At 44.4% G+C, this 72,089-nt stretch overlaps 1 protein-coding gene across 1 annotated transcript; it reads left to right on the forward strand.

The window, feature by feature from the left end:
* The first annotated feature begins 16,228 nt into the window (after positions 1–16,228).
* Positions 16,229–44,526, forward strand: TMEM114 (transmembrane protein 114). Its single transcript, XM_084640481.1, has 4 exons — positions 16,229–16,435; positions 17,766–17,846; positions 37,558–37,695; positions 44,141–44,526. The coding sequence occupies exons 1-4, from the start codon at positions 16,252–16,254 to the stop codon at positions 44,371–44,373; spliced, it is 636 nt and encodes a 211-aa protein (XP_084496607.1). The 5' UTR covers positions 16,229–16,251; the 3' UTR covers positions 44,374–44,526.
* Positions 44,527–72,089: the final 27,563 nt, after the last annotated feature.

The raw sequence follows: 72,089 nt of genomic DNA on the forward strand, positions 1-72,089 counted from the left end.
CCGAAGGACCGCCTGAGTAACTCAGGCAGCCCCTGTGCCAGCCGCACTGTCTACTGCTGGGGCAGTCTCAGACCACCACGTCCCCTTCCCCCAGCAGCAGCAGCAGGAGTTTGGGTGGGGGGCTCACAGCAAGGGGTTGGGTATGGGAGGGGGTGAGGGCTCTGCATGGCACTTATCTCAGGGGGGACTCCCTGGAACCGGCAACATCCCTTGGCTCCTAGGCAGAGGCACCGCCAGGGGGCGCTGCGTGCTGCCTCTGCCTGCAGGCACCACCCCCAAAGCGCCCATTGGCTGTGGTTCCCAGCCAATGGGAGCTGTGGAGCTGGTGCTCTGGGTGGAGGCAACACGCAGAGCTGTCTGGCCGCGCCTCCATCTAGGAGCTGAGTGAGGGGGATGTCGCTGCTTCTGGGGAGGCATGGAGCCGGGTAGGGAGCCTGCTAGTCCCGCCACCCCTCACCAATAGCCACGGCACTCCCTGGCTGTGCACCTCCACCTGCCTCCTGGGCTGCTGCCCACCCTCCCAGTACCGGTGGTGCCCCCTGGGCCGCGTGCTGCCCCTGCTACCCCCAGCATCCACGGAGCCCCCTTGGCTGTCCCCCCCGCCAGATTTAATCAGGGGCATATAGTCATATATAAAAGTCATGGACAGGTCACGGGCCACGGATTTTTGTATACTCCCTCTGACCTGTCCATGACTTTTATTAAAAATACTTGTGACTGTAGCCTTAATCCCGAGACAAAGATCTGTTATATACATCATGATTAGATGGCAATGGGGAGTATCAGAATGGAGAGGAGTAGCATAAAGCTACACAAACTGAAAGCAGTTGGGTGGGGGTGAGGGAAGGGTGGAATCTTATATTTCACATTAATGATGCTTTTGCTGGGATGGCACTTTACATGTGCTTACTAATCCTCACAACACCCCTAGGAGATAAGTAAGGATCATCCCTATTGTACAGATGAGACAGAGACTTTACCAGCTACATGTTATATTGTTTATCAGCTTCACCCCTCCTTTCAAAAAGAAGAAGGTAAAAATATAGGATTTTTTGGCTCTAGTCTAGCACTCACAAAAAATACATGATTTGATCACTTCAAGGAGCTCTGTGCTTTGCCTCTCCTACAAAAGAATTTGGAGAATCTTAAAAATAGAAAGCGTACCTAAACCAGCTGCTTTAGTCAGTTTCTCTCCTAACACAAACTGTTGAATATGAAGAGTGCTAACCACTTGCAAGCCACAGAAAACTAAGGTGAAGTTTTCCCACATTTGCTTCTCTCTCCCATGTTCCTGGTCAAATAGGATAAAAGGAGGAGTTAAATGATATCTAGGCCCAGTCCTGATTCTCTGCATGGGGTGAATTTCCCCCGAAATACACGTACAAGTAATAAGTGCACTTAACTGAATAAAGTAGCAAGGAATAATGCAAGAAAGTTTTCTTTAGCATGTTTTGGAGCTAAACTCGATGGGAAACATTTCTCCCATCCTGCAAAGATTTTGAGATTTCTAAAGTGTTTCCCATCCCAAATCAGAACAAAAAGTCAAAATCTCAAAATGTTCCACAACCTAAAAAGCCCCAAAAATTTCTGTTCCAGTCGATTAAACCATTTCATTTTTTTAAAATGGTGAATAGCTTAAATTTAAACAATGAAAAATCATTTCAAATCAGAAAGACAGAATTTTTTGTTTAGAAAATGTCAAAATGTGGTTTCAAAAAAAATCTCAAAACTTCTTTTTCCAAAAACACTTCACGTCAAGAAATTCAGCAAAATTGAGCAGTTCCCATGAAAACTTTCAGTTTTGATGAATCTGCATTTAACAAAAACATGTTTTGTTGAAAAATTCTGAACAATCTGTACCAATTGATTTCCTGGCATGTTTTATATGCAGTTCACAGGACTAAAGCTAGAGCAGATAGACCACAATTCAGCAAAGCAATAAGCACGTGCTTAGAGTGCATTGACCAGCATTGGACAGTGATGGGGATCACTTTCATGCCTAGAGTTAAGCATCGGCTTAAGTTTGTTGAACTGGGACCTTAAATCACTAAACATATTTAATTCAAGTAAGTCTCTCTTCCTTTCTTTGCACTTTGATGAGTACTTCCTAGCATGCTGTACCTAGTGATTGGGAAGGCTAATGGGAAAGGGACATTCCAAATTTTGCAGGTCAGAAATGTCAGATTAAATAAGCCACTTTCCTGGGGTAACTGGTGCAAAAATAAACAAACAAATACAAATAAAATGGCCATCAGTGGCTCTTTTTTATTTTAGCTATTGCATTTTTAAAGTGTGGGGAGGATTTTCTTGTGGCTAAAGCACAAAATTAGGCATCATGAGTTCTAGGTTCAATTCCCAACTCTGCCACATGTTTCCCATCAAATGCTGGGCAAGTTACTTAACTATTCTGGGTCTCAGTTTCCTGGATAACAGGGATAAGACTGAAGCATTGAGAGATCCAATTTATTACTAACTTAAAGTACTTTGAGATCCCCTAGTGGAAGGTGCTACAGAAGTGTCAAATATTATCTGTGATGATAATGCAACTAATTGCATAAGGACAGTTTTTAAGGGAAGATGCAGGGCAGAGAACAGCACATGCGGCAATGTTTATAGTAGGGTTGGGAAGGGGGTTTGTAACTAAGAAGCAAAATGATTACAGCTCTTCGCAGACGGATAATGAAGCCCAAACAATCTCAGCATTTGCAGGTGACCTCCTATATACACTCAAGAGTCCACTGAACTATTTCTGTCATTTCATCTCCTGATGCAAACATCTGTCAATTGTAAGTGATCACTGCCCAGAGCAACCCTATCTTGCTATGTCTTGTGTAATGACTTACGTAGTATTTCCAGGCTATCATAACAACTAGTGGGGCTGTTCTAGCACTTCCTCCACAGCCCATATTTGTGCTTTATGCACATCATTACTTTTCCACATAAAACCATTTTTGTGATGTAAGATATGATGGCAAATAGATTTTTTGGCTCATGTCTGGATTCTGAGGCACTGTTTGTACCACATGACTATCCTTTTTCAGTGTTCAGAGCAAATGGGAACACATGGGCTACAAAGGTCATATTCCTTTAGCTTCAACAATGAAGCTTTGGAATGACTGAACAGGGATAATCTGAAGTGACTCTTTTTCGACATTGCCTCAAACTAGACTTTGTTTTGAGATGTCTATTTCATGAATACAATTTAAATAATTCTCTGATGACACTACTTTGAATTGCAGGGTTAAAGGTCTGATTGAAAGCTGTGTTTCCAGCAAATAGCTAAAAAAGCCTTCACTATAATTTGTTGTGTTTGAGTTAAACATCTGCACAACAGGAATTTCTCAGTGCTACCCACATAGCAAATACCACCAGTTGCAAATGGTTGTAAGCATTCCTTCTCTTGTCTTGGATCAGTATAGCTCTAGCCATACGGACAGAGCCTCTGTATAAAGCATTTCCCGACTACATTGGTTTCAAATACATTTTCCTACATTGTAAAAAGTAGAACATAGGATGTTTCAAATGTCATAAATCAAGTATTTCTGCCGAGAGTCCAGAAATACCTAATGTTTTCTTTTTTTACAAGAAGTTTGATAATTATAGTTGTCTCCCAATTTTCACACTGTTATGATGAATTGGTTCTTTCAGGGACCATTATCTAAAAGTGATGACTTTCCTAGAGAGAGCTGTCCAGGCGTCCTTAACCAACATATTTATCTTGTGTAGGTTGGATGGAAAGCCATTTGACTCATTGCAATGGGATCAAACCAAGCCAAAAACCCCACATAGCACAGTTCCGCTTAGTGCAACTAGAATACATAGAGCAGAAAAAGAAAAATGTAATGACATCACTGTTATTTTGCTACTTGAAGTAGCTGGTAAATACTCATGGGCCATTAATGTCTCTAAGTGTCTAAAGTAAAAGAATATGTGTTTCATATCAGAAGTTGTGTGTGTGTGCTTACCTACGTATCAATGCTAACTATTTTAGTCAAAATTCTGGTTTCCACTGTGCCCCCATGCACCATTTGAGCACCACAAAGGACTTGGATTCTGTCTGTAGCTGGCCAGTGGAGAATTCCCTTGGTGGAGGAAAACTCACATCTGGTTTAAAGCTGGTGCAGCTGACTCTTGTGCTAGTTGCTATGCCCCACCATCCTCCTCCTCAGGCCTAGCGTAGGGGGTATACTAAGAAAAGGGGGGGGGCATGACAGAGCTTAGCTATGTTATGCCAGTCCTACCCTGACGCATAGTGCCTTAGGCTACTGTAACTCACACCATGCTGGGCATGGCACAAACCAGCCAACAGGAGAGGGGAGTTGTGACTGGCTCCCACCCTTCATTGCAATGAACAAGCTTGGACACAGGAGAGAATCTGGCCCGTTACATACACACACACCCTACCCTTCATGTGTATATGCATATGAGAGATATTACATGACATGCTGATACAATTTTTTATACCATAGCATGAGTTTGTGATGGCTGCCACAAGCGAGCCATATTGGCTTTCCTTACTGAGTACAGCAACATTTGGGAACAAACAATCTAATGTACTTAAATATAATTTGACCAAGACATTGTGACTAACATCCCTACTCTGGATAAAAAGTGCCAAGAGAACTCCCGTGGCCATAAGCGATCAGGAATCAGACTTCATTTTGTAGCTCATCAGAAAAGTGATGCCTGCAATAATACTGTATCCTTCATTGTTAGTTCGGTTCCAAATCACAGTCACTTTGTGCAGGACCCTGGAGGTCTCCCCTTCAAGGACTGATCCAGCATGCCATCATGTAGCTTGGGAGATTGACAAGATCACAATCAAGGTGGCATGACAATATTGTTTACCTCGAAGTATGAATAAATCTGGGTCACAGATGTGTTACATTTTTGTTTCATAATTAGAATAGCCTGGATTCTGCTTTCACACTGGACATCAGTAGTGTTTATTCCTGATTTACACAGGTGAAAAGCCTTGATCTAGCAAAGCGCGTAAGCATAGGCTGACAGCATGCAAGTAGTCCCAGTTACGTTCCAGCCACTTGATTTCAAGGGGACTACTCACCTTCTTAGAGTTAAGTGCATGCTCAAGTGCTTTGCTGAATCAGGGCCTGAAGTGAGATCAGAATCAGTCCCTGTACTTCCAGTAGGAGAAGAGAGAGCATTTAGGAATTATTGTGTTTGCCTGTGAAAGGTATGATTTACATACTAATTTGTGAAGCATACTTAAAGGGAAAGTTTTGCATATTTCTCTCAGTGAAACTGCTCAGCCATATTCAGATGTGTACATTCTTCTTCTGGGGATACATGCTGTCTAATAACAGCCATTCCCTATCTGTTCACAGAGTGTGTTCATATTTCAGTACTAACCTGTCAGTTTATTTGAATTAAAAATGTTCCTATTCACAGATTTTCTTGTTGGCATCATATTCTATGAAATTGTAAAAAATATCTAAATAAATCTGAACGTATTTGCAGGTCTGAGTTCTAAGCATTAATAATACCTTTTAGTATTTTTAGTATTTAGTAATGCTTTTGCTAAAGCTGCTTTCAGAACTACTGGGGACCAGGGCGGAGGGGGAGAAAAGAAAGAACCTCTGTTCATTAGGATCCGTTAGTTCCTAATGTAACATCTGCACGACTTAATGACCCTATTCTGGTTTGATCATCCTTATTCTAGTATCGCCTGCAGACAGAAATTGTAGTTCCATTTATAGGTGCACACTGAATACACAGATAGGGAGATTTGTTCATTCACTGGTAAGTGGTTACAGAAATTGTGTGTGTTTATAACACATAAGCATGTGCTTAACTTTAAGCATGTGAGCAGGCATGTGCTAGAAAAGGGTCAAAATGATGTGCTTATTTGTACTTTAAACTAACAACAATTACTAAAGGCTGATCTAAGGTAAAGCAGCCGGAACCCAAGGAACGTAATTAGCCCCACTGTAAGGAGCTGGCCCACTGTGTTGTATACCCTGTGCAGTCTCATAGATAAAGGATATTTACCATGTTCCTGATGCAAAGTGTCCCTGCATTGACTCATCAACCTTCCTGGCAATACAGCAGGTTGTGGGAAAGTGTTCAGACATAGTCCCACGGTGAATAAATCATATCTGAAGAGGAACAGCCAGAGTTCAGGCAACCCAGTCAATCAATAATTATTAATTACAAAGAGAATGAACCTGAACATATGATCTTGATTACTGTACTGTAGTTTCCACCAATGCTCTTTTGAGTCACTTAGTAAAGGTATTGCAGATGGGACCCTGAAACAGCTATTTAAAAAAACCAAAAAACCTTCTAGAATTCATGAACATTTTCTCTCTGGCTTTTAATGGAATGTTGAATGGTAAACAGGTCTTGTCTTACATTCTTTAATTGATTAAGAAAAAACAGGGAGGAGAAAGTGACATTTCCTGAGAAATTTTTTTGAACACCACCAGATCAACTAATTCCAGTTCCTGGGGTATATTTTAGCTTTGATGTATTCATCTTACAAGTATGCATTCATCAAAGACAGGGGTGGGCAAACTATGGCCCATGGGCCGCATCCGGCCCTTCAGGTGTTTTAATCCAACCCTCAAGCTCCCACTAGGGGGTGGGGTCTGGGGCTTGCCCCACTCTGGCCCTCCAGCTGGGGGCTTGCGTGGCTCCCAGAAGCAGCGGCATATCCCCCATCAGGTTCTTATGTGTAGGGGCAGCCAGGGGCTCTGCATGCTGCCCCCACCCCAAGCACCACCTCTGCAGCTCCCATTGGCCGGGAATCGGGTCCAGTGGGAGCTGCAGGGGCGGCACCTGTGGATGGGTCAGCATGCCGAGCCACCTGGCTGCACTTTTGCATAGGAGCCAGAGGGGGGACATGCCACTGCTTCCGGGAGCTGCTTGAGGTAGGCGCCACCTGGAGCCAGTACCCCTGGCGCCCTCCTACACTCCAACCCCCTGCCCCAACCCTGATCCCCCTCCCACCCTCTGAACCCCTTGGTCCCAGCCAGAGGCCCCTCCTGCACCCTGAACTTCTCATTTCTGGCCCCAACCCAGAGCCCACATCCCTGGCAGAGCCCACACCCCGCCATACAATTTCCATACCCATATGTGGCTCTTGGGCCAAAAAGTTTGCCCACCCCGATCTAAGACCATAACTTCATTTCAATTGGACAAATGTATCCCAGAGTTAACTTCATGGATTTAAACGGAGTTATGTAGGATTCATACAAGGTTCATGCGCTTGGCAACATTCAGAGCACACCCGGAGTGTTATGCTGGAGCTGTGCACACACAGCTCCTTTCAAGGGCATCAACCTTGGAATCTCGCCCAGATGACATGAACCGTGGGAAGCCTCCCAGGACTGGGCTCAAGGCCCGAGAGCAAGGAATGCGGTAGATAGAAACTGGTAAATAAGAATGTTAAACAAAGCCAGTGTATTCCTTTTATCTGTTGGAGAATGTAATGCGCGGGGGGAGAGAAAGAATAAAGGGGAAGGTGGAATGCTGACAGGCAGAAGTCGGTTGGCAGACCAGCTTGCTTGCTTGCTAAAAGCTCTGTGCTGTCTTGTATTTGAACAGCAACAGAGTTACACTGGTCCAACTTCATCTTAAGGATCTTTAACTTACTGGAAGTCCTATACCAGAGGTGGGCAAATTTTTTGGCCTGAGGGCCGCCTTGGGTTTCTGAAAATGTATGGAGGGCCGGTTAGGGGAGGCTGTGCCTCCCCACACAGCCAGGCGTGGCCTGACCCCCGCTCCCTAGCCGACCCCCTGCTTCTCGCCCCCAATGGCCCCCCCGGGACTCCTGCCCCATCCAACCCCCCTTGTTCCCTGACAGCCCCCCAGGGACCCCTGCCCCATCCACCCCAACCTGCTCTCGGTCCCCTGACTGCCCCTCGCCGCCCCATCCAACCCCTCCTCTCCTTCCTGACTGCCCCCCTGGGACCTTTGCCCTCATTCAACTCCCTTCCCCTCCCTCTGACTGCTCCGACCCCTATCCATGCCACTGACCACCCCCCGAAGTCTGCTGCCCTCTATCCAACCCCCCCCACTCCCTGCCCCCTTACTGCACTGCCTGGAGCACTGGTGGCTGGCAGCGCGGCTGCACCAGGACAGGCAGCCACGCTGCGCTATGCAGCACAGAGCACTGGGTCAGGCTGGGCTCTGCAGCCCTGCTGTCCAGAGCATTGTGCCGCGCAGCGGCGTGGCTGTGGGGGAGGGGTATCAGCCTCCCGGCCAGGAGCTCATGGGCTGGGCAGGACGGTCCCATGGGCTGGAGTTTGCCCACCTCTGTCCTAAGACAAACAAGGTTGTTTACATTGATGGGACATAATGCTGCCCTCTTCTTATTTACAATGTCACCAGAAAGTGAGAGCAGGCATTTGCATGGCATTTTTGTAGCCAACATTGCAAGGTATTTATGTGCCAGATATGCTAAACATTCGCATGCCACTTCATGCTTTGGCCACCATTCCAGAGGACATGCTTCCATGCTGATGATGCTTGTTTAAAAAATAACGTGTTAATTAAATTTGTGACTGAACTCCTTGGGGGAGAATTGTATGTCCCCTGCTCTGTTTTGCCCGCATAATATTTCATGTTATAGCAGTCTTGGATGATGACCCAGCACATGTTGGTTCATTTTAAGAACAATTTCACTCAGATTTCACAAAACAAAAAGAAGGTACCTGTCAAGGTTCCTTCCCCACTCTGAACTCTAGGGTACATGAAAGACCCCCCCCTCCAAGCTTATTCTTACCAGCTTAGGTTAAAAACTTCCTCAAGGTACAAACTTTGCCTTGTCCTTGAATCCTATGCTGCCACCACCAAGTGTGTTAAACAAAGAACAGGGAAAGAGCCCACTTGGAGACGTCTTCCCCCCAAAATATCCCCCCAAGCCCTACCCCCACTTTCCTGGGGAAGGCTTGATAAAAATCCTCACCAATTTGCATAGGTGAACACAGACCCAAACCCTTGGATCTTAAGAACAATGAAAGAACAATCAGGATCTTAAAAGAAGAATTTTAATTAAAGAAAAAGTAAAAGAATCACCTCTGTAAAATCAGGATGGCAAATACCTTACAGGGTAATCAGATTAAAAACATAAAGAATCCCTCTAGGCAAAACCTTAAGTTACAAAAAGATACAAAACCAGGAATATACATTCCATTCAGCACAGCTTATTTACCAGCCATTTAAACAAAAGGAAATTAACGCATTTCTAGCTAGATTACTTACTAACAAGTTCCAATACTCCATTCCTGTTCTGTTCCCGGCAAAAGCATCACACAGACAGACAGACCCTTCCGCCCCCCCCGCATCCAGCTTTGAAAGTAACTTGTCTCCTCATTGGTTATTTTGGTCAGGTGCCAGCGAGGTTATCTTAGCTTCTTAACCCTTTACAGGTGAAAGGGTTTGGCCTCTGGCCAGGAGGGTTTTTATAGTTCTGTATACAGAAAGGTGGTTACGTTTCCCTTTATATTTATGACAGTACTAATGTGAGATTTCTAAAGATATCTACAGCACTTGACCCAAGGTTTAAGAATCTGAAATGCCTTCCAAAATCTGAGAGGGACAAGGTATAAAGCATGCTTTCAGAAGTCTTAAAAGAGCAACACTCTGATGCGTAAACTACAGAACCCGAACCACCAAAAAAGAAAATCAACCTTCTGCCCGTGGCATCTGATTCAGATAATGAAAATGAACATGTATCGGTCTGCACTGTTTTGGATTGTTATCAAGCAGAACCCATCATCAGCATGGACACGCCCTCTGAAATGATGGTTGGAGCATGAAGGGACATATGAACCTTTAGCGCATCTGGCACTAAATATCTTGCAACACTGGCTACAACAATACCATGAGAACACCTGTTCTCGCTTTCAGGTGACATTGTAAACAAGAAGCGGCAGCATTATCTCCTGCAGATGTAAACAAACTTCTTTGTCTGAGTGACAGGCTGAACAAGAAGTAGGAGTGAGTGGACTTGTAGGCGCTAAAGGTTACATTGTTTTATTTTTGAGTGCAGTTTTTTTTTAAATACATAATTCTATATTTATAAGTTCAACTTTCATGATAAAGAGATTGGACTACAGTACTTGTATGAGGTGAACTAAAAATATTTCTTTTGTTTTTTTACAGTGCAAACATTTGTAATAAAAAATAAATATAAAGTGAGCTCTGTACACTTTGTATTCTGCATTATAATTGAAATCAATATATTTGCAAATGTAGACAGCATCCAAAAATATTTAAATAAATGGTATTCTATTATTAACAGTGCGATTAATCGTGATTAATTTTTTTAATCGCTTTACAGCCCTAGAAATTATATGAATGGTGGAAGAAACTGAAAAGCAAAACCAAAACCCAACTGATTTGGAGATTTAAAAACAGATTTTGCTGGGTACCAGTAATTAATACAAGTTTAGATAAACTAACCTGTTTACACCATCTGAAAGGAGGAACTCTGGCTTTAGCAGAAGCAGGGCTGACTCTAGGATTTTTGCCACCCCAAGCAAAAAAATTTTCGGCTGCCCCTGCTTTTTTTTCATGCGCCCCGCCCCCAGCTCCACCCCAACTCCACCCCTTCCCAACTCCTTCCCCAAATCCCCGGCCCCGCCTTCTCCCCTGGGCGTGCCGTATTTCCCCATTGCTTCCTGCAGCTCCCCCTCCGCAATCCCCCACCTGAGCTCACCTCCACTCCACCTGCTCCCCTGAATACGCTGCCGCTCTGCTTCTCACCCTGCCCTCTCAGGTGAGGGAGAGGCCGCGCGCTCAGGGGAGCAGGCAGAGGCGGAGCGGAGGCAAGCTGGGGCAGCGGGGGCACATTTCTAGCCAGGGGCTGCATGGCCGGCTCCGGAATGCCGCCCCTAGAAATGTGCCGCCTAAAACACCTGCTTGTTTGCTGGTGCCTAGAGCCGGCCTTGAGCAGAAGAACTGCTATTTCTAATCCAGGCAAACAGTGATATTTTGGCAATAATATGTGTTTGTAATGGAATTGATTGTGTGCTGTTTCCTACTTTTAACATTCATTTCAGTAAACAATTTGGACGTTCCTGAATGAATGAACTCAAAGTTCTAAAAATCAATTTCAGGCATTCATGTCTCCATTAATAATATATTAATCTCTGTAGTACTTCTGCAGCACAGTGACTTCAAGGATCTCATGTGGACTATGCAAACATAAATTAAAAGTAATTGAACCAACCAGGGCTGCCTTCAGCACAGCTGTCAGGGAGCTAGTTATGGGCTTTCAAATGCTCAGGCTGGTATTTTTACAACCCTCGGGAGTTTAGAGCAGCCTGCTCTCAGCTACACCAGCCAGTGATGGCTCCCAGGGAGCTGTCAATCAGATTGGGATTGTCAGAATACAGTACGCTCTAGCCACATGCCCCTCAATGCCCAATGTGCTGAGAAGTGGAAGTGTGGGGCAGAAGTCAGTTAGGCCAGCTGTGATCTCCCTCACACTGGGGGGAATGCTCGGGTGACTAGATCCAGCTGTTTTCTGGCCTCTGTGCACCACTATGTCTAGGGATCCTTGTGGTTGCAGATTTGGCAGCATCCTCCATACATGTTTGTCACTTATGTATTCAGTAAAGGCAAGTGTGACCAAGCACAAATGACTATTTCCCCCGTCCACGAAAGCCAGTGCAAATCAGAGGCTTCCTTGGTCGAAGATCCTATAACTCTACTGTCTTAGCTTTTGAAGATTTTTGGAAGAATTCAGTAAATTAGAAATTAATCTCTGGAAAGGGAATTTTACCATTTTTGATTTCCCCATTTTCTTTGTAAAAACATAAGAACATAATGTGACGGTGTCCCCCATAAGGCTTTATGGAAATATGCTTATGAATGTATATATAAACCCTGTTATAGTCCTAGCCTTCACAACCTCCTCAGGCAAGGAGTTCCACAGGTTGACTCTGCGCTGGGTGAAGAAGATCTTTATGGGATCTTTATAATGATTTTGTTTTGATGCAGAATTGCCTGTTTAAAAATGTGCAGCAATTCAGTTTTCTTCTGTGATTTCATTTTCCCTCAGGACAAGGATTTACACTTGACTAGACCATATTGATATGAAAATTAATCTTCCTTTGATATATCCTTGTATGTTGGCTCATCTATCATTACGGCCTATTTGTACAAGCAGTAAGTGTTTACTTCATCAAGATATTAATTACTATGTTTTTGTATACCTAGATTCTGCAAAGACATACACAGTGATTTAGCTTTACAGTTAACCCTATGGACTCCCTGTATGCCTAAATTGTGTGTGGGAGTGTGTGTGCGCATGTGCTGGATTAGGGCCTTAGGACAGTAAATTCTTCAGGGTAGGGACTCACTCTCATCATGTATTGTACAGCACCCAAAGCAACTGGATCACACTCCTCATCAGGAGCTGCTGAGAAAGACACCAAAGACTAAATAATCCTGCATGCACTTTTTTTTTTTAAAAACCACTTATTATTGCTTGGCATACTGTTCTGAGACATGAATTGAATCCGCCTTCCTCCACTGTGAAAATATGAGAGAAATACATGCAGTTATTTCATTTAATGGCCCAACTTGCTACTGCTATGAGTTTTAGGACTGAAAGAAAAAAAGTTAGTAAGAAAGAAACTAAAATGTTCTTTTTGTACAAAGATTTTCATGGAACTTTTCAACAAAATGAAATGAAAAATTTGGGGAGTATTTTTCTCCCTCTTTCTGGAAAAAATGGGGGAACCCCCCCAAATAACTGAAGTGTAGTCCAGCTCCAGTGTGTTTGGCATGGCCAGCGTGTGAACCCCCGCCCCCTTCGGGGAGGCTAGACCCTGCCCCTTCTGCCTGAGGTCCTGCCCCTATCGCCCCCTCGTACACCAGAGCCTCCCCAGTGGCCGGAGGAGCCCCAGCCACTTCGAGCCCCAGACCAGCCCACCCTGAGTCCTGGGCTGCCGTCCGGCTGAAGCTGCCCCTGGCCGCCAGCCAGCCCAAGCACTGGCCTGAACCCTGGGCCGACCTGAGCTACCCTGGGCCACTGGCCAACCCAACCCAGCCCTGGCCACTGGCCGGCCCAAGCCCTGGCCCAATCACGGGGCTGCCAGCCAGCCGAAGCCCCAAGCTCCAGGCCACTGGCCCAAGCAGAGCCTCCGCCGGCTTCAGGGGAGAGGCAGAGCGAGGGTGGGGCCTTGGGGCAGAGGTGGGCAAGGCCACAGCCTGGGTTAAGGGAAACTTAGCCTCCCCTGGTCTATTATATCTGCTGCCCATGGTGTTTGGATCAGCCATTTCAGCAATTATATCCTCTGACATCCTTTACACCTCTGGATTTCACTGGGAGAAGAATGAGGGCATTTGTTAGAGTGACTCTGAATGAAGGATTTGCTGGTATGAAGGGGTGTGTATACTTCTGGTTTATATTTATGAAAAATAAGCTAATAACATTTCTCCTCTTTCGTATACATTTTATATGGCACTTCCTTTTGTATGTCTGAAAAGACTGATTGAGCAAATAAAAATGACTACATGATTCATTGTAACCTTTGAACACATTGTCTAATAAGGAAAGATTATTGGGGTGCTATCAAAATATATCCATATATATGTTTGCATGCTACGAAGTTGTATCTGTCTGATTTTGAAGATTATTGACTTCGAGTAAGAACTCTCCTCTGCACAGGGCAGCTTTTCCTTCTGATCATCATCTTAGGTTTATGAAAGACCATTTACATGGAATAGATAATTATGTCACAAACTCTGCCTTGTGTCTGCGTGATAGGCACTCTTAAAATAGATTTCTTTCAGAGAGCAAGTAAATCAAGATTGATTGGTGTTTGACCCAGGAAGACTGCTGAAACTCAACGTGAACTACATTCAGCAAGAAAAGAAAATGCCTCGTAGGTCCTGTCTATAAGATGTATACATTTCACACTTGTGTAACTACACCAGAGAGAGCCTCCAGTGTAGTTAACCTGCACTGGTTTAAGCATAAATTTGCACTGGTACGATTTGATCCTGGTAAGCAACTGAAATCAGTTGACTTCAGTCATTGGCTCAGATCCATAAGCAGAAGATAAGGTGGCAGCATGGCCAATGCATTGATACAAAAGTGCGTGCTTCTGAGTGACTCACATACACATTAGTCTTTCAGAAATCTTTTGCGGGAAAGAGATGCACACATCTGAGATATCTATGCTCTCAGATGCCAAACCCACTGAAGCACGTTGAGTTTACAACTTTATATAATCAGATGCTCACTGCACCTTGTGCTCTATTGGAAGGAGATAGCCAGAGGTAGCGATGATTTGGCAAACACGGTCAGTGTTTAATCCATATTTAAGTTGGTACCTACTCATGAGGTAGAAAAAATGCTTAATTCTTGGCATTAAATTTAAATTTGATTATTTTGTTACTGGACATAATCTAGAGCAGAATGATAAACAGGATATATCATACTGTTACCTATCAATGTATTTTGGTAACATTAGAATGTCTATATATTATGAAATAGCAAATGTTTTGCACATAGTGAGAATATTTTGTCTGGACATCTTAAAGCACTTAATGGACATTAAACCACACAACACATCTGTGGGTAACCACAACCAGTATTTTGCAAATGGGGACACTGAGGCACAGAAGTGAGCCATTTGCTCAGTAGCTCTTGACTCGATGGCAGAACGGTAAACAGAACCAGAAGAGCTGGCTCTTAGGCTTGCTCTCTGACCACTAGAAATATGCTCTCTCTTACAAGATGTGTAGTCATGGCTGCTCTCATTGCTCATATTTTCAGTGACTTTTTTTTCTACCCGCAAGATACATATAGCTGAGCCATACACTACCTGAAAGGCATGTATTGCAGCAGTTCTTCCCCTTTCTCCCCCCCCCCCCCATTCTGAAACGGATTAAAGAAACCCATGCCACTCAGACCTACATTTGGAAAGGTTAAAAAAAAAAAAAAAACCAAACCCACAAGTACACTTCATCATGAATTAGCTGGAAAAAGAGAGACCTACAAAAAAAAAAGTGTTCAAATGTAAGAAAACATTTATTTTCAAACACTTAGTCTGTCCTCCCACATCCTCCCCATAAATAAGAGTCTGATTTGCACAAAGGGAAGTCTTTCCATTCCTGCATGAGACAACTCTGCTGAGATTTTCAAAGCTCCTAGGAGATCTGGATACTGAATTCCGATTATTTTCTAAGAAGTATTCAAATCCCTTAGGGAGGCTTTGGATGACTCGCCCCCCCACCCAACCAATCCATCCTTTAAAACTGTTTTGAGACGTACTGATGAAAAGGGCTGTATAAGCGCTAAGTAATTACTACTTAGCGATCAAACAACATCTGCAGGCATTCACCTGTTAAGGAAGAACCAGAGCCTCACGATTAAGATTGCTCTCAGTTGCAGTTATCCAGTTCCCCAGGGCATTGCTGCGGTGCAAAGGACCTCTGCCCCTGGCGTCATGCACAGGGGCAGGGGAGTTCCCCCGTTAATGCTGCCGTGAGGACACTGGACTGGTCCTTCAAGGAGGGCCATGCCAGGCCTGCCACGGACAGGCTGGAGGGAGAGCAGGGCAGACGTGCTTACAGTGTAACTGCCAAAGGGGAGCAAGAGACGCCGGCAGGGCTGAGAGAGCCAGTGCAGAGGGGAGGGGTGTTTGCAGGATCCTCCCCAGCAGCGGGAACTGCTCCCAGCAAGAAAGCCGGCGGGGCTGGGAGCTGCCGCCCTTGCATCTGGCTGCTACGCGCTCCCAGGGCTTTGGTCCCCGTGTCTCACAACACGTGGCCAACGCGCCCCTGTGCTCCGGCCGGGACTCTGCGGGGGGAGCTGTCCGTGGTGCTGACCCGCGCGCCCAGCCGCAGCGCACCTCGCCAGGGCGGCGGGCCGGTCGGGCAAGGGCTGGCCCAGGGCGGGCTGGCCGGGGAGCTGCCCGGAGCGCAGACACAGCAGCGGCGGAGGAAGCAGCGCTCCCGCTGGCTGCCGGCCGTGCTCGGGGGAAGGCGAAGGGCTGGGGCTGCAGGCGGGAAGAGGCGCTGGGATCGCTGGCAAAGTGAGCCTCCCGCCCGGCGTGGCTTGGAGGGGACCGGAGCCGGGGCTGCGGGAGGTGCACGTGGCTGGGTCCTGCGGACAGACTCGCGCTGCAGCGGCGGGGAAGCTCCCGGAGCCGGGGCGAAGGGGGCCGGATTGGGCGCAGCAGGGCTGGCCGCGCTCCGTGCGGGGGATGAGCGCCGGGGGTGTCCCCGTCGGGCGCTAGGCAGCCGGAGACCCAAGGCAGCGGCACCATGAAGATCAAGTTAAGTGGCCTCGCCGTGGTCGTGGTCCTGGCCGGCGCGTTAAGTTTCATCTTGCTGGTGGTAGCTATAGGGACCGACTTCTGGTACATCATCGACGCCTCCAAACTGGAGCGGTTAAACAATTCCTCCGCGACGCTGAGCTCCCACTCGGGACTCTGGCGGACCTGCAGACGTGAGTACGCCTCGACCTCCTGCGGCCCTCTCGGGATCCGCAGGGCAGCTAGACGCAGCGTCCTGCCAGGGGGCACAGCCCCTTAGCGGCTGGGAGTCAGGTCTCAGGGCAGGGACCTTGGGGACAGATGTTCCAGTCACAAGGAACAACGCGACTGGATGGAGCGTGTCCCCATCCCTGACACTGCCTGGAAAAATCTCCCCGGCACGGCTTCTCCGACTCCTGAAACAGGGGCTTTCCTCTTGTTAATGAGAGTAGGTTTATTAAATGCACACAGTGCCTAGGTATTGTTATGACAATTACACGGACTAATAAGTACCGTGGGGAAGATTAAAAGCCGGAGTTGCATCTCTTTATCTGTATTTAGGTAAGTGAGAAATCTCACCAATTGATTAGGTGGAATATGTACCAGAAAAACTGCACTAACTAGGCACAATAGTCAATAAGAGAGTGAGGCGATGAAACTTTCTATCCTCTTAACATAATTCATTCCCTCCCCCCCCCCAGACGTAGGATTTACAAGAATACTTTTCAAAAGAAGTGCAAACATGTATTTTTATGTAATTAAAACTTAAAAAAAACCCATACATTTTCATCATAAATGCAACCCAAATTAACAAAGGCATCTCATGCCCTCTAGATTAAAATGTAAAATTGTGTGGGTTTAAATGCTTGGGGTTGCGGGGGGAAATACTTAAGCCACTTTTGTCTTTTTCTTTAGATAAAAGGAATAATTTGAATTTTAACCCCAAATGGTGAGATTTAAAATGACCAACAGTGATATTTTAAAGAAGGTATATGTTAAATTTAATCTTGGAGCATATTTTACAGCCTTGGTCTAGAATGGAAGGCTGATAAACTCCTTTGATGCTGTGATAGGATTTTCCATTCTATTTACCTTCTCCTGGCATTCAAATCACCATGATGTCTGAATTAATTTAAATAAAAAAAAATAAGAATCACAGAATTAAGCCCAAACAGTGATTAATGTGTATCAAGTGGGGAGGAGAAAGGATGTTGCCTGGATATGAAAAAGCATTCAGGTGGGATTTTCAAAAGCATCAGGGTTGACCTTTGCTCCCATTCAGCGAAATCTTGGCCCCATTGAAATCAATGAGCATTTAGCCCTGCTGAAGTCAATGACAAGGATTTCACCCAGTGGGAACACATTTAGGCAAGTACTGAAATTCTCACCCTCACACAAAAATAACTGATTAAGGGGAGGATGTAGTAGGAGCTGTATGTGCATGTTGAGGAGAACACACGATAAAGTCTTCTATTTGCATTTGCAATACAAACTTAGCATACTATTTTCCCCCTTCTCTATCAGGTAGGAGCAAATGCTTCCCTTTGATGAACCCTTTCTGGTACAAGAACAACAACATGACTGCTTCGCACAAACAACTCTTACGTGAGTAACTTTTTATTATTTGCATGTCTTCACCCCCCTGCATCACATGGGATGAAAGCAATGACCTATGTCTGGGATATAATGTATGCGCTTTGGGGCAGGGTTGTCACTAGGTGTGTACGCAGCACCTAGTACAGTAGGGTCCTCATCCCTGAGCAAGGCTGTAAGGGGCTGCCACACAGAATTAATATTAATAGCTCAACTGATGTCAAGTGTGTTCCTAAAGGACTTCAATAGGATCAGGACTGGACCCAGGTGATTGTACATCAGTGTATGACCTGCAAATATCTTCAGTACTGACAATGGGATGTGCACAATTTAGGGCTTGATATTGCAAGCTGCTGAGCACTTCGCATGAGGTAAATACTTGGCTGTTGCTCAGGATGAAAGATCTGCTAGTGATATTTTACTATTAGCAACTATTTCTTAACCTCTGATCCTGGATAAATCCGTTCTCTGTGCATCAGTTTCCTTGTCATTTAATCTCTCCTGTTAAGTGCTTTGAGAACTACACATGGAAATAAAACCACACCACAGGATTACAGAGTTATAAGGAGGATTCAGCAAAAAACCACCACCTTTTGTGTTCTTGTACCTGGCATTGGCAGCCCCATCAATCCTTAGAGATACTGTAGATATTGTAGGAGAAGGCTGATTGGACCAGCAATTCTTTTCTGCTGCTGCCCCTCCACACTGAAACCTCCCCAATGTTTCCTCGGGGACTGGAGAGCAACGAATAGCAGCATGGCTCCCAAGTGAACCATGTTACCACAAAAGAAGGTTGGGCAGCAGTGCAGAGCCACTTTGCTTGCACACAAGCTTTATTTGGCCTGACATCAGGGGTGGAAGTAAAATTTCTCTTACGGGGGAGGGGGCAGCTTTGCCTGCCCTGGAAGGGGCACGGCCTCAGGCGGAAGGGGTGGGGCTGGGAGGCATTGTCCCTCAGCCAGCCCACCTGTGCCACCAGGGGCGACTGAAGGGGCCTGGGGTAGCTGCTCCTTTTGCCCCCTCACCCCCGCTGTTGGTGGCCTGGGAGGGGCAAAAGGGGCAGGGATGTTAAAGCACACCTGGCAGGGCCACCGCTGGGGGGCGCAAAAGGAGCAGCGACGTTAAAGCACTGCTATGGCAGTGCTTTAAGCAGGGTCCCTTAAGTCAGCAGTACGGGCTGGTACAGGCAGCCACTTTTTACTGGTATGCCGTACTAGCTTGTACCGCCTTACTTTCACCTCTGCCTGACTTCCGTAGGGTTTCCTAGTGAATCTTGTGCATTCTGCAGGTTTAGAAGGCCATGCAGCCTGTCTAGTCTTCTTATGGGCCTGATCCTTCAAGGTGCCAAATGGCTCCAATTCCCATCAACTTCATTTGCACCTTGCAAGATTAGGCCCTGGGCAGGCTGGGAAGCTGGAAAGCCCCTCTTCTTTCCCATCCATTTCAATGAGTGGAAAGCAACTCCACAAAATGAAAGGTTTTTGGCCTGTTTCCTGGTGTGTTGGGAGGGCAGGATAGGGCCTGAAACTTGTCGCTGATAGTGTCAATTGCAGACAGCATTATTGCTTTCATTACCATACAGAAATGCCTACCACAAGTTGTTGACTGTTATCATCAGACGTCGACATCATGGCACTTAAGACAAAGGGGACAGGCCTATATATATGGCAGACAAACATCTGGTGATTGGCAAACAAAAGATAAGTTGTGGCACCTTAGAGACTAACAAATTTATTTGAGCATAAGCTTTCGAAAGCTTATGCTCAAATAAATTTGTTAGTCTCTAAGGTGCCACAAGTCCTCCTGTTCTTTTTGCGAATACAGACTAACACGGCTGCTACTCTGAAACCTGTCAAAAGATAAGTTGTGGGTGAATTTTTTTTAAATGTCAGATGTTTCTGCCTTTGAGCTACTGATGTTTGATTTAAACTGTACCCTAAAGTGCAGTTTTCTTCACAAGCCGTTAGTTGCTTTTATTAAACAGCAGACTCAGGCAGGATGTCTATTTCCCATAGGATTTTTTTTAAAGCAAACAAAAAGACAGACTGACAATCTTAACTAGATTAGTTTTCTATATTTTGGCATGGCATTCCAGTTTGCACTAAAGTCCTCTTGTGAGTGGGTATTTGGGCTCAGTTCTTCAGTCCCACTGAGCCGGATTCTCTTTTTTCACCTTGTGTAGCAATTTATACCTGCTCAAATCAGTTGTAAACTGGTACTGCTCATGCTCATCATTTTTCATAGACGTAAATGATTATGTAAAGTACAAGGTAGTGGAGTATCAAGCCCATTGACGTCAGGGAGAGTTTTTTGCATACTCTTTAGACATACATACTGTTAGAGCTCTGTATTTTTCAGACATGCAAAACAACATGAAATAGAACCAAAAAAGGTATTAAAAATATAAAACTCTCCCCACAGCAGCAGCATCACTCGGAGTGGTGGGCAGCTGTGTCAAATTTGAGTAAGTGGCATTGCAGCCTGGCACAAGGGGTCACAGTCTCTCTCAGGTGTGGCCCAGCTGTCTCTCTGCCATGATGACAGGGGGCAGCCAAGTCAAACTTGAGTAGCATTGAGACCCCATGCACCAGGTTGCAACTCCCAGAGCACTGGGTTGGAAAGGAGCTGCCATGGGAGACTAATGCTGCAATCCTGCACCAGGGCAGGACCCAGCCCCACATCCCCTACATGCATAAAATGAAGTAATATAAAATTCCAGAAAAAAAAATCTAAAAAAATAAATAATTTCACAGGGCTCCATATTGCATCTTCTCCTGCAAAATGTTCAACCAGCATCTATATGCTGCTGCATGGACTTTGCAGCATGCACATTAAGATTAAGAATATATTTTGGGGATCTTAATATTTCAATTCTCCCAAGCCCCTGCTAGCTGCAAGCTACAGAACAGATAGAAACATATCAACAGGTACCATATGTCTTTGAGATACAAGTTTGTGTAACTGGAATTTTATGTATGGCTTGCATTCTCCAGCCTAGGAGACACTATTTTAAAAAGTGGGGCATGGTTATCTTTCGTATGCAGAAGCTGAAGGAGACAGGGTGAAGATAGAAGCAGCCATCTTTATTTTGCAACCACTTGAAATATCAATGTGGTGCCAACAAGTCTTTCCCCTTATAAAATATCACAATACAAAAGTAGATCAGTGACATGCAAAGTCCAACCAGATGATCTACTATAATGAGATACACAGGCCATAATAAGAAACTATAGCCGTTTCCACTCATCAAGACCTGTAAAATGGTACTCAGTGGCCACCTGATCATACGGTAGGAGAATGCAACTGTTCAGTACGCTCCTCTCTCACCCTAAGGGTGAAGCTTTTATGCAGGTAAGGCTCCATTCCTACAGCTGTTATAACACAAGCAACCTCTCAGTCCAGATCCCATTCCTCATCCATTGTCCCATGGTGCCCATCTGACTTATGGCCAACAAGACTTTTGGCTTCACCTCCTGCCTTCCCAGGCTATGTTTGTGTCACCACAGACTGCAGAAGCTTTTACTTAGATGGGAAGGGATAGCAGGCAGGCACGGGGTGTCCAGGGAGTGTGTACATGGAGGTATAGGTCTGGTCACAGGTATGAGGAAGCTGGATGGGCCTTGCACATATTAATTTGCATAAGGTCCTTCAAAACCTCTGGCCAGTCCTCAGCAGACCTCACTGAGTGGCTCATTAGTTTTTCTTGTATGGCAGTTCTGCTGCTCATAAGTTTAAATACAGACTGTACATGGGAACATGACAGCAAAAATGCTAGGTGCTCTTATAGCGGGTTGGGGGACCCTAATGAAGGGCAGTGCCTCAAAGCTCAGTATGTAGCAAGTACCCCACCTCAGAAATCTGAGCACACTTCAAGTTGATTCAGCAAGTAACCATAGTCTTTGCTCCCTCTACAAATGCCAGAAACTGCGAACAAACTGGTCAAGCAGGGTTTCATTTTTGACTATTTTAGGATGATACCCTCTGCCCTACCAATGGTCCTTCCATTTCTGATTGAAGGCAATAGTTTGTGTCCTGGGTGCAGATGAACCACTCTAAAAGCCAGAGATCAAGAACCCAGGTATCCCCTGGCAAGCTGGACCCAAATCCTACAGCAAGGATTCTGGTTGTGGTGAGTCTCCAGTGTAGCAGATTGGGAATTCAGCAGAAGCTGGAGTTAGATTTAACCATGAAAACATATAAAGCACCGAGCGCAGTAAGCCTTGTGCTATTGAGCTTACACTAGCCTGTTGTTACTGGTATTGCAATAGCAGTCAGAGCACCCAGATAGGATTGAGAACCCACGTTCAGTGCAATGCAGGCAGACTGAGTCCCAACCCAAAACCTCTACATGTTGCATGTTCAGTATGCACAGAAATTTATAGGGACAAAACAGGCTTTCACTGCAGTTGGCAGGGGGAAGCAGGAGGTTTAGTCAGCAGGAGATGTGGGGAGGGGTTGGGTCTTCACACTTTTGGAAAACACAGGTAACAAAGTGATTGGCTGTTGGCATTTAAATGAGGGTTTACAGGAAACTTCTCAGTGAAATGAACTGGACGGTTAACACTTCAGTTCCGGTGTCTCAGCTAGTTTAGGCTGTTTTCAGACCCAGAAAAGCGGTGTAGTGGTTGGCACTTAATTCACATTTGGAAAGTTATTTTCACATTGTGAGGGCTAGAAGTATAATTTAGGCAACAAAGCTTAGATTTCAAAGCACAATTCTTCAGCAAGAACAGGATTCTGCAGCCACAGAGTCGTAGGATACAAGGGGGTTCTGCTTATGAGTAGACAAGTCTTGTTGGCTTGGAAACAAGAAAAACAGGTCTTCAAAACTGTCATGAAACAGGAGAGAAAGAGGGGATAGAGTCTAAGATAGAGAATAAAATTGGCTTTATAATGATGGTTTAGACTTAGTGTCTATTTGCGTATCTCAAAGAATAAAAGATTGTTTTCATTCTAATTCAAATCGCATTTCTAGAAAAAAAATGTAGAATGGCCACTAACTTACGGAGTGGCTTACATATTTGCTTAGACAGTAGCAGTTTATTTAGAAATGGCATGCTCATTGGCTAGCCTGATGAAAGAGAGCCCAGTTAGAAGGACTCATTCCAATAAAGGTTTGGTTAGAACAGAGTACGAACTGAGTTTACAGGTTTTGCATTTCAGCACAATTAGACTTTATACCTGCCTTTATTCAATCCATTTACTTGGGCTCCACACAGATGCTAGAACTTGGCTGTAATAAATATAACCGTTTGTCCAGAATGGACTTACAGTTAAATTACTCTAAGCTGGTAAGGTTAGCTGATGAAATGAATTGGAAAACATTTGGATACAGATTCATGTGTGGTTTTTTAAAAGGCAAGCAGCCTTAAGGGGAGCACCAGTGAGGTATCAGCTAGAGCAGCAGTTCTCAAATTTTAGCAACCCGAGGACCCCCATTTTGATTTAAAAATTTTCAGACCCCCAGGTTGCCCTGCTCAGCCCCTGCTCCATCCCTTCCCCGAAAGCCCCCACTCTTCTCACCCGCACCCCACCCCTGCCCCTCCTCTTCCCCACCTCCCCTTCCCTCCCAGTGCCTCCTGCACACTAGGGAACAGCTATTCCAGGGTACTTGGAGAAAGGGGGAGGAGTTGATCAGCGGGGCCAGCAGCCCCAGACATGATTCTGCTCCGTCCCCTGAGCTTGCCCCATCCCCGCTCTGAATAAGTCTCTGGTTATCAAAGTCTCTTTCAGTGTCAAGGACTGAACTGATAAAAATAAAGTAGTGATGCTCTCCTAAGCTCCATCCACAAACCTGCTTCCTCAGAAGCCAGATGCCATGCACAGATGACTGGGTTATTAAGAAGTACTTCCCAATCTAAAGCCAATTGATGTCAACTGAGACACTCCCATTCCCTTCAATGGGCTTTAGATCAGGGCCAATAGGATCATCCTTCATGTGCGTACAGCAAAAGTGAAATATTTATCAACAATGACATTTTAATCATCATTGTCAGGCTTCAGTTACCACGTGGAAACCATACAGGCGCAGTTCAACCCCACTCCTTACATAGTCCCTTTCCATATACATCACTCATCACAGGGATCCTCACAATGCTAAAAAATAGCTCCAAACACCTAGCTAGACCTAGAGAAAAGAAAGGTCAGAGAAGTAGTGCCTTTCAGCCATTGCCCGTTCTAGAGCCGAGCTCTAACAGAATCATTTTAAATTAGAGCTGCAGCCAGATATGAACACCCATGAGCTTTGGCAATGTGGGGTTCTGGATCTGAAATTAGCAGGCCCCCCCGCAAGGGTTATGTCTTCCATAGGTAGTGAGCACAGCATGCCCACTCCATATGGAAGACATATTTCAGATTCAGCAAGACAAATAATGACTATAAATCCTCCAGGAGAGAGGAAGTAGAGATGTCTCCCTCTGTGATCCTCCATCTCAAATAGTCCCTCACACAGATCAGAGCCCTAGAAGGCAGAATTCTTACACAGAAAGCTGCAGCACACTGAAGTTGCAGCTACACACACAACTGGTCTCAAAGTGTTCAGATACCGTTTTTGGCACCTTTGGTTTCTGGCTGGGTATGGAACTAGATGTGTCAAGGTGGCCTGGGCAAAGTCTGTGCCCTGGGCATGAATGAGAGCAGGAGTACTGGTGAAAGTGGATATGTTAAAAGCTTTAGCATTCCCTCCCCCAGATTTCTAATAGCTCACACCTCTTAACTGCTGGTTTCCTTTACAAAGGGATTCAGTTTACTGTCTGCTTCAGATAGAGCTGCTGAGTCCTGACAACTTGGAAAGATCGGGTGTGTAAGCCAAAGCTGTCTGTGCTACCAGTGCCATTATTCAGGTAATCGCCTCACATCTTGTTAGCCTTGATAATAGGAGAAGTCATTTTGCACATGGTTAAGCTACTCAAGCAATTTCTCTAATGGAATTGACACAAGCTACATTTTCTTCTACATTAGGCTTCCATTTCCTCTCTTTCCACTTTTCTCATTTTCCCCTCCAACCCCATGATCAAACGCCTCATGGGATGTTTATACATTCTTCTAAAACACTGGCCACTGTCAGATATGGGACGAGATAAACCAGTCATTTGTTCCTGCACAGCAATTTCTAAAATTCCTCTCAACTGGAGATGTGAGTTTTCCTCTGCCCTGCTAATAGTAGCACTTGGTGGTGCTGATGGAAGAGAAGATCTCATTCAAGTCTCTTCTCTACTTTAGAGAAACCGATCGTTCCTTTTCCTACAGTTTTGACTAGGGCATGACAGAAGCTTGTTGGCCTCATGAGGAGAGTGCAGGTCAAATTGTGCTTTTGGGCCCATTTCTGCAAGAATGCACTTTGCCAACAGCAGCACCGGATGTGGCAGTAGATACAAATACCTCCATACAAGGGGTCTGAAACATGCTTGCATTCGCAGAGTAGCTTATATTTATATAGTGCATCCAAAAATTTTGAGTAATTATTAGTGGCTCATATACAGATCACTTGGTTTACCTAACAGAGGTGTTTACTGGAGCACAAGATGAAAGCCAATATTGTAGCCAACTTGCATTGCAGGGGGAAATCAGATACATTAGTCAAGATACAGTTACATAACTGCAAACCAGTCAGGACACCCTGACTATTACAGAAGGGATCTTTAAACCTGAACTGTTAGCTACTTGTGAGAATTACATTAAATCTGAAAGACAGAACTCCTGGCAGTTAGCTACCTTAATACTATGCAGGGGCATCAGTTCAACAGTGATTCAGAGGGAAGATCACCCTCTGCAGAATGGAAAGGTTGTTCTGCAATACGTGGTGTTGCTTTTCCTTTACAGTAGAACAAAAGAAAGCACTAGCATTCAAGACACATTTATCATAATGCGGATAGTAATTAGAGTCCTGTAGTTACCTTTAGGGTTAAACAGCACTTGCCAGTGAGAACCTCCTTTAAAAGGTGTCAGCTATCAGCAAAACAAAAGTCTGTCCTAAATTCCTAATATGATTTCCTGTGTCTGGTTTGGGAGGTGAGCAGAGAGAGAGAGGAGCTGCCTTCATTGTAGACCCAATCAAGCTCTCACTAAATGTCAGAAGGGTCCCCATAGATTTGAAGGTGAGCTGGATCAAGCTCTATGAAAGTAGTTCTGTCATTTGTGAGCAGGAGAGGCATTGCTCCAAGTCAATATAACATTAAGGGTCAGGTTCTGCAGTGACCAAAGTCAAATGCAATGGGAGAGAAGTGTGTGCATTCTGGGCATATCAGCACAACAGCTGGGTCCTTGTTTTGAAATAAAGAGTTTGTTCATGGGCGGGAGGGAGTGAGGGAGGAACGAAAAACAGAGTCTAAAGGGAAAATATATTTTTTAAATGGGAAAAAATTTAACTTTTGGAATTTCTCTCATTACCATGAAAAAATATTGGAAATACATTTTCATTTACCAAAACCTAGTTTTCACTAAGGAAAAAGTATCTAATGATTTGAGATGGTTTTTAACTCTGCAAAACAGACACAATTTCAAAAACTTTCAACCCCAGCTTTAATGAGAATTGCTCCCCACGCTGGGCCTTGTTGAAGATCACAACCAACCTGACCTGCAGGGGGAATTCACCAGCAGACACCTTACTGCACACCTACTGTTAGCATTCTCTGACAAAAAGTCTGCTATAAGCTTAAATTTCAGTTTTCAAGAAGTAAGGAAATCTGATCCTGGGCAAACCTGCTCATACCACTATAAGATGTACAGTGCTCTGCCGGTATTACACCACTGTGCACTGATTAGATAGCCCAGCCCATATAGCTTTTTGAACTGAATTTAAGGATCAAATCCTACAAACAGGACCCCTAACTGATTTCTGAACTAACATCAGTTTGGGACAGGGTTCATGGTGTTCCTATGTATGTACAGCACCAACCCTCATGGGACCCTGATGCTGACAGGGGCTTGTGGGTGCTACTGCTATACACACACACTTTAATAAAAGTGACTTCAGTTTTATATGAGTGTTGTACAGTTTGCAGATCCCTGAAAATGGATTGGGATTCTCTTCTCAAATCAAGGGCCTCTACTAGTATACCAAGATCTTTTAGTCAGTAGCTTTTTGGTATATTTTCTCGCGCTAAATTGATAAAGACTTTTCAATTCTATTTTGATTTGGGTTTAAAAATACAGTGAAAAGAAGGGCACAATTATTTGCTGCTTGAGCAAAACGAGAACATTTTGGACCAGATGGTGCTCTTGATGCCAGCAGCTCCAGTTTCCCCCTGTATGAGGTCAAACACAATGAGCACGGCCACAGGCCTGCAGGGAGGTGCTTTAATGCAATAATGATCTTTCATCTTGTGTCTTGAACCTGCAATCAGCTCTGCAACTGTGTGTGGATCCAGACGCAGGGCTGGGGTGATTGCGTGTAAGGAAACAAATGACAAAGATTAGAGTAAAGAAAAGTCTAGAGGGAAGACCATTTTTAATGGCTGAAATCCTGGTTTGCTTTCACATACTGTGTGCACCACAGCAATAAATACATTAGACACCTGCAAAGCAGGATTAAATCATTGTCAATTCCAAAGTCACTTAAGTAGCTCTTAACATCCGCCTACTTGGAACTATATAGCTATGGGAAATTTAATGTTTCTTGTAGAGGGACAATGAATCTTTGCTGCAGTGGCTTATCTCCTAGTTATGATAATGCAGCTGCTCTATCAATTTCCCTCTCAAACTAAGTTCATTTAGCCCTCTGGCTAAATTAAGACACCTATCTTTCCAGCATAAGGACAGTTCAGCCACCAGACAGAAGTCCACCTTAAAGAGTTCTTTAGCTCTACTCCTTCTCCGGAGTATAAACAGATGCCCAGTCCCTTGATTCCCCGCTCTGGGATTGGATTGCTCTGGCTTTCTAGTCAGAGCATCACCCCTGCCATGTGGTACTTTACACACAGCCCTTTGGCTGTCCCTTTAGGCCTCTCCCAGAGCCGCTGCCCCCATTTCGTCTTGAGAGTCCCAAGAATGGTCTTGTTCCCTTTATGAATTAAGGGATCTTACTTATATCTCTGCCTCATTTCCCAGCATACCTTGCTCTGAGGCCTACAGTACCCATGATCCCTTGGAATTACAGTCTCCAAAATCCCCCCTTTCTAAGCTGAAATCAGTAACACTGCAGAGCTGGACCTTGCTTCTTAAAGGCCAATTCATTGTGGTACAAACTAAACTAATATAACTAAGTGTTTTTATCTTAAATCATGTAGTAGGTACTTAGTATGCTATAATGATTTTATTAGTTTCTGAGCTACTGTGCTTGGTTTCCCATAGAAGTTCTTCAGTGATTTAATGAGATTATCTCAGACTTAGATCTGCAGTGACTATTACTCCAAATGAATCAGACTACTAGATGAATGGTTTGATATGAGAATTTCATTAGGCTAAAAAACAAACAGAACATGGGGCTTGGGGGAGAGAATGGGAAGGACATATTTTATTATGATATTTTCTTCTTCCTTCTAAGGCAGTAATGCTTATTGCCTGTTTTATAGCTTTGGCATGGCTATTTCCCAGACACTCAAAACCAAACTTTTTTTCCTTAAAATAAATAGGTTTTTTTGCAGTCAACACAATAAGATTAAGCAGAGAATGGAATTAAAAATATAGGGCCAGATCCTAAATTGGCCTAACTCCATTTACATCATCTGATTTTCTCATTAATTCAGTAAACGCTTGTAGGGGCTACTTCCAATACTCCATCTTGAATGATGACTTTAAAATATTTACAGATCTGGACAAATACTGCAAGAAATTTCCCGCAAACATTTGGTTGAAGTTTGAAATGAATTAGTTTGGGCCACTTTTGTAAGTTTCAGCATTTGTTTTCCAGAAACATTTGAATTATTTAGTTTGACTGCAGATGAGATTGTCCAACAAAGAGTGAAAACAAAAAATGAACAAAAACCAGAACAGGCTGTTCCAACCACACTGCTAATCTACTAAGGGTGACATTTCTTAAATAAAGCAATAGGTTTTTAACCATATAATCTCTCCATGTCACCAGAATGATCATGATTATAGGACACATATGACCATGAGTTTCAATCTACCCGAGAAAAGCGGGAAATGGAGTGGGTATCAGCAGGAATCACATCTGAGCCGCTTGCATAGATGGAGCACTGAGGCCAGAAGTGTTCTAAAGATATTTAAAATAGCATCCTTCCACAGACTAGTTTGGTCACTTATGGCACAGCGTAATAGCTTAATGACAATCCGGAAGGCCTGAGTTTGGATCACTGAACAGTTTCCATGGCAGCATTTCAGAAAAAGTTTCCCAGGCAATGACTGTCTGTACTGAAGTGGAACAAAATGGGTATTAGGCTTTGGATTCACACAGTATAAATGCTAAATGCATTGTTTAACCTGATGCTGCACAACTAACTAGGAGATTTCAAATCACCACATTTTCTCATAAGCCACTGGAACCCAATACCACACCTAGAGAGAGCAGTACTCCATCCTGAGAGGATGCATGGGTTTCACCTAGGCTATCCCTGAAATTTCTTTCTAGTGGAGAAGGCATTAAAGAGAGTGTGATTTTGCATGCAGCTGTCACAGGGGATTAACATTAGCTAGCCAAGCCTGCATGGTTAGACATGGGAAGTGCTCCATCACTTTGTGAATCCATTTGGAAGAATGGTAGCCTGAAGTGGATTTCTGTTCCCTCTGCAGTGGGCTCTGTCTTTTAGTACAAGAGGATGTACTATATCCAGATAAGCATGTTGCAAGAAGAAGTGCATTATATTTAAATCCACAATATTTAGTTAAGGCCTTGACTCACTGAAGTAAAATGAGAGACAGGAAAGCAACGGTTCATCAGCCTGTCTATCCTGCTATATCAGCTAGCGAAGGACAGTGTTTTGAAAAGCAGGTAACAGATCTGGAATGAAGTCAGCCTTGCTGCTCATGGTGTCATTCTAGAGGCCCAATGATAGCCTTTGTTTACATGGTGCTACTCCCAGCAATGTCAGTTCTGAGGGTAGAATTGAGCCATTACAATTTTACTCCTTTAATTTAGTTGCGGAGTGATATTACGCTTTGCCCCCAAAAGGCCAGATTCTCCTCTGACATGCACAGGAGTAAAATAACCCTACAGAAGTCAATGAAGTTATGCGGATGTAAAACTAGTATGAAAGCAGAATCAGGCTCAGTGTCTACAGGAAGCACAAGGCTGGGCCTGATCCCGCTCTTATGGTGTCCTAGGAATACAGGACTATCACTCCTCCCTGCTCCCTGACCAGAATCCATGCCATTTGAATTTAAGTTCCAGGACAAAGTCGGAGCTATTTTTACTACTGCCACTCAACACACCATTTCAGGTTCTATGGTACGTACTAAATACCAACTAAAGTTTAACTCTAAGTGACATACCGAGTCATATCCTTTAGTTTGTGTGGGAGTTGATCTGAAGATACTTTGGCTCTTAACATTTGTTGACACCTGGCACTCTTAGCTCTGCAGTGATTCCTAGGGTTTCCTCAGATGGCAACAGAACAAATGGCTGGTCCAATGTATCAAACTACTGTCCAAGGAAGTTCCAGAGAGCATCTTAGGGATCAGTAACCATAAGGGGAGACCATCCATCTGCTGAAGATTGCATCCCATGTAAACTTTAGCTTGAGAACCGGAAAGCATTAATGCACACAAGTGTATTTAATTTTCAGGAGTCCTAAACTTCTCCAACCAATGCAGCATTTAGAATTGGATCCAAGGTTCATTTAATAGGGGTATGTCAATCCAGGACAGGTCATACTCATCAAAGCAAGTGGAGAGAGAGGGTCACTGGCTGTTAAAGAGCATCCTCTGCAAACTTGGTTTATTTTCATCTGGTGTGCAGCGTGTGAGAGCCAAAGTGAGCTGATAATGGGGATCTGGTATGATGCCTTTAGGATGACGAATCAGAGGAGAACAGTTTGAGTGTCTGGTAACTAAGATCTCAGGGAGGATGCATTTGGGAAGACCTGTGACTAGAAGGGCACTTGTTACGCTTTTCAAATTGATATCAAGGCTGGTGAGAACCAAGCTGAGACCTTATGCTCATAGGCAGGCTACTGGTGTCAGGGAATAGACCAGAAGTGGGCAAACTACGGCCCGTGGGCCACATCCAGCCCGCAGGACCATGCTGCCTGGCCCCTGAGCTCCTGGCCCAGGAGGCTAGCCCCCGGCCCCTCCCCTGCTGTCGCCCCTCCCTTCCCCTGCTGTCACACCGCCGCAGGGGTGGTGCTCTGTGTGGTGGGACTGTGTGCTTATGCGGGGCAGCACGGCAGCGTGTCTGGCACTTGCCAGGTGGCACGGCTCCCAGACATGCTGCTCTGAGTGGGGGCCGAGGGTTGGATAAGGGGCAGGAGATCCTGGTGGGCAGTTGGATGGGGGTGAGGTCCGGGGGGAGGGGCGGTTGGGGCAGGGGGTCCTGGGAGGGGGCAGTCAGGGGACAGCTGGATAGGGCAGAGGTTCGGGGGGGCGGGCAGTAATCAGGGGATGGCGGGGGTTAGATAGGGGGTGGAGTCCCAGGGAGCAATTGGGGCAGGGGTCCTGGGAGGGGGTGGGGGCCAGGCTGTTTGGGGAGGCACAGACTTCCCTACCTGGCCCTCCATACAGTTTCGCACCCTGATGTGGACCTTGGGTCAAAAAGTTTGCCCACCTCTGGAACAGACCCATAACTATATTGCACAAAGAGCCTACAGTTCTAGGGCCGGCGGTGACATAACCCCTTACTGTTCTGGGTGGGCCCCAAAGTGTCAGATCCAGATCCTTAGCTGCTGTAATGTGGGTAGCTCCATTGCCTTCAATGGAGAACTGTTGATTTATACTAACTGAAGGTCTGGCCCTGTCATAAATATAAAGGGAAGGGTAAACCCCTTTGAAATCCCTCCTGGCCAGGGGAAAGCTCCTCTCACCTGTAAAGGGTTAAGAAGCTAAAGGTAACCTCGCTGGCACCTGACCAAAATGACCAATGAGGAGACAAGATACTTTCAAAAGCTGGGAGGAGGGAGAGAAACAAAGGGTCTGTGTCTGTCTGTATGCTGGGTCTTTGCCGGGGATAGACCAGGAATGGAGTCTTAGAACTTTTAGTAAGTAATCTAGCTAGGTATGTGTTAGATTATGATTTCTTTAAATGGCTGAGAAAAGAATTGTGCTGAATAGAATAACTGTTTCTGTCAGTGTATCTTTTTTGTAACTTAAGGTTTTGCCTAGAGGGGTTCTCTATGTTTTTGAATCTAATTACCCTGTAAGATATCTGCCATCCTGATTTTACAGGGGGGATTTCTTTATTTCTATTTACTTCTATTTTTTATTAAAAGTCTTCTTGTAAAACACTGAATGCTTTTTCATTGTTCTCAGATCCAAGGGTTTGGGTCTGTGGTCACCTATGCAAATTGGTGAGGCTTTTTATCCAACATTTCCCAGGAAAGGGGGGGTGCAAGTGTTGGGAGGATTGTTCATTGTTCTTAAGATCCAAGGGTCTGGGTCTGTAGTCACCTAGGCAAATTGGTGAGGCTTTTTACCAAACCTTGTCCAGGAAGTGGGGTGCAAGGTTTTGGGAAGTATTTTGGGGGGAAGGACGCGTCCAAACAGCTCTTCCCCAGTAACCAGTATTAGTTTGGTGGTGGTAGCGGCCAGTCCAAGGACAACGGGTGGAATATTTTGTACCTTGGGGAAGTTTTGACCTAAGCTGGTAAAGATAAGCTTAGGGGGTTTTTCATGCAGGTCCCCACATCTGTACCCTAGAGTTCAGAGTGGGGGAGGAACCTTGACATGGTGGCATAGTGGTGGGATTAACCTGAAATCATTTTGAGATCCAGTTGAGATTTTTTGAACTAGAAATACAGATTTTAAAAAGGAAAATTTTTTTTCCTTTGGAAAGGAAGTCCAGAAAGCAGCTGAAACTGAAAGCAGCTTGGTTTTTCTCTGCTTTGTGGCCAAGCAGAGACAAAAGGGGATTATCTTTGTGAATTGCAGGTTTTCTTTGCCTGGAGGCAGGGTACTTAACTCCTGCAGGGAAATTCAGTCTTCCAACCCAGAGTTTTTTTTTTTTCCTTTTCTTCCTAAAAGTAAATAGGGGGTGTGTGTTCTACCCATTTGCCTGGAGACAAAAGTGGCAGGGTTTTTTTTTTTTTAGGATTTTGATTTTTTTGTTTTACAAGGAGCACAGGTTTGAAAAGGAATTTTTTTTTTCTTTGGGCTGGGTAAGCAGGTTTCCAAGTAGTTGGAGGTTTTTTGCTTTGATTTGGGCCCAGAGCAGAGACAAGGGAATTGTCTTTTTCTGTAGGCTGACAATCACTATCAGAGAATAGTTATTCTATTCAGCACAATTCTTTTCTCAGCCATTTAAAGAAATCATAATTTAACACATACCTAGCTAGATTACTTACTAAAAGTTCTAAGACTCCATTCCTGGTCTATCCCCGACAAAGACCCAGCATACAGACAGACCCTTTGTTTCTCTCCCTCCTCCCAGCTTTTGAAAGTATCTTGTCTCCTCATTGGTCATTTTGGTCAGGTGCCAGCGAGGTTACCTTTAGCTTCTTAACCCTTTACAGGTGGGAGGAGCTTTCCCCTGGCCAGGAGGGATTTCAAAGGGGTTTACCCTTCCCTTTATATTTATGACAGGCCCATTACGTTTAAACTCTGCTCCACTACTGGCAACCCTATAGTGCATTTAATCTTCAGGAAGCCTAAACATGCAGTGGTTGAGATTAATGATTTTATGGGGATGATCATGTGAAGCACATCTGAAAGCCACAGGATAGGGTCATGTAGATAAAGGTAGATGGATGAGGGGTAGGGGAAGGACCATGTGGATCATGGCCCCCCTAGGACAGTGCTACCAGCCTCTACCCAGGCAATGTTTCCCCCTCTCCCACTATGGGGAGAGCAGGCTTATGGTGGAGGTGGGCTGACGGGCTACTCAGTCTGCAGAGTCATTTCTTCCTTGTGCTCCTCCCACCCCATGTTTGAGACATACCTGTCTCCTCCTATGTGCTCATCTTCCCCAAGACACCTACTCTGCGTACGCTCCCCTGAAAGATCAGATTGCTCTCTCCTGTGGGACACAACCCATGCATGCTTCAGAATGGACCAAATAGGCAGGTAAGGTTTAAGGGGACAGGGTGGGTTGCAGCAGCTGGCAGGTAGGTGTCAATGGGGCAAGCAGGTGGATCTCAGCATCTGGATGTCAGAGTGGGCTGCTGACCATCCTCGGGGGCAGGTGGACCATAGCAGTGGGAATAAGGGTGTTTTTCTTGATCTTGGGGTGAGCTATATAGATCATGGTAGATAGGTGCTTCTTGATCATGGGAGGGGGAGTGATGAATATGAATAAAGAAGGCTTTTGAAGGGAGCTGCAATGCAATGGGATAATAGCAACTCTGTTTACACAGCTGTTATAATACCCAACTAAAGTGGGTCAGGGTGAAAAGGTCATCACAGACAAATGTAAAACATTTAGTATGGGAGGAAGGACCCAAGATAAGGCAAATGGATTAAATGAAACAGCTCTCTAAAACACTGATAGCCAGAGAGATGCGAGGTTATGGAAAAATTCAGATCAACCATTAACCCAGTGAACAGCTGCAGGGAATAAAAGGCAAACAAGACACTGTCAATTTAGCAGAAGGACAGAAGACACAGTAAAGTATTTGTTGGCTCCCCCTAGGAAACTGAGTAGTGCTGGTCAGAATGTTATGTAGCCAGGGCTGGTTGCCCAACATTTCCCGTTGTAAGACCCTGCTTTCAGTTGTTTATAGTTTTGTCAAACTTTCATCCTGAGGCAGTTATTTAGTAACCCAAATGGTTAATTTTCTTGGAAAATTTCAGCCAGCCAAAATGATTGAGCTGTTTCTGAGAGGGCGGATAGGAAAAATGTTGTTTTGCCCATGTCAAAGAGTTCTGAAGACCTTTCTTTTTTGAACATCTCCAGTGGCCCCTCTTTGCAGCAAGGGCTTGAAATTTGGCAGAGGGTGACCTTTGTATCAGGGATATGCCTTATTGCCTTCCCTGTGAAGAGCTGCTCAAGTCATAAGCCTTTGGGGAAGGTGGGGTGGAAATACTACAACCTGCACATGCTCAGTACAGACTTACATTTTAACATTGAATTCCCTGGAGATTCCCTGCACTGGGCATGTTTCAGCCTGGGGCTGGACAGGCCTTTCCTTGAAATTGCAGCTAAGACTGCTGTGGGCTCTGCTGGCTCCAGGTCTAGACACCTGAACTGAGAACAAGGAGCCTTGTTCAGAGCCCAGGATGGACCTACCCTAGGGATGAATCATGGTTGTATAGTGTAGAAGTCTGTTGTCTGTAGGACCCCTGCCTCAGCTGTTGAAGTTGGAAGGTGTGCAGTGACTGAGTCAGGGGATTACAGGAAGATAAAGGATGGCCTCATGGTTAAAGCAGTTGAATCCTGTCCTGAAGACTTGGATTCTACCTCTGTCTCAGACTGCGTGATGCTGGGCAAGTCACTTCAACCAAGGTTTTCACAAATGGTCACTAGTTGTGGTTTCTCATTTTCTGGGGGCCTGACTTCAGATCCTGGGGTCTGATTTGCCCAAGAGCTGAGCAGGCGGGTAGGGGCCTCGGGGGAGGAGGGCAGAGCAGGGGTAGGAGGAGGGAGCGAGGGCGGGGTCTTGGGCGTGGAGCAAGTTTGGAGCACCCCGGGGAAAACTAGAAGTCGGTGCCTATGATGAACATCATCTGTCTTAGGCATTAAGTGAGGGAGCGGTGTGATGGGATAAAAAACCCAGTATGTGGTCACATAATTGGAGATGATAATAAGGTTTATGCACAAGAGGGCTGAATTTCAGGCAGCCTTGTGTTAAGTACATGAGAGGATGGCTGGGATGAAGTAGGACAAAGGCAAGGACAAAAGGCTTATGAGATCATGTGGGAGGCTATCAGACCACTTAAAGTAACTTTGGCTTTGGAGAGGATTCCATGCACAGCAGCAGAGATGAATCCAAGTCTGGAGAATCTATGTGATGAAGTCTTAGGCGAGCTGGGCTGAGGACAAAGAAGGTGTTTCAGTGAGCTAATGGAAGTGCTCAGTGTTCTGAGAACAACTAAGATGAAAGAGACTGCTTCCCCCAAAGGACTGAAATGTGTGTATGTGAGGGGACACACATGTCACAAGGGAAGAGGGGCAGAGCTGTCTCACACACAGCATAACCAACCTATGTAGAATAGGGCACCACAACAAAAGGTGGAAGAGCAAGAAGCTGGTTAAAATAATATTAAGCAGAAGAGGGAAGGCATGCTGGGTTAGATAATCTTAATGCTTCACTAAAGTTAATGGATAAATATTCCTGCAGTGTCATCAGAAGCTGGAGAGTATTTATTATACCTCCTGCTAATGTCAGTGTTGTAAAAGGGAAAGGACTTGCTTATGTTCCAGATGATGATGTGGGCATGCACACAGTTTGATATGTGTGTGGACTAATGCTGCCCTGATTTACACCCTGTGCAACCCCAGTGGTTTATGGGGCTCTCGCCTATTCTGATGAATGCCTTTCCTGCATGGATCTCAAAGTGCATTACAAACTATTAAGGGACAAGTCCTCTTAGGCCTTCAGTGGCTGCAGGACCAAAATACAGCAGAACCTTTTGGTACCTCTACATGGAAAATGCTGGGAAACAGAAGCTATCAGTTGAGACCCTTCAGCACTCAGTGTGCACTGGAGCTGGGCTCTGTGGTGGTTGTTCAATGGGAATGTGGCCACTATTGCAATCCATGGGCAGGAATGGTAGCCTGGAATTTGCAGGTGTGCTGAACTCTGTCTCTGGCTTGTCCTCCTCAGAGCATTGTGCTGGTTTCTTGCACAAAGCCTTTCATACAGGCTTGGTGTGTGAGCAAAACCAAGGTTTCAAGCTAACAAGTTAAGCTTCACATCACCCACATCCACATAGTTACACTGAGGCAGAGACCAGTAACCTGTGACTTATCCAAGGTCCCTGCATGGCAATGGTAGAGTTGAGAAGAGATGCCGGGGTCCAGGATCTCAGCGTCTGCTGCTTCCATCACACTACGCTCCCCCCTTCTTCTCCAACCCCAGCACTTACAATAAAAAGCAGGGATAATAGAGTATTCTAGGAGGTAAAAGCCCAGCATTTGAAGAGAAGAAATCAGCAACAGCAATGAGAGACAGGGTGAAAAATTAACTTGAATCAGAAGAGAGTTTCAGCCCTCTGACCATGGCCTTGTGCAGAATTGTCATTTAAAAGCTTTGACACGAGTTTTTCCAAGGGAATTCTGAAATGCATCTGGCAGTGAGCATCCACTTCTGACATCACCCTAGCCATTTGCTGTCCCATTATGTCACTAACCTCCCATCCCTACAGATTCTTTGAAGTTAGTTAGCACTAAGAATATTCCATGTTGTATGGAATCTAAGAAAACCAGGACCTGGAACTAACATGAAGCTTGCAACCCATCACCTTGATCTTTATGGGCCAGATTCTGATACCCTTACTCACAATGAGAAGCACAATCAGTAGAGCTGTTCACTGAATAAAGTACTACTAAGTCTAAGTGAAGGGATCAAAATCTCATATGTTACATCTATTTAGACTGTAAACTCCATGGAGCAGGGATGGTCTTACTATGTGTTTGTACAATACCCGGCACAATAAAGCCCTGATCTTGATTGGGCACTACTGCAATACAATCAATGGCAGTGATAATGAAACATTGATAACTTTCATTTCTCTCTAGACATGCATGGGACATTTGTAATCCTGCTGCCTCTCAGCCTGATCCTGATGATTTTTGGAGGAATGACTGGATTTATCAGTATTCTTGCCAGGGCCTACCTGCTGCTTCTAATGACAGGATGGCTTTTTCTTTTTGGAGGTATTGTACTGAGTCCTATTTGTTGTTAATGAGGCTAAGGGTGACAGCTTCGAACTGTAGCACTTCAATGACCAGAGGGGAAACAGACAATGAGAACAGAACCAGCCAAGTGTCTGCTTTCAGACAGAGTGCCAGTGTTTATTCACTTCATGTGCTTTCCCATTCAGCTCCTTGCAGATTGAAAAGCTAGTAAGGTGGATTCTGAGGTAATCAGCTGACATTTACAACAAGGAATAGCAGAAAGTTACATGTAGTTGTGTCTCGTGGAGGATTGAGAGACATCTTGAACACAGTATCTTCATCTTTGAAAGGTTAAATACCCTTTTGGCAAACGTTATGTCAGTTTTTTCTGCTCTAGAGACAAGATTTTTTTTAAATCTAAGTAGAATGCAAGTGGCTTTGGAGTTTCTGAAACTTAACTCAACACAGTTCAAAGCTGTATAATGCCAAGGCTTGATCTTAAACCCAAGGAAAAAACCAAACAAAAAAAACAAAAACAGCCATCAGTGGGAAGATTTCCATTGACTTCAATGGACTATCATGAGTAAAGGGGGGCTTACATGGTCTGTCCAGGCATTTCATGTATTTTATCCTTACTATTTTCTTTGAGCTAGGAAGCTACCACCCAGCCCTGTGAGGTGCCAAATGCCCTCAGTTCTCTGCTCAGCACCATGCATGAATGGCTCCAGTTAATACAAATAGCATTAACAGCAACAGGTTCAAGGCTTCAAGTGTCCCCATCAGTACTCTAGGGAGAATGTTTATACTTAGGAGCAGGAAGGTGAGGATTCCTGGAGCTGGCTTTATAATTATCCCCTCTCCTATTGTAAGGATTTTGATTTGGTGGAATCAAAAAGCAGCGAGCCAGATTGTGACCCAGTCGCTCCCACTGACTTTGTGACCTGCTCACCACTGCAACACAAGATGCCACAGTGTGGGCCAGTGTGAATGAGTATTAAAGCCACTTCAATGATCAAACTGAAAACTAACTGAAACTGACCCCCCTGCACCATCTTCACTTACACAAGCCTCCCACTAGCCATTTCTACATGGACTGTTTTAAGGAAAGCTACCATTGCCCTAGCACACGTGCAGCTTCATCAACGCCAGCAATGGTGGAAGAACCACTGTAGGCAGGCCACTAAGTTCTCAAACCACCATGTCATCTGCACTTGCTTGGAGCATCCCAAAGCACCACATCCTTAGCAGTGGCTTGCAGTGTAAGGGCCTGATTCTCAGAGATGCCAAGCACCAAGGCCCATTCTGCTGGAAGGTGAGGCCATCACAAGGAGACAGACATTCCTTCCTGGTAGTTGCATCCACTTTTAACTCATCTCCATTTTGGCCAGTTTATATTTCCCCCATGATACTAATGTAAACTCTGCCAGTAGGGGTTTGGGATCATACAAGTTGTATGATAATAAATAGAAGAATTCCCATAATCATATTTAGAGTTTCCAGTGTCTAATCCGCCATGCTAGCATGTGTGGAAAGCAGAATGTAAGCAGATGGGGCTCCCACTCTTCTCCTAACAGTACACATTCACTCTGGAGCGGTTCCAAACACCTTTCTGGGATTTGCCTTTATTGTTAACAACAAAACAAGCCTCAGACTAAGCTTTCTCTCAAGGTTGGTCCTACAGTTTTCTATTGCAGGGTTCTATTTCTGCAGCTACTCAAAGAGACACACTTAATTCCCTGTATACATCTGGATTTAAGCTAATTGTTAATAGGACCCACGTGGTCTGGATGACACCGAGTAAGAGTAATTGAATCTGTTCAGGGTCCTAGCACCTGACCTCAGTATGAGTCAGCAAAACAACTCTGCATTTCTGCCCAGGTGTCTGGAACCCGATATCTTGTTACAGTGACACAAACATTTTGAGAGGTTCAGATGGCAAGAGTTGAGATATGCAGGCCAGGATGCTCTGACATCTAATCTAATTTAACAATTTCTGACTGATCATCATAATACCTGCATGCAATCAGTGTTTTACAGTGGTGCTCACTATGGAATCTGAGCAGCAAGCCAAAGAAAAATTTACAAGCAGAATCTCTCAAATGAGGAGTGTAATCCTGTATTTTACAAACCTCCAGTAGATTTTGATCCCTACTTCCTAGTCCTACTTCTTTCCAGGGAATTTGCTACAGGCATGACGTTAGCATTGTGCACGCAATGCCAGAGCTCACTGTGTACAGATGAATCAATGAATTCTCTCTTGGAAAAAGAGAGAAGAAACATGGCAGCAGCTTTAATGCAATGTTCTTTCATAACATACATTGCCTTGGTAAAGCAACAAAGCCTATAAATACCTACCTTGCCTCACATGAGCATTAATAGCAATCTTCTATCCAAGTGACGTAGAAGCTACTTAGGGCAAGACTTAACAATACTAACTAAAATCTCACAGCATTCTATGAGGTATCTTAGATTAGGTGTAACTTTCTTTCACCAACAGAATAAAATTAAACGGCTGGAAAGGGCCAGGTAAGCCTTTTTAATTCACAAATTTACAACAACTTGACACACACACACTCAGCTTGACAACAGCCCTGTGTGGTAGGATTAGAGGGAATATTTCACCTGTGACATGAAATGCAGCCACCTCTGCAGTGGTACTTGGTAACTGTTTTTAACAGTCCACAAGAATGCTAACACCAAGTGTAGTGGAGGTTGGTGATTGCAAAATGATCACATATTGGTGTGCTCAGAACTTAGCAGCAAAGGGTGAAGGCTTATACTCTAAGCAGAAGATAGAGTTGAGGGAAGGGGGTTTGGGGAAATACATCCTAATGAAAGGAATAGCCAAGTATACAGAATTTTGCCCCTACAACTCTGATGTTTTGTGCTTTTGATATTTTACAGCAAGTTGTAACTGGTTATTAAGTAACACAAGAAGTTTCCCCGCAGTCAGACAGGCGCAGTACCTTGGTCACACTAATGCCAACAATAAAACCTCAGTCTCATGCCCTCCCCTGCCATCCCAGTGCTAGTGGGGGTCAGGAGTCCATCTTAGCCTAGATCGCTCTGCCTAAGGTTCTTGCAGAGCCCTGCTCTGTAACAGCTGCTCCACAGTTGCTTGTTACTTCCCCCCAAATCAATGGTAACATCAGCACTGTTCACTCAACAGATAAATGGGCCAGGAATAGACCTACCTGCTGAGCTGTTCCAACAGGGGCATGCTGCTGAAACCTGACCCAGACCATGCTGCCTGCCACCCACCTCTGTCAGTCTGCCAAGTCCTGACCCTTTGGTCAGGCTGAGTTTAGGAGGAACGTCACTAGTTCATGTCTGCATTATTAGAATCCAATTACACATGGGTCAGCGGATCAGAATATCCTGTTTCTAAAAGGGTAAGAGAAGAAGGACTAGAGTTGCTGGAAGCAAACAAGCAACTATTTCAGGGCTTTGGGAGCTCGGGGCAGAGTGAAGTGCACATCACTGTTTGTGCTTTCACAAGTCCAACTCATCATGTAAGCTCCTTGTTTCTGCAGCTGTTCAAGAAGCACCATTCAATAGAAGTCATGAGAGCAGTGTCACAACAGATTTGGGAGATTGGGAAATCACTGAAGATAGTGTTAAGTGAAAAGCTAAGACACGGAGGATTTGTAATTTATAATGCAGTTTTTCTACTTGGGTTTGATTTCGCCTACTGACTCCTGTAACTCTAAGAACTCAGTTGAAAGGAAAATCTTGAGCCAGAACCTTAGCTGGTGTAAACTGCTGTAACTACAGATTCTCATGCTGTAGCTTAATGTAGACACACACAGTTTAATATAGAGTGCCACTTTATCTGCTGTTCTCTATTGATTGACAGTGCAGAACAATATAAAGAGATACTTTAGGCTGCAGACACAAACGCCAGGGCTTTTTCCTTGCCAGCACAGTTTGTGTGTTCCAGGTACTGGAACAATTTAGCTTGCCACCTCTTAAATACGCCCATCCTGGTTAGAGACCATCAGAATCTAGCAGATCTTGCCCAAACCTCCATGAAAACAATCCCCCTTATCTTTATCTGGCAGTTTGTGTACCGGGGGAAGAGATTCACCCTCATGCCAAGGTCTAGCAAGGCCCATGCACTACTTCAACCAAGAGTATGAATGTGTTTTACCTCTCTGATGTCCAGATGCATCCGTGCCTCAGTTTCCCACCAAAGAGGTCTTTCACAGGCTGGTAGGGCAATTTGACCACGGTCAGACTAGATCTCTCCTTCCTAGAGAAAAAGGAGCACAAACAAGACCACCACAAATCTCCTCTTTAAGTGCTCCACAGATAACTTCACTATTTCTGGGCCATGGTCCTTAGTCACATCATTGCAGGCCTTTCAGGTGGCACGGCAGAGATGTAGAGGAGCCCATATCCTTTTGCTAGTTAGCCTTGAGAGCCTACATAAAAAAGCATTCCTCAGCTCTAGCCACCACATTTTCACTGGGGCTATTCCCTACACTTGCGAGCATCCTAGACCCTCTCACACATCCTCCATACAGTCCTTTCTAGGCTCCTCTGCCAGCAGGGAGACACACCAGCTCCAGGCCAGCCCTTGCCTCTGGAGAGCTTCTCAGGGTGCTGCTATTGTCCTCCCTGGATCTCTTTCAGCTCTCTCCTGCCAGAGAGCCACTTCTAAGCACTCTGCAAACTCTAATTACCAGGGAATTGTCCAGTGGGCTGCTCCTGCTACTTCTCCTCCACCATTTATCCAGTTTCCTTCTTCCCAGCAGCCTTGCTGCCCGCCCACAGTCACATGATCCAGGTGGAGAAGAGCCAGGACTCTAAAGGCCTCGCTTACCCTATGACAGTGAGGGAGAAAGTGGGACTTCAGTAATGGGTGGGCCTCATGCTAGCCATCTGTACTGAGGAATTTCTCTATTTAACACCTGACTTGGTAACTCTCAATTGCTTTGCACCAGCTTAGGGCCTCATCCTCCCTTATGCAGGAGCAGGGGACAGGAAGCTCTGAGAATTTTAATTTACACTGCTCTCTAGGAGTCCTTCCATCAGGGGAGTGGGATTAGGGTATCTCCCACCTTCGTGCAGAAAAGGCCTGGGGGTCCAGCCCCCCAGATATCATGGATCTTAGCAATTGTCTCGAGAACGAGCCATTTATGGAGGCCTCACCCTTTGTCTAAGTTCCGCGGATGCATGACTCCATTGCAAATGCAGGGGCAAAGATGCCCTGCTCACTGCTACTGCTGGTCGGGGAGGGAGGCAAGCCAGCCTGGGGAAGTCAGGAAGTATTAACTTTAGAGTTTTCTCTTGGGGTTTTAACAAGGAGACAATCTGGGAGGAGCCTATATGGCCTCCCTGCCTTTAGCCCTTTCTGTCCTCACTGGAACAGAAGCAGTTGGGAGAGTTCTTGTATGGAGCTAGGGGGACATGCTGCAGAGGTGGAAATCTCCTTCTCCACGGGCAAAAAATCCCCGCTGCATCTGCATGGGGAAAGCAGCATGAGGCTGAGTCCACAGCAGGCTCTATACACTGCACCTAATAAAAGAGCTGTCCGGAGTGAGCATGCCCCTCTTAAACAGCCTTACACTGCGATCCTATCTTGAATTTAGATTTCACCGCCTGCAGCAATTAACAAATTATGCAGCCACTCTTGAAAAATGTGGATGCTTATTCTGAGCGCCTTGATTTTTCAGGAGCCCAGCTTGACATACCTACACTCTGATTTTCCGGAAGTGATGATCATCCACAATTCAAGTTCCAGTCCAGGAGCTGACAATAAGGCTAGAGAGACAAAGGAGGTGAGGTAATATCTTTTACTGGACCAACTTCTGGTGGTGGAAGGTACAAGCTTTCAAGCTACACAGAACTCTTCTTCAGCTTGTGCCTTCCACCAAGAGAAGGTGGTTCAATAAAAAAATACTACCTCACCGACCTCCTTTCCCTCATAAACTGGGACCAACCCAGCTACAGCAATTCTGCAAACGGTAAAGCCCAATGTGGTTTAAGTTGAGGACTCAACGTTAGAGACCGCACTTGAAAATTTTAGCCTAAATACAAGCAGCATCACTGGGCTGAAATGTATAATCCAGTTCTCTACTTGCACCTGGTGTAGTCATTTACAGCTGTGCAAAGTGTCTATAAAACACTCCCATTCACACCCACTTTTCACATGAGTACACAGCTATATAAGGCGCAAAGCAGTGGAGAATCAGGCCAATGATACAATTTTGTAAGTTGGGCTGTACATGTCTGTGTCTGAAACACACATCATTAGGTGTGCATTGCAGGAAACATGCTGTTTTACATTTTGGTTCATCACCTAAGTGATACAGAGACCAAAACAAAACTAGAGACAAGAAACAAAACCAGAGGGCAGAAGAGAGTCCTGCCTGAGTATATACGGAGGGATAGCAAAGGAGATCTAGCAGAGCCATAACCAAGCAGTTTGGACTGAGGTGAAGTGGACCCCAACACTATACTGCATTTGTGTTTCCTTTAGGCCTTGTTACGCTCACTGGGATCAGTGTCTACATTGCATACTCAGCGGCTGCCTTCAAGGAAGCTCTCTGCCTTTTGGGAAGGAACAACCTCTTGGAGGAAGTTGACATCAAGTTTGGCTGGTCTTTGGCACTTGTGTGGGGCTCCTTCATTGCAGAGATGCTGACTGGGGCAGCGTTCCTGCTGGCTGCCCGAGTGGTAGGTCTCAAACAGAGTCGGGAGCAGAGGATCTGAAGAAGCAATGCAGCCCAATGATACCGTGGAATCTAACAAGGTGAACTGACTGGATCAATGCGGATAAGAATGGCAAAGCTGCTCCTGAGTGTACCACGATGCTGAGCTAGCTCTTCTCCTAACAAATGCGCAGTGCTCACTATGGCAACAGTTCATTGTCAAATGTTAATGAGGTGGCCTTTGTGTCTTTAAAAGAAAATAAATTGTGTATATTTAGTGCTCACTAAGGATGCTCATTTGACAAGCCCAGAGACTGAGCTGCCTCTTTTTGTTGCAGGACAGGTCTAACACAAGACGACTTCTCTTTTCTTTCCCCCTTCAACTGCCCCTGACAAAGTGCCTCATGACTGCACTGGAGTCCTGTCTCCACAGCCCACTTAATCCTGGGCCTCTGCTGAGACTCCTAACAAGGGTGCCAATTAGTGCTAGCTGTGATGGAAGCCTCTATCCCTTAACAGCTGGCCCAAGACCATCCTACATTTATTGTACATAAGCTACTAAGCAGCCCTTAGACATTGTGACCTTCATGTCTGCTCTTATATAGATTCTATATATCTGAAGACTGGTTGAGAAAGACAAAACACATATGAATAATCAAAATGTATATCCTAGCACAGTTTCACTGCGCAGAATGAGATGCAGATTAGTGATTCAGAGTGCCATGGACTTCAGAGTATTTGAAGGGTGACGTAAACCACGCAAATGACAATCCAGAGTACCCCGGCTTCCAGCGTACTTGAGAGATATCCCAGGTACAGTAGTAGGACTTGGTCTGAAGTGCAATTCAGTATCAGTGGTATTAACACTTTACTAATCACAGATTAGTAATTAACAATCTTTGCTAATTACAGATTCTCTCTGTTCCCTTACATCTCACTTCAGACATGGGAGACCTTCATCTCTTATACCGTACCTGTGATTCTGTTTTTTAGTGACACAGACGTGCATGTACACACACAGAGCTAATGTTAGAAATGAAACAGCCCAAGAAACCTGTAAGCCAGGTCAGGTATGTCTAATTTCAAGGGAGTTCCTTCAGAACATAGCACTCACTTTACATGGTAGACGATATTTACCCCTCACCGTTTATTACACATTGCGAGTTGCATTCTTGAGATGCATGATACTTTAACATTGTCATTTACTTTGTTCTCCAAGGTGTTTTTAAATCTGGATTTGTAATTTCAATGGGAACTCTTATCATGCATTGTGACAGGACGTATTTAAATTGTATAAAATCATACATACAACTCAGCTGAAATTTATCTTACATGCCGAGTACTTGTTTTTTGTATCCTGGCCAATAATGCCTAATAGAGGGCCTGCTCCAGTGCCATTAACCCTCAAACTCCCAGTGATTCCAGTGGGCTTTGGATCAAGTCCATATTGAGTCAACAGCTCCACTATATTCCTGTTAAGGATGTGTGTTTCTTTATGACTTCAGTGTAGTGATCCATATGCAATGGATACATGGAAAACCATTCTGAAATAAGGAGACTGCAAATCTAGCATAGGATTGAGAGTCAGGATGCTGCGGTCTTCTCAGTGGTGCCACTGATGTGCAATGGGACCTTGGGCAAGTCCCTTTACCTCTCTGCATGGTAGTTTCTCCATTACTGAAAATGGGGATAACTGTTCTCACTTGCTTCTGTTAAATGTTATAGTAATTTATTATTTTTTGTATTCAAAAACTGCATCATTACTTATACTATGATGTCTAGAGACCCCAGCTGAGAGCAGAGTCCAATTGTGCTAGGTGCTGTATGGACAGAGAGAGAGAGAAAGAGAGAGAGAGAGAGAGAGAGAGAGAGAGGCCTTGCTCCAAAGAACCAGCACTGTAAACAGGCTAAGGCAGGAAAGAAGGGAATTTAATGGATTAGGAATAAAGAGATTAATACTTTGCCCATAGCCATGCAGGAACCCTGTGGCAGAGCCAGAAATCAAACCAGATCTTCTGATTTGTAGTTCAGTGCCTTACCTACAAAACCCTCTCCCTCCTTTTCATCGGGATGAAATACAGGTAGGATTTTTTAAAGCTCTTCAGTGATTTAGGAGAACAAGTCCTATGGACAGTCAATTAGACTTGAGCTCCAAGGTCACTTAGGTGCTTTTGAAAATCTCAACCCACCACATTCCAGTGTTATTGTATTTTTCAACATGTTGCCGTGCACTTGAATTAGGCAGGATACATTTCTGTCTGTGTACTATCAACATGCAATCACTTTACCAGTGCAAAAATATAGTAACAGCTTTAAAATGGAAGTAGGGAAAATCTTTCATTACCAAAGTTATACACACTTGAGTATGGTACTTTAAATGTTTTGTGTTAGACTCAGCACCTGTTTATTAACAAAAGTCTCTGTATGTGTGAGATCGCAATTTAATGCTGTGCCAAAATTTGTATGATGTAACACTTTGTATGATGTAACTGTAACTCTAAATCTTTGTTACTTATAAATGTATTGTAAACAGCAGCTTCATGCTGATATCTGAATATTTATTACCGCTACTCCATTAAAATGGGCCTGAATTGTGATGAACCCCCTAAAATGATATCTCACAGCTGAACATGGTTTACAAAAGCACAGGAGAACTAAGAAATATGTTTTCTATAAGGAATAAGGCATTTTTTTGTGCAGAGTTATTCTATAATTAATATGATATGCTTTCAAAGTGCCTCTATAAAACATCTGAACTGTAGCGGCACTAAGTTTTTATAAATATAAAATATATACGTTCATATAAAGGAGCTGAAGAGGTCTGAACTAAGTACAAAACAAATGAATTTGTCACCATAAATCACTAATGGATTATGTTTCTGTGTCTTCTAGGAGCTTTTAAAAATCTTCCCCACTTCCTTATTAGAACTTCCTACACTATTTGGATGTGATGATGGAACAGAGTTATTCTTCCTTGAGAGTTTATGTAAAATCCTTAAAGTTCTCTGAAATAATTTCCCCCGTGCAGCATTAAAAAACACACATATACCTTGAGAGAGATTGTGTGGAACAGTCCATGGGAATTAAGGGTCCTCAGCACCTGTTGGATTAGGCTGAGAGACAGGAAATAGTGTGGAGGCAGCTTTATAAAGTCTGACAAATGTGACCATCATGGTTCTTTCTTCCAGCAAGATTAATGCCTGTTTGATACCCAGTAGTTTGCTGTGCTTCCCCACAATGCATCACTGAGCCTGGCAGACTGACTTGTCCCATTAACCCCTGCTGACATGTAAACATGCCTAGGTAAAATGGCCATGGTTAAAATGAAGGAAAAGACTGACATACTTGGGGCACATGAGAAAAAGGACCCTTGGCCAGGTCAGAGACAGGAAGACAGACTCAGGCAGTGCACAGCACTGGCTGCTTGCAGATGGTAATAGCTGCCTGGGTGGCTGTGGCTGTGGAGGTCAAGGCCCAGGAGCCCAGGCTGGAGTGGGTCAGAACCGGCTGCTGTGGGTAGCCCCAGACCTCCCACCCCATCCTGGGTGGTGCATCCCAGCGGGCGGGGACATGGGCCGGGGGCTGCTCTTGGGGCCCCCCAAACCCTTGCTTGGGTTTACTCCTGTGCCGCTGCTGGAGCTGGGCAACCAGCCAGCAGCCGCTTCTCTCTCCACTCTGCCTTCAGAGCCAGGTGGCTGAGGCAAATTTTGGGGTGGCTAGAGCCCCTGCAAGACCCCCTGTTAACAGGATACAGATAAGTGAACATAATGCAATTAACATCCCATGAGTCTTCATGAAGTTTAAACACCAAATCCACTCATATATTTAACAATCCCTTTGATTATACTAATGCTCAAGGGAATAGGCCTGGGGTTTTGGCATATGCTGGCACCTGGACTGCCAGCATCACAGTCTCAATGACAGAGATGATGGGTCAACATCCATGGGAAATGCTTTTGAAAGTAAAATGCTGTTCATAGATTTATGCACACAATGTTCGGTGAGATAGGGAAGTACTATCCCAGTTTTACAGATGGGGGCTGAGGCATGGGGTAGATTAATAACTTGCCCAAGGTCCCATAGGAAGTCTGTGGCAGAGCCCAGCATTAAATCCAGTCTCTCCCAAGTCCTGTTCCAGTGCCCTGCTCACTAGGTCATCCCTCCTTCCCTCTAATCTCTTTCACTTATTTTAAACACTATCAAATGCACTTTTTCATGCTCCAAGGACGGAAAGAGTTTTCCTAAAAAGTTCCCATCAGCTTCAAGTCCTTGCACAGAATATTTGGCTCCACAGGAGAATTTATTTTTAAAGCTATTGAAAACAGGAAGCTATAAGGAAAATTCGGACAACTTTTACTGCAGCTTTAGCCACCAGAAAAACATTTGCTTTAGATCTGAGCTCTCTTAAAACTGTATTTTATTCATTTGGGAAACAAAAAAAATGCTATATTGATTTTTTTAATTGCTGGAGTGGTTTTCTGTGTCATTTCTCTCTTCATCTTTTTGCATTCAATATTTCATCTAAGAGAGCAGAAAAAGTCTCACTTTAAACACCTCTTTCTTTCTTGCATTGTACTATTGTTTTGCAAGAACAACAAGGAGTCCGGTGGCACCTTAAAGACTAACAGATTTATTTGAGCATAAGATGCATCTGAAGAAGTGAAAAGAAAAGGAGGACTTGTGGCACCTTAGAGACTAACAAATTTATTTGAGCATAAGCTTTCGTGAGCTACAGCTCACTTCACTCACGAAAGCTTATGCTCAAATAAATTTGTTAGTCTCTAAGGTGCCACAAGTCCTCCTTTTCTTTTTGTGAATACAGACTAACACGGCTGCTACTCTGAAATCTGAAGAAGTGGGGTTTTTACGCACAAAAGCTTATGCTCAAATAAATCTGTTAGTCTTTAAGGTGTCACCGCACTCCTTGTTGTTTTTGTGGATAAAGACTAACACGGGGTACCCCCTGATACTTGTTTTGCAAGAGAGGAACAGTGGTCTCTACTGACATCTAGTGGCAACAGTACATCACTATATAGAGTTATTACATTTTATGAAATGGGCATAGTTACATAACCATTTAATTTTTCCATAAAGTTTAAAGCCAGAAGAGGCCATTGTGATCATATAAGCCTACATTTCCTGAAAAGCACAGTCCAGAGAATTTCACCTACTGATTGCCGCATTGAATCCAATAACAGAGCGGATCTTCTAGAAAGACATCCAGTTTCAACTTAAGAATTAAGAATCAGTGAAGAATTAGTCACGCATTTTTAAAAATATGGATCAATAGTAACTCATTAAAGCCATTTACTGTACTACAGTGGTGTGTGCTACAGAAATTACATAGACTGATTAGATAAAATAAGATTTGATTAGCTCGGACTGAATTAGTTTTATATGATTTCAAATCTGAAACTAAGCCCCCCTCCCATAAAAAAACACCATTGAAGAGAGGCCTGCTGTGTGTGTTTGGAGAAAGAGCCCCCTCTGCACTACCCCCAGTCTCTGTGCAAGCACTGGTTCCTGTCCCATGGGGCTGGGCTCAGCTCCCTACCCCAATGTCCCATGGAATTGCCACCTGGCACACAAAGTCACAGAAACATTCAGCTTTGGCTTGGACACAAGGGGTGCCTGGGCCAAAACTGAGTGAGTGGTATTGTGACCTGAAGCACTGGGTCACAGCACCATTTAAGTTTGGCCCAACTGCCTCTCCATCACGGATGGGCAGCCGGGCCAAATCTGAGTGGTGCTGTGACCCTTTATGGCAGATTGAGAGGGCACCAAATTAGGGTTGCTCCCAGGCATCCGGTTTTCAACCGGAATGGCTGGTCAAAAACGGACTCTGGCAGCTCTGGTCAGCACTGCCAACCGGGCCGTTAGAAGTCCAGTCAGCGGCGCAGTGGGGGCCCGGGGCTAAGGCAGGCTTCCTGCCTGCCCTAGCTCCATGAGGCTCCTGGAAACGGCCGCTAGGTCCCTGCGGCCCCTAGGCGCAAGGATGCTCTGCGCGCTGCCCCTGCCCCGAGCCCACACCTGCAGCTCAAACCCTCATCCTCAGCCGGACCCCTCACCCCCCCTGCACCTCAATCCCCTGCCCCAGCCTGGTGAAAGTGAGTGAGGGTGGTGGAGAGCAAGTGATGGAGGAATGGGGGGCGGGGTCTCGGAGAGGGGGCAGGGCAGGACTTTTTGGTTTTGTACAATTAGAAAGTTGGCAACCTTACCCCAAACTGAGCAGCACTGCAAACAGGGGAACTGGGGCAAACCACCACATCCCCCAGCTGGCCCTGAGCTTTGCACCCTAGGACCAAATCTTGAGTTTGACTGAGTAATAACTGAGTAGGATGGACTCTGATATCTGCCCTACAGATTTTAGTAGGGGTGTGCAGGAGAGAGAGAGAGACGAGGATTTAAATGTTTTCATTGGCTGATTAATACACCCTCTAGTGCAATGGTCACCAACTGATCGATCCTAGAGACTCCCTGGTTGGTGATGCAGCATGGCTGCTACTAAGTAGGGCTCCCTGCCTACCCCGGCCCCACACCACACCCGGAAGCAGCCAGCGCAGCCCTGCGGGGCATGGGTCTCCCTCCATGTGCTGCTCCTGCCTGCAAGCACCGCCCCCGCAGCTCCGGGAATGGGGAGCTGTGGCCAATGGGAGCTGCGGGAGTGGTGCTTGCAGAGAGGGGCAGGGCGTGGAGCCATGTGCCCAGTGCCCCTCTCTGGGGGCCACAGGGGCGTGTTGGCTCATTCTGGGAGAGGCGTGGAGCTGGCCTAGGCAGGGAGCCTGCCTTAGTGGCAGCCACGCTACACCACTAACCAGGAGCTGCTGGAGGTAAGTGGTGCCTGGCAGGAGGCCTCACTCCAACTCCCAGCCCTGAGCCCTCTCCCGGAGCCAGCACCCCAAACACCCTCCTGCACCCTAACCCGCAGTCCTGAGCCCCTCCTGGAGCCAGCACCCCATACCCTCTCCTGCACCCTGAACCCCCTCCTGCACCCCAAACCCCAGCCCTGACCCCCCTCCCAGAGCCAGTACCCTGTACCCCCTCCTGCACCTCAACACACTGCCTCAGCCTGGAGCCCCCTACTGCACCCAAACTCCCTCCCAGATCTTGCACCCCTCATCCCCTCCTCCACCCCAACCCCCGGCCCCAGGCTCAGCCCAGAGCCCCCTCTGACACTGCGAACCCTCAGCCCCAGCACAGAGCCTGCACCGCCTCCCCAAACTCCTGCCCCAGCCCAGTGAAAGTGAGTGAGGGTTGGGGAGAGCGAGCAACGGAGAGGGGGGGGATGGAGTGAATGGGGCGGGGCTTTGGGGAAGGGGCAGGATAGATCCTGGGCTGCTCTTAAATTAAAAAAGTGATCTTGGGCATAAAAAGGTTGGAGACCACTGCTGTAGTGGTTGAAAGATTTCGTCTGACCAATTCAGATAAAAAGTTCTGGATTCTGTAAAACCTGGGCAATTTCAATGCAATGCAATGAGACTTTCTAGGCATGTCAAGCTACACAAGTGTTGCCGAAGTAAGAGACAGACCCCCACCCAAGGCATCAGTCAGAGAGAGATGTGATCTGTCCGTAGTTCTCATTTGATCTCTTGTGTCCATTCTGATCCAGTGGCAGGTTGCTACATAGACTGGTACCATGTCTCAGGCACAGGTTTTCCTCCTTGCATTTTGATGGGAAGACTTTCATGATTACTGATCATCTGAGGAGCTAAATCTCTCCTGCAGTTCCTTGTAATTTGGATATTGGAACAGAAAATCAAGAACTGGTCAAAACTTGGAATTGCCATTCTAATGAAAATTCTCATATTTCAAAATTTGTTTTTGTTCCAATTCAGAACAAAAAGTTTAGAAATTTCCCACTAAATGAAATTTTTGAAAAAAATTGGTGTGTGTGAAAAGGTTTCATTTCAATAAAATTGAAGTGTTTTCTTCTGATTTTGGATTTTTTATATTACATTATAAAACACATTTCAAACAAAAGGTCAATTAAAGAAAATTAAAGTCCATTCCAATAAAGTCTAAACAGAACATTTTGACCTCATCAAAATACTTTGTTTCAATTTTTTATATGCAAAATTTCATAAAAGATTGACATGTTTTTGCAGGGATTATGCTGAAGTGATCTAAAATCACTTAAATTCTGAATGAGAGAGATTTCAGAGTAGCAGCCGTGTTAGTCTGTATTCGCAAAAAGAAAAGGAGGACTTGTGGCACCTTAGAGACTAACCAATTTATTAGAGCATAAGCTTTCGTGAGCTACAGCTCACTTCCTCAGATGCATATCGTGGATGCATCTGAGGAAGTGAGCTGTAGCTCACGAAAGCTTATGCTCTAATAAAGTGGTTAGTCTCTAAGGTGCCACAAGTCCTCCTTTTCTTTTTGCGAATGAGAGAGAGTCCACCAAGGGGTTTAAGGCCCTTTAATGTTCTTTAACTTCACACCTTTGGTTAATTTAGTTATCTTTCCTGAGCCTCTGTGAAGTCATGCACTGCAGGAATTGACACTACAGGAGTCTGCTAATGTGACAGTTCTATGCAGGGATCTCTAGATACAGTCTACAATCTCCAATAAATTCATTGGGCTCAACTCTGCTCTTATTTACCATGGTTGCTCAAATGCAGAGGAACTACACTGGGCTCCATTTACACCACTATAACTTGAGTAGGAGTTGGCCCATTTGATTCAGCAGGTACACAAGTGTAACTCAATGAATTTGGCCCTCACGTTAATGCAGTGTTATTGTTATGTTGCTGTTTGAAGTGTATGTATTTAATCAAAGTATTTTATTCACATTAGTTAAAGGATGCCAATAGTTGCCATGTAGGTATTATTGTTATTTATTTCCAAGTCCCCAAAGAGAATATAGGTAAGTATTCATGATGTGCATTCTGAAATACAGCTTTCTGTGGGGTAAGTCTTCACCTAACCCACCTCAGAAGCTGAGGCACCTGGATGGGCCATAATGAGTAATTATAAAACCTGAATAGCAATATGTATTAAGCAAAACATCCATTTTTATATTGCACCTTCCATTCCCAATGAGCCAAAAGTGCTTTAGGAACGTAAGCCTCATCCTGCAAAGACTTACCCATGTGCTTAGCTTTCAGCATGCGTGTGGTTGCAGTGGACGCCAGGCTTTGCAGGATCAGAGCCTTAAATTAATATATTACACAAGCAACATTTCGGGATTTCTTTCCCCACCACTGAAACGCAGCCCCCATTGAGGTGAAACATGGCAGCTGATTGACAGCCTACAGCTGCATTACACAACAGTTATGTGGGGAAGTGAAGGACAATTAAACTCTGTACCTCATTGGAACTACAGCAGGAGCAATACCCAGTTCATGAGGTTGTATAATAGACACCATACACCAGACCTTAAATGAGCCCTTCAGGTTACATCTACAACTGCAGTCCGCGGTGTAACTGCAGCATGGATAGACATAGCCACACTAGCACAGCTAAACAGTGCAGCACGGACGTGGCAGTGTGGGCTTCTGCGCAAGCTGTGCAAGGACCCAGGAACCCAGGCTACATACTTGTGTTGCTACCCCAGGCTGACGCCCAGGCTCCGCGTCTACTCTGCTAACCAGACACGGATCCTAGTGTCCCAAAGGGTGGTGGAAGAGGGGAGACGTTCCAATTTTTAAAACGACCAGCTGGAAGAATTTGCTGCTGAGGTTTTAAAAAAAGGGAAGATGTTTCCTGCAGAGATTTAATACTTCATTATTTTATTGTTTTTTCTTTTGCCCAGAAGGTAGCTTATCACATAGCACTGGGTCTTGCCTAGTGTAATGATCCCTAGGTGTTGGGAATATATCTGCCAGAAGCCAAATATATCTGCCAATGATCCCTAGGTGTTGAAAGGAATATATCTGCCATTAGCCAAACAGCATTTTGCAAATGACTTCTTTCTGCTTCTAGAGTACACAGCTGGCTGCTGTGGTAGCAGACTTGCTTCTCCATCCAACCTGGCCTCCTCAAATATTTACAAGGTAATATTCTCTAGAATGCAGGCAGCATACAGAGGGAAGAAGCTGCACCACACTGTGGAGTAGTTTCATTTCCATAACAATTCGGAATTGACTGCATCAGCACTGAGAAAAACCTTTGGTGAATAAACCTTTTATTGTAATGACTCCCATTTGACTAGCATTATACAAAGAGGAAATTTAATTATGCAAAACCACATTAAAATAATATTATAACGGTCAGACACAAACCCAAGGAAACAACAAACTTTGCAGGACTCACAAAAATAAAGCCTTTCAAGGTCTATTATGTGCCTTCCTCTTTAGAAACCCTAATCTATACAGCAAACATGCCCACAGCAGCTTCTGGAATGAGACTTGTATTAAAATTCTATTAGGCTAAATCCCATTCCTATTAAAGGTAAAATTCCCACTGACCAGGGTTTTTGAAAGCATGGAAAAGCTTCCACAGGAAGAGAAATCCAAAAGACTGGGTTTAGAGAGGAGAAAATAGGAGAGGACATGAGAGAGGGTCTATGATATTTAAAAGCATAGAGCAAATAAATTGGACACTCCCCTTTGCCCTCTCTGCTAAATAAGAAGAGCGATATCTGATGAAACTGAAAGATGGCAAATTTAGAACTGGGAAATGTATGTTGTGTGGAAAAACTCTAAGTGGCCAGTAGAACTCAAGGCTTTTGCAATGCTTTCTTTGGAACCCAGACCCAGTCACAGAAATCCACGTCTTCTTTACCTGCAGGATGGCTTCATTCCCTGCTACTAATCCCTTGAGCTGCTGCGGTGATTCTCTAGAATTCATGCACACAGCAGCATTCCCTGTCAGTTGGGTAACATTGAGTTACATTCTTCAAAATGACACTCAACTTTAAATAATCCCCCTCTATTTGAATCATTCCAAACCCTAAACCATATCCCAAGGAAGGACATATTGCTCTCACTCTTGAAGTATTCACCCTCCAGCAGCACCCAGGACCTGATCCAGATCCCATTAAAGTGGAAACTCTCCCATTTACTTTACTGGGGGCCTGATCCAACTTTCATTGCAGAAATGTGGAAGAGGTAGAGCATTGTCAGTGATCCAGTTCTATATGGAGCCACTTAACTTGATCTGTGACATGCCATGAATGGGCTCATGGGCCTGGGGGTGAGGGTAAGTATTAATAATCCAGGTGGATAACAGCCACAGTGGATGGATTGATTAACTGAATGGCATAGTCTGATTTTTTGAACAGTTTATTTTGTAACATTTAATTGTACACATGCTTTGTTACAGGTGCATCCAGAGCCTCACCAAGCACTGTGACAAGCAAGGATTTAGCCAGTCTGGCTTCAGGCCCATCTGCTGCCTCACTTTTCTCTCAGATGCTGACTCACTGTCTTCCTCCAGCTCTCCCACTATGGTGACTTAATCCTACAGCTAAGTTACAAAAGTTGATTCCTTCTGGAGTTGATCAGTTAGAGTCCACAAGAAAACATAAAACTCAGTCCTCCCCCCAGCCAGGCAAAGCCCTTCCTCTGGGGGTCGATGATCTTGGGCTCCAATCAATCCCTCCTCCCCTTTCACAAGGGCTCCAGCCTCTGCTACAGCTGACCATAGGTGCTAGAACTGGCTTGAAGTGGTTTCCATCATATACAGGGTTTACAGTTTGGTTCAATGGCTCTCAGCACCCTCACTATACAAATTGTTCCAGCACCCCAGCAGCGGAGTAGTCCTGAGACACTAACAATTGTCTTATTTCTGCCCCATCACTCAAGGTGCCCTGCCTTTCTTTCCCAGGGCCTCTTCCTACACACCCATCCTTGGCCTCGCTCCTGGCCAGTCTTACTTTCTTTAATGGAGTGCGGACTCCTAGGCCTGCAGTCTTTGGAGTCTCCCTCCGACTGCCAGCAGCCCTGGTTCTTGATTGCATGCTTTTCCTGTCATGTGACTCTTGTACTCATCCCAGCCACCTGGGAAGGTGAGCTAAACCTGGTGGAGGTAAGGCTAAATCCTAATGCCCCCTTCCCTTAAGGGGCCAGCTCACTCTGTGATTGGCTCCACTGGGCTGTGCACTGCAGAAAAGATACGGTACAAGACAGTCCATGGTCCAGAGGTTTGCAAGTTTAAATAATCCTGTAGAGGGAAATAATCTCTTAACAAATCATATATCACAGGCTGCTAGTAACTCAGTGCTCCTTACACTTTAAACAGTGTAGCAGGCACGTTAAAGAACAGGAAGTAGTATGTTCCTTCAAAATAAGAGCAAGAAGACTCTGCATTCTATACCTGATTTAGCTATTGATTCACTGAGTGGTCATCTCAATTAATATTTCCATGCCTTAGTTTCTCCATCTATAACTGATATACTAGTATTTATTAGCCTCACTAGTGAAAATGCTTTGGATAAAAGGTGTCATACAAATGTTATCATTAACTTGTTGGAAAGGTAGGTGGCAAAGGTAGAGACGGACTCCAAACAGGTGGAAAGAAAATCTAGGAAGTTTTCAGTCTGCTATACCAGTCAAAGCCAAGGCAAGCATTATAAGCCAATAAAAAATTAATATTAATTTGGGAATTGAGCCAAAAATGTAATTTTTACAGTGGCTATATTTTAATAGCACTGTTATACAAGGAATCAGGATAAAGTGTAAATTAGTAACAGGACTGCTTTTATGTGTATAATGTAACTCACTATTTCACCAATCTGTCATTTCTGTACAGCATTATAGCTCCTTGGACATATAAATAAACCATTAGGTAAGATCTGATTCCTGTAATATTGGCACACCCTGATCTAGCCCCAGCTACCACATACCTGTGATTAACCCAGCTAGCCACTGCATGTCACTGTTGTTCCATATAGTGCAGTCAAATAACGTTGTCCATATGAACAGGAAGGAAGAGGCCCTTTGCTCTTCAAGATTTGGGAGTTGGGATGGAAATGTAGCTTGACACTGCTCAGAACCAAGGGCTGGATTTCATTCCCATGGAATTAAAGAGTAATTTTGCCTCAAGTCTGGGTCTCTGATTTGCTACTGAAGGAAAAACATACTGGTTGCTCTCTCTCTCTCTCTTTAGCATGTACTTGAGTTGGGAGATTTTTCTTCCCTGTCTCCTCTTCCCCTTACTGATGTGAAAGGAAGGACAGCCCACAGGTTAGGACACAAGCTTGGAACTCAAGAGACCCAGGTTTAGTTCCCTACCATAGGCTACCTGTATGACCACAGGTTAGTCACTTGGTCTCTGTGCCTCAGTTTCCCCTCTGTAAAATGGGGGTAATAGCCCTGTCCTACCTCATAAGGGTGCTGTGAGGAGAAATATATTAAAGACTGTGAGGCGCTCACATACTATGGTAATGGGTGCCACATAAATACCTTTCCCTTTCTTTCCTTTTTTCATCCTTAATGGAATCTTCTGAAGTGAAAGGAGAACGTTTGAGGGTTTTGTTGTAAATTTAGAAACAGAAGAGCTGCTTATGAATTTGGCAGGTTTTCTAAAGCCTACGATGGGAACTGGAATCAAGTCTCAATGATCTTTCTGGAGGACAGGATATAGTCAGAAAAATTTCTTTTCATGGCCTTGTAGTTCAAGTCAGGTGACCCAACTAGAGCCTATGACCAGGCAGAGATTTCTGGTGGCAGTTAATATTTGCATGCTAATGATGGTCTGTGATCACATGATCAGAGATTGCAATAGCGTTGGGCTACTGTGCCATCAAAGCCAGTCACGAACAGAGACTGGTGGCTTTTCTAGATACCAGTGCTTTAACACTATGAGCCCCTTCCTCCAGGCAAAGATCATTTTATAACATGACTAATGGGACAAAAATCAAATCCAATTTTTTCAAATCACACGTGATTTTGCCACAGGCCTTTCACCAAGTGCTCTTGTCTGAAATGCAGCGTGAAGGCTCAGTTCCTAATTCAGTGGGGTTTCATACTAAACAATTTGTTTAGAAGCCAAAGGTGAAACTGTCAGGAATGGTGACTCACACTGCTAGTGGGAAAGAAGAGACTGGAGGACAGAGTGGAAACAAATAAAACCAAGACATTGGAACATTTGGGGATGGGAGTGGGGGAGAATCTGCTATTAGTGATAGAAGGGATGTATAGCTTGGACCAAAGAAATAGCCCAGCAAGTAAGGACCTGCTTCACTGGAACGGGAAAGTACTCAGTACCTCTTAGGAAACACTCAGAACCCAGCAGAGCCTAAAGCATCATTTTAGACTCTAGAAAAAATAAAACAAAACAGGGGCTAATGGCAATAGGTACCCGGTGCTTAACTCTCTTTGGCCCCTTTAAAGCCCCAGTAAGAATAATAGGTATCAAAAATCCTGTGTCTATTCAGATATATGGAGTGTACATTCTGGGCAGGAGGAGGAGATCATCCTAAACTGTTTCAGAATTTCAGAGGGGAATTCTATTACAACTGCCAACAGTGATTTTAGCCCTCTGGAATACCTAAGTTCAGGCCAGAATTTGCCATGCAGCCCAAGAATAAGATTTTCTTTTTGAAGGGAGTAAACCACTGATCATTGTATAAATCCAGTCCCAAAAACCAGAGTGAAGAAGACCAGGGAGAAGGAAAACTTTTCCTGAAACAAATGACTGGGCTGCAATGCTGTATCCTCCTGAGACAAGGGTTATTTATAAAGAGGAAACATAAGAGCTTTGAAATCAAAGCAGTTGCCAAACTAAGTGAAGGAAGGGAAATATGAAGGTGAATCAGAGTCTAGATTCCCAGACAGAGGATTGTGAACATCTGTTCAGTAGACATGGGGGGAAATTTTCGATTTGTTGACTTGTTTATTGGACAAAAAAATGCAGTTTTGATTGAGCTGAAATTATTTGCAATTTTGACAGAAAGAGTTTTGGTCATTACTAAAATGTCCAGAAGAGGAGAAGAAGGAGGTCGTTAGGGCACACACCCAGGATGCGGGAGTCCCAGGTGTGAATCTCCACTCTGGCACAGATCCATAATTAACTTTTTCAGTTTACTGAAAATTCCAAAAAAAAAAAAAATTCAGGCCTGAACCAAACTTTTCTTCACTATTTCACACCTGCCACTGAACTGGAGAATCCGTTATTCACCCAGCTCTACTGCTCAGCCTCAGACTTTGTGCAAAAACCGTTGCTTTTGCCTCGAGCTCTGGTTCCCCATTCCTCTTGTGCTGCAAAGGGAAATTTAAATCCAGGGATTTAGGTCTCTGTCACACAGTGGCATGCACCAGTCAAGATGATTCTTGCTACTGCCCTGCTTTTCCATGTTCAGTTGAGCTGCAATATGTTTTTCTTTCTTATAGCGTGGAAGGATATTTAGAGGAATCCAACGCAAATGACTGGCCACATTCTCTTCTGAACCACAGTTCTCTTGGAGCAGGAAATGGGACATCAGGGAGTTATGGCCTTCTGATTCTCAGGCTGTCCCAGAGCAGAGCTGTGTGTTCTGCCTCACCCCTAAAAAGCCTCAGTGCTGGCGTGGGTTGTCAGAGGAACCAGCAACACCAATTTTACAGCTGCTGAGAGCCTCCCTCTGCTGGTGGACTTCAACAAGGCAGCTGTGGCCAGATTCCGGCCCCTTTGTGCCATGCAGGTGGGGCGTAGGTGTCGGAATCAGGACAGAGAATATGGCCTGATGTATCCTTAGCCTGCTCTTTGTCTGTTCTTAATTTAATTGCAAGATTTGCTCCCTAGTTACAGCCAAATGGAAGCTTGAAGAGACTTGCTGATGGGGCTATATAAAGCTCTTCAGCATACTAGGTCTTCAGCAAGGTCTAGCTTTGTATTATTTAGGGCTTTTGCTGTTGTTTTAGGTTTAATGTGTTTGCTCTCTTGATGGCTTCGTCAATATACATTCCATGCTGAAAAAGTTGAAGTGTCAATAAAAAAAAAGAGAGAGGGCCTAAAATAGCCACCCAGGACTGTGGAGATGGAAGGCAAAAGGCAAGTTCGTCAATAGTCTGTTTGGGAACAATTTAAAATGTGAATCACTTCATGATAGGTGTTGTAAATATTGGTTTAGGGATACTATCAAATGGCCAGTGCACAGTTAAACCTTCCTCCTAATCTATTTACACTGCCCTCACTTAACTTTAATGGACTTTGGATCAGACCCTAACAGGAGTCTTTCCATTGATTTCAATAGGCTTTGGATCAAGCCCTTAAAGTGGATGATGTAGCTTTAGCCTACCTGTGGATCCAGCATTGGGGGGAACTGCAGGTTCTGCTGTGACTTCTGAGAAATTAGGCACACACAGGTACAGGATGTACCTTTAACAAGGTGCATGCCATTGCTGGATGTGCCTTTAGCTTTCCATGTAGCTAGTGAACCATGCCAACACAGAGCAGCCTTAAAAGATGACTTGAAGAGAGAAAAATAGGAAGGTAACTGATGAACCCTAGTAACACAGCATTTTGCAACAAGGGCTCATAATGGTGTGAAACTTTCACTACAAACCCAACGCTCAGGGTAAGGGGGCTGACATTTGAGTTTTGAGCAAACCTGAGCTAATTAATGGTTTGGTAGCAAGAACCACCATGGGAAACTTGGTGGCTTTGGCCGAGTCTTGCTTTGAGGTTTTGGTTCAACCAAACAAAACTTTGGGTCACCACAATGAACATGCCAAAAAGTTAGTATAAAACCTGCACACTGAAATGGTTTCAGATATAGTCAGATTTGAGGGAACTCACCCAATTAAAAAAAAGTTAATGGCCACTTCAGAAAATCTTGGCCTTAATCTCTCTGTGCCTCAGTATCTTCCTCCAGAGGTGGTGGGGCTCGATTAGCTGTAGAACGTTCCAATATCTTCAGATGGTAGGTTATATTATAAAGGCAAAGAGCTAGTAAGTGCCAGAGTTTTCATAAGGGTCAGTAACCAGGGCCAGATTTCCCAAAGTGCTCACCATGCTGGGTACTTGTAATCTGATCAATAGTATCACAATGGGAGCTACTTTTTTTTGTGTGTGTGGACAATCTGACCCTTTTTAGGTGCCCAAATGGGAGCTGGGATTCTTTGAGAAATCTGTTTTCAGGTTTTGTTGGTGCTGGACACCTGAGAATCTGGCGCTTGGTTTTTATAAAGTCTCCTGTTGAAATCCTGGCTCCACTGAAGTCAATGGAAGTTTTGTTATTGACTTGAATGGAACCATGATATCACCCCTGATCTCTAATATCTGCAAATGTTTGAATGAAAAACTCCTTCCTCAGTTCTAGAAAGACAAATGCTCAGCAGACAGTATTTCAACAGAGACATTCGAACATTGCTTGGGGTATCAGAATGCCCGGCCTCCATGGAAGGAATTAGTTCATGAAGCAGAAAATAGGACAGCAAATTTGCTCATGCTTAATTGCTTTAGGTGTAGTAGTCTATTTTAGTACATCTGCATTTTTCACCCACTCCCCCTCCTCCTCCTTTTCCTGAGGGAATAAGGTTAAGAGAATTCTGCTGTGGCAAATCTGGAACCTGTCTAGTTCTCCAACTCTGGTGCCCATCACAAAGAAAGCTGTGATTAAGGGTGACAAGGCCCTTAGGAAACCAGAAGGTGAGGTGGCAGGCTGAGAAGAAAATGACAGGAACTCTAGAATTATTTGTTCCCACATAACAGGTGTCAGCAATTTCAGAGAAAGGGAGCGCTGAGAGTACCACAGCTCTAGGCAGCACTTAGAGGGAAAGATGTATTTTTAAAAGGGCATGTTCTCTCAGTGATAGAGTGCACGTGTTGTGCTAAATGTCCTTAAATCCCTCTGGTAACGCAGCCGTCTCTAACAATAAATAGCAAATAACTATTGTCTCCTGTGAGACTGAAGCTATCATGCTACCAAATAGGAGTCGTCCTGTTCTAGGTTGAGGTGTAAGAGCCCATGCATTCATTATGTTTCCAAAGGAAAGACACAAACACTGTATTTATATATTTACCCTGGAATCTTAGCTTGCTTGTGTCCAAACAGGCAAAATCAACAGTAATACTTAAAAAAAAATCCTTCCAGATTCAAAAGCAAATAAAAATTCATCTATGTTAGAAATAGTGGTATCATCTTCCTGTTTGTGAATTCCAGATATTACCCCTTAGTTTCCAGGTATGTTACAATTTTAAATCTTCTCACGACAACATTGAAAGACTCTCAATGGTTGCAGTGATAAGTGTCGATATAAGAACCTGGATTTACAGAGATGAGATGTCAAACTGTGTGGATTCATGATCTGTTTTGTAGCAACTCAAAGTCCAGCTATTTGTCCCATTTTAAACTATATACACATTGTTTGTAAGCACTGTAAGAGAAATATAATCCTGGCAGAAAGAGACAACTGTGCCAAGCTGAATGATATTAAGCATTTAGAGTCCAAAATGCATGTTACAAATATTAATTAACTAAACGCCACAACTCACCTCTAAGTATCATTGTCCCCACTGTCCAGACGGGAAAACTGAAACACACAAAAAGATTGAGAAATTGACCTAAAGCAAAGCAAACAAGTGGCATAGTCAGCATTAGAACCCAAGACTTCCTGATTGCTGGCTTTGTGTACAGACTGCCAAACTATACCATAACCCGCCACTCCACTATATATGCCAAACATCTGTCTGAAAGGATTTTCATTCTTTAAATATAGGTGAGAACAATTCAGAACCAGAGGGCACCCAAAATGCATAAAGCCAGACTCTTCCTGCTTTTTATGTGACTATGTAAATAGCCCCTCTTGCCTGCATGCCTCATAGAACGCTGGACACAGCTGTAGACTCCCTCCCTGAGGACCCTGGTGCTGGGGAGGAAATTGGCTTTGCCCCCTTCACACTGGCCCATGGTGCTGCCCAAGCATAGAGGGTATCATGAGAAGGATGTCATGCTGCACCACCATCGCAAGGGGTAGCTGTGGCCAGAGTAACCATTCAGTGTGGTCTCTGCACCCCAAGTACCTCAGAAGAGGTCTCCACACCGGCCTTATAGACTGGTGTGGAGGGCAGTACTGGGGCTGGTCTGTGGATAGCCAGGCTGCTGCAGTGATGTAGTGGTTCTAACATACTAGACAACCGGTGCAGAGGTAGGGAGGCTGCTACTCCAGCTTTGGCCCCATATTCGTGGTAGGCTGGGCATTAACTCCTCAGGATTGAATATACTGAGTGATTGGAGTTGACTAGGTAAGGATAGCATATCTATTCCAAAAGAAGTCTATAGAAGTCTATATTGGCCGTTATCTTTGAAAACTCGTGGCAAACGGGGGAAGTCCCAGATGACTGGAAAAAGGCTAATGTAGTGCCAATCTTTAAAAAAGGGAAGAAGGAGGATCCTGGGAACTACAGGCCAGTCAGCCTCACCTTAGTCCCCGGAAAAATCATGGAGCAGGTCCTCAAAGAATCAATCCTGAAGCACTTACATGAGAGGAAAGTGATCAGGAACAGTCAGCATGGATTCACCAAGGGAAGGTCATGCCTGACTAATCTAATCGCCTTCTATGATGAGATTACTGGTTCTGTGGATGAAGGGAAAGCATTGGATGTACTCTTTCTTGACTTTAGCAAAGCTTTTGACACGGTCTCCCACAGTATTCTTGTCAGCAAGTTAAAGAAGTATGGGCTGGATGAATGCACTATAAGGTGGACAGAAAGTTGGCTAGACTGTTGGGCTCAACGGGTAGTGATCAATGGCTCCATGTCTAGTTGGCAGCTGGTGTCAAGTGGAGTGCCCCAGGGGTCGGTCCTGGGACCGGTTTTGTTCAATATCTTCATAAATGATCTGGAGGATGGTGTGGATTGCACTCTCAGCAAATTTGCAGATGATACTAAACTAGGAGGAGTGGTAGATATGCTGGAGGGCAGGGATAGGATACAGAGGGACCTAGACAAATTGGAGGATTGGGCCAAAAGAAATCTGATGAGGTTCAGTAAGGATAAGTGCAGGGTCCTGCACTTAGGACGGAAGAACCCAATGCACCGCTACAGACTAGGGACCGAATGGCTAGGCAGCAGTTCTGCGGAAAAGGACCTAGGGGTGACAGTGGACGAGAAGCTGGATATGAGTCAGCCGTGTGCCCTTGTTGCCAAGAAGGCCAATGGCATTTTGGGATGTATAAGTAGGGGCATAGCGAGCAGATCGAGGGACGTGATCGTCCCCCTCTATTCAGCATTGGTGAGGCCTCATCTGGAGTACTGTGTCCAGTTTTGGGCCTCACACTACAAGAAGGATGTGGATAACTTGGAGAGAGTCCAGCGAAGGGCAACAAAAATGATTAGGGGTCTGGAACACATGACTTATGAGGAGAGGCTGAGGGAACTGGGATTGTTTAGTCTGCAGAAGAGAAGAATGAGGGGGGATTTGATAGCTGCTTTCAACTACCTGAGAGGTGGTTCCAGAGAGGATGGTTCTAGACTATTCTCAGTGGTAGAAGAGGACAGGACAAAGAGTAATGGTCTCAAGTTGCAGTGGGGGAGGTTTAGGTTGGATATTAGGAAAAACTTTTTCACTAGGAGGGTGGTGAAACACTGGAATATGTTACCTAGGGAGGTGGTAGAATCTCCTTCCTTAGAAGTTTTTAAGGTCAGGCTTGACAAAGCCCTGGCTGGGATGATTTAATTGGGGATTGGTCCTGCTTTGAGCAGGGGGTTGGACTAGATGACCTCCTGAGGTCCCTTCCAACCCTGATATTCTATGATTCTATGAAGGGATGGGGAAACTGGTACAGAAAACCTAACCTCTCACTTCCCCGTCCTTCCCTTCACAAGATTTTGGCCCATTTATAGACCTGATCATGAATCCTTGGGGAGGTTCTGAAATGTTTGGTTAACATTTTGCCTTCCCACCCCTCCCAATTCCCTTTAGTTTTCCTGTACATCTGCATCTCCTAGTCCCTATCAGGACTGAAAATGGATGTGCTGAAAGCTCTCCCAGGGATTTTCCAGCTCATACAGAAGCAGAAACACTAGAAATGTCACAAGAAAACTATTCTCTTGAGATTTCCAGCCAAATGTTATAGATACGAGAGGTTTAATTATGGCTTGAGAAAGCATCATTAAGCATCTGGGCTGAACCTGAACTTAGCATGTGTGGTTCAGCAGTCACATACCTATGTGATATTTTGAGGCTGAGAAGAAAAGGAAATAGATTTCACATATTCAGTCTGATCTGCCCATTCAAAGTGCTTCTTATTGCTAACCACTGTTCTAACCACTAGACCCACACACCCTCCCAGAGCTAGGAACAGAGCCAAGGAATCCTGATATCCCACAGTTAATTTCTGTCTCCCAAATAGCTGTGTAACTCACTGCAATTGGATGGAATTTAAGGCCTAAACCAATACTTGCTGGCTTCAGTGGGCTTTGAATCAGCCCCTTAAAGAGCAGCACATTTAGCCTGGTACTTGCTGAAGATTATGACATTAATCAAACTATGGCAAAATTCAGCGGCTCCAAACAGAACCTGGCATACACATAGACATATCCTAAAAGAGCCTTTTAATTTGAGTGAGTTTGGCATAGGCTATATAGGTGTCCATAGTTGGTGTTACAGGCATTTTTTGTACTATGCATCAGGCCTGCAGTCGAGTAATCCCTTCCCCACACATTTTAGTCTGCTCGTCGAGACTGGAACTGTAAAGTCAGATACAGAAATCTAAAAATCATGCTACGGCTTAATGGAGAACAAAGGTCACTTAATCATAGGAGTGACAGCTATCACGTTTAGCATGATGAAATGGCAGTCACAACCTTCACTGAACCGGGCCCACGGCTGATGTGCATTCTCCGCACATCATGTTGATTGGCTGGAAGGTAATGGATGGAGCACTTACAAGCCTGCACTACTTACAAGGATTTAGTGCCTCATCAATAGGGATAACAAGGTCTACTGGTCTAGTTTTTCTTGTTGCTATAAAGTAAGATTCAAATGGTTTGCTGGTGGGTAGAGCTCTGCAGTTCTGTAGGGTTCAGATATTATGTCCCATATAATATGATCTAAATTAACTGTATGGGCCAAAGTCCATCCCCTTATGTAACTCCACTGCCATATTACTGTGAATGGGTGCCTATCCCTTAAGGACCATCCATGACCACTCTCTTAGCATGGTGACCCATGTTGCATTACAGGGGAAGAATGACTACAGCCAATGCCAACTACTACTCATATGGAATGTCTTCCCTTTTCTCCCAGTGGAAGACCTGGCCATGGACCTTTTTGGGAGGTGCCAATCTGTAGCCAGAGGCTGCAGGGAGATTTTCTTGCTGCTGGAAGGAGATTTACTGGACTAGGATGAAGATCTGGATTTTTGTCTCTGCTTTTGTCTTCTTCCTATTGGTTGTTGTCTCTCTTTTTGTCTCTTCTCCCCTAATTTGCACCCTCCAATCCTGCTCATTTATCTCCTCCCAGTGTGAATCCCATTGATATGTGCTTCTCCCTCAGTCCCTCTGCTCACTGGCTTACCCTGGAAAGACATGGCCAGAACGGGGAATGCAGCATCTCTCAGAGAGGTGCTACTATGCAATAAGCAGAGAGAAGGGTTCTCAGTTCAGCAGAGCTCTGCTGCCCACTCAGGCCAGGAATTTTAGACAGAGCTGGTGTTTGGGGTAGAGCAGACTGGCAGAGGATTTCTGACAGGGCTGGGGCTTAGAGGAAGACAGATAGCACCAGCTGACATCTATTGAAGACAGACTTTTCCCCTTATAAGATTCAGCGAGTGCTCAGGAGGCAGGTGGGTGAGAAGGCCCAGAACTTTTATTAACTGCATGAATACTCAGCTCAGTTTGAATCTGCTTGGGTTTCTGAAGACATAATGGACACCAGGCATGCACGGAGGCTTAACACAGACATCAGCAATGTCATTCCTATACACAACTTCTGTGTTTCCATCCTGTTTTCTCCCTCTCTTTTTAGGACATAACAAAACCACTCCCAGTTTTCTGCTGGCTCTTCTGCTTTTATTTTGCTCAGTACTCCTGCTTTCTGGCCTGCTCCTCCCTCCCTCCCATCTTGAACCTTTTCCCTGCCCTTCCCCCATTCTATCTGGGTGGCTTACCCAATTCCCTCGGTTTGTCCTTATGCCAGATTTCTTACAAAACTCCCACTTGGCTGTGTATTGTATTTGGCTTGCTGGATTGAAATTGTTTTTATTTGTTTTGGGTTTTTTATTGCATGGGGCTTAAAAATCCTATAAAATGGATTAAATTATGTACATATTATGAATATACACAGATGAAAAAGGAGCGCTGGAATGAGAGTGTGTGAATGGGTGGACAATGGTATTACAGAGATCAGCTACCTTAATGTACTTAAAATGGTTCCTGTGTTTTGAGTTGATAAAGTAGCTGAAGAAAAAAATTCAGACGTGTGTGTATATACACACACATACATACATATAAAGAGCAGCACACAGAGTAAACCTTTAAAGCAGTCAGTGTGCACACACTTTCCCATAAGTGATACAAAACCGTTACCTGGGCATGCACTTTCATCAGTATGAAATTCATCAGTCGTTTGCACTTGTTGAGTAAGTGCACGCTCTGTGCTGTGCAAGCAAGAGGAAGACTGGTCTTTGAGAGTTTTCCTCAGGTTTTACTCTCTTTTAAGGAGGAGTGTTTGTCTTGAGAAGAGGTCATGGCCTGCACAATTTTACAGTCTTTTAAAACTTCTGTGGCCCATTTTAGTGTCTGAAGAATGACAGAATTTCAAGCTAGCAGCAATTACTGGAAGAGGGAATAGATAAAAAGCAAGGAATGTAGCCTCAAAATCAGCCTGGCTCTCTTAACTTCACACAGTGGCATATAATTCTCCGCAATTGCTAAGGTAGGTGCTTAAATCCTAAATCCAATGAAACAGAGAGGAACGTAAGTATTATTTATGTCTCCTCCTAATGGACAACAACTGTTACTCTCCTTTGGAAAACAGGGACAGGCACCCATTTTCCTTTCACTCTGAACTGAGCAGAGTCAATATTATAGTCTGTAGTGAGGACCTCTGGCTGTGCACATATGGGCAGGTCAGGTGTTTGCCAGATACCTGTATTTAAACTAATCACCTTGACCTTATAACACCAACTGAATTTCCTTTGGTTCTTTTTTGCATGGATTTCAAAAGCCTCATTTTTTCCCGGGCACCTCTCTGTAGAGAAGAAACAAAGGGAAATGTCCTATTCAATTTCAAAGGCTTCTAATGTATTGACATCGCTAGTGCTGGAAACAGACAACTGGACTAGAGATAGTGGTTTTTGCAAGAGAGCCATTCACCAGTCATGTATATAAGGAAAAAAGCCCTGTCAGTCATTTGTCACTATATCAGATTGCTGGATCATAGGCACAATGACTGGGACAAGGTATAAAAGGGTGGGTGTTCCCCTAAGTTTTGCATTTGTTATAAGTCTCTCAAAATGCTTTGTTGAAAATCCTTGATGTCAATTTTCTTTATCCACATATGCAGTACGAGGCTGCCTTGCATATTGTCTATTTTAATTTTGGTATGGCTTTTAATTAGTAGATAGCTAATTAATGTGCTATAAGGTTATCTTGTTAAATGTTAATTGGATGTGTAAACATTTATTACAAGTTTAATATGTTAACAAAAAATGTAATATGCATTTGTTGCTTGTGTCATTCTGAATTAATTACATGACAGCCAGATTTCTCCCTTCCCAACTTGAGAACCTTCAATAAGTACTCTTTAAGAATCAATTGATATTTAATTAATATGTACTGACTGTCTTATTTAATCTAAATTAATTCTTTCAACACGTTACAGTGTGGCTGAAAGACACAGCATGCTCACACAACTTTCAATGCTGCAGAGTATTCCACTTTTTAGCACAAGAGGGCGCTTTGAGAAAAGACTCCAAGCCATCAGCCCATATTTCATGAGGAGGCTCCCCACCTCTTCCTTTCATTTTGCCAAGAACAAAAACTATTCACATAGAAATCTTTATATGAGTTGCATATACTGTGCTGTCTCTCATTCTGCAGGGGGCTTCGGACTGCTCAGGGCTTTGCCAGGACGGCTATCTGGATGGTGTTTTATTACGTTGGATGATGAGGTCAATAACCTTATCTCCTCATCAGGTAGGGAGCTCAGTCCACATTCCTTCACTCCCCTTTTATGTTACCTTCCTAACATCCACAGATGAAATACAAGTAGATTTAGCTCATTGTTTCCATGCATTGATCTTCCTAGCTACAGGAGAATAGGATTACTGAATCCCTGAGGGGCTGAATTCTGAAATAGATGCATGGCAACAACATTCATGTTTAATTTATTATCTGTATGAAATCCTTAACATCAGCAAAACAGCCATGGAGTTTGTTTTTCCTGTCATCACACAGTAAGGTCGTTAATGAATAAGAGACATCTCTGCACACTGTAGTTTAACACATACCCGTTCAGAGTAATGGTAAAGGGGTTCTGGATGGATTTTTGCCTGCCAAGCTTTGTGTTCGCCATCCTGAATATTTTGTGCAAAAGCAATTAATGATTTTAACTTCAGTAGCACTATTCATCCAAGGAACTCAAAGCCCTTTACCATAGTAACCAAGTCTCAGGTGATAAAGGTATGACTATGCATTATTACTGATGAGTTAACTGAAGCACAGAGAGTTTAGGGATCTTCCCCAAGGCCATAATGCCATTCAGTAGCAGCTCCCAAGAGTCATGGTTCTCACCTCCTCCATCTAAAGACAAGACAACACTTCCTGTCAGAGGCAGCTGCACTCATTGCCCAGCTCTTGTATTTGTGATCATCAGGCATTAGAGAGGAAACACAAAACCCTGAATGGAGGCCATGGCTAATAAGTTTAAGCCTGATCTAGGCCCCCACCCCCCCAAAAAAGGCAATAGAAAGTATCCCATTGACTTCAGGGACAGCATTCTGGAGAAGACGAAAGGCCTGATTTTCAGAGGTGCTGAGCACCTGCAGCCGCCATTGATGGAGGTAGGTGCTTTGAGCACTCATCATTTCAGAAACCAGGCCCTCAGTGCGACTTGTCATGGTCACACAGGAAGCTTGCGGCAGAGTAGTTTTGCCCTGTTGTCATGTCTTTGGATTTGCTAGTCCTACTGATCTGCCCTCTAAAGAGATTTACTCCATTTCTTGTAGCCAAGAAGGCTATTATCTCAAATAGAAGGAGCTGAATGAGTCTGAATGCGCTGCAATTGTAATCACTAAATACCAGCTTTCTGCTAGATGTAAGTGGCACACCTATTTCTAGCTAAGAAAGTTGCTGTCAGGTTAGAGGGTACCTCTTATGGGTGAAATAATGTAGTAAGATGGCACAATCCAAATGTTACTAGATAGTTTGCCAACTGAACAACATGAATAGCAGCTGGTCAGCTCATCTCCAGGCTTTTAGCCAGTAATAATAATCATCAGTATTTTACATATTTTTCTCATGTGAGTATTTCAATACGGTCAATCTGATCCTTCAGTTCTTACTGAGGCATCATTGCTATCAAAGTTCCATTGTCTTCAGCTGTCTTTTTTTATTGTCATTCTCCCAGTTTTCCCATTGCTGGAAGTTCCAAAGTCTCCTGCAATGGTCTCATTCTGAGTTTAAACCTCTTACGACCAAGGGTAAAATATTCAAAACCACCTACGTGACTTAGGAGCCTAAACCCCAGTGACTTTCCTTGATACTTAAGCCCTTAAGTCACTAAGGTGTTTTTGAAAATTTTACTCTAAGGCCTCTGGAAATGTGCACCCCAAAAACTACATGTTCTAATTTGGATTTACAGTCTGTCATCTAAAAAAAAGTGGTTTCCGGTAAATTTAAGATTTCAAACAAACAAATGAACACAAACAGAACCAAAGCCTTGCTAGCTCTTCTGTTATAGTTTTTGAAGATGACATTCCATATGTGACCCAGTGCAATGCTGCTAGCCTAAGTCTTCAGAAAGAGCATGAATCCATAGATCTATGAGACATGTAAATGGGAACCACCAACTCAATGGAGTATTAATGTTTAAGAAACCCACTGATTATGATTTAATTGTCAACACTGTTAGATGAAGTGATCAGGAGCGAAATAGCTAAGAATTATCCTGTCAATATAACTATACTGAAAACCCACCAACCGCTATGCCTACCTTCATGCCTCCAACTTCCATCCTGGACACACCACAAAATCCATTGTCTACAGCCAAGCGCTGAGGTACAACCGCATTTGCTCCAACCCCTCAGACAGAGACCAACACCTACAAGATCTTCACCAAGCATTCTCAAAACTATGATACCCACACGAGGAAGTAAGGAAACAGATCAACAGAGCCAGACGTGTACCCAGAAGCCTCCTGCTGCAAGACAAGTCCAAGAAAGAAACAAACAGAACTCCACTGGCCGTCACATACAGTCCTCAGCTAAAACCACTCCAATGCATCATCAGTGATCTATAACCCATCCTGGACAATGATCCCTCACTTTCACAGGCCTTGGGAGGCAGGCCAGTCCTCGCCCACAGACAACCTGCCAACCTGAAGCATATTCTCACCAGCAACTACACACCGCACCATAGTAACTCAAACTCAGGAACCAATCCATGCAACAAACCCCGATGCCAACTCTGCCCACATATCTACACCAGCTACACTATCACAGGACCTAACCAGATCAGCCACACCATCACCAGTTCATTCACCTGCATGTCCACCAATTTAATACATGCCATCATGTGCCAGCAATGCCTCTCTGCTATGTACATCAGCCAAACTGGACAGTGTCTATGTAAAAGGATAAATGGACACAAATCAGATATTAGGAATGGCAATATACAAAAACCTGTAGGAGAACACATCAACCTCCCTGGACACACAATAGCAGATTTCAAGGTAGCCATCCTGCAGCA

The sequence above is a fragment of the Lepidochelys olivacea genome, assembly GCF_965140295.1.
Source record: "Lepidochelys olivacea isolate rLepOli2 genome assembly, chromosome: 10".
Taxonomy (NCBI): Eukaryota; Metazoa; Chordata; order Testudines; family Cheloniidae; genus Lepidochelys; species Lepidochelys olivacea.

What these genes read in the sequence shown, in the direction of transcription:
- TMEM114 (XM_084640481.1), top strand. Translation starts at nt 16,252, where the DNA reads ATGAAGATCAAGTTAAGTGGCCTCGCCGTGGTCGTGGTCCTGGCCGGC. An exon ending in TTCGCACAAACAACTCTTAC is followed by an intron (nt 17,847 to 37,557) that starts GTGAGTAACTTT and finishes ATTTCTCTCTAG; the next exon opens with ACATGCATGGGACATTTGTA. An exon ending in ATGGCTTTTTCTTTTTGGAG is followed by an intron (nt 37,696 to 44,140) that starts GTATTGTACTGA and finishes TGTTTCCTTTAG; the next exon opens with GCCTTGTTACGCTCACTGGG.